At 42.4% G+C, this 72,089-nt stretch overlaps 1 protein-coding gene across 2 annotated transcripts; it reads right to left on the reverse strand.

Moving 5' to 3' along the window:
- Positions 1–29,761: 29,761 nt before the first annotated feature.
- LOC129817220 (E3 ubiquitin-protein ligase pellino homolog 2-like) lies at positions 29,762–45,718 on the reverse strand. Of its 2 annotated transcripts, none has more exons than XM_055872249.1 (7): positions 45,352–45,718; positions 37,497–37,626; positions 37,216–37,317; positions 36,145–36,342; positions 35,694–35,879; positions 35,279–35,484; positions 29,762–35,034 (listed from the first exon to the last, which is right to left on the reverse strand). In XM_055872249.1, exons 1-7 carry the CDS (start codon positions 45,426–45,428, stop codon positions 34,617–34,619), a joined length of 1,317 nt encoding a protein of 438 aa, XP_055728224.1. In that variant the 5' UTR covers positions 45,429–45,718; the 3' UTR covers positions 29,762–34,616. The 2 variants fall into 2 exon arrangements, with proteins under 2 accessions (XP_055728224.1, XP_055728225.1); XM_055872250.1 differs by having other exon boundaries at positions 29,762–35,016; positions 45,352–45,716.
- Positions 45,719–72,089: the final 26,371 nt, after the last annotated feature.

Below are 72,089 nucleotides of genomic sequence, written 5' to 3' on the forward strand. Positions count from 1 at the left end.
CATTCCTAGGCTTTCGGTTTTAATTAAGCTCCACGCGGCATGAATGGACATATGGGTCCGGCAGACGCTTCATTAATCCCCTCATCGCATTTGTGGATGGTAATAAAGGCCCTCGCACTCAGAGTTTTAAAACCCTGCCTCGGCCCTGGTCACTGCTGCAGAGTGAGGACCTGGCCCTCGTTTCCCAGAGCCTTCGTACCGTTAAGATAATTGTTCAAACCATATTACAATGCATCTTTAGTAGCCGATCTGTTTCCCAGAGCCCTTTTACTCACGTTGCTCTTAAAAACCTTTGCACAGCTGAGAGATCCACAGCCAAATTGCATTGTTAGATGTTTCGCCCTTCCGCATCACCTTATTCACAAAAGATGTCTGCTAAACATAGAATCAAGATGTTTAGGTTAGGTATGTCTCTGACAGCAGATAACATCAGAACGAAGTAGACTACAAATACAAAGTTGCGATTTGCAATTGTTATTTGCAATTGTTACAAATAAGTGAAATATAAAACGATGCGTCAAATTAAACCGAGATGACTACATTAAAGGTAAATAACCTACATGGGCCTATAAGTGTACAAAACATTAGGAACACCTGCTCTTTCCGTGACAGATTGACCAGGTGAATCCGGATGAAAGCTATGTATAAGGGCACAAGGCGAGACCCAAGTGTAGACACAGGAGGCAGATGGTAGATCTCCGGTATTTATTATGAAGGGAGTAGGCAAAATGCAGGTCAGGCGAGAGTTCATAAACCAGGCCAGAGACCAAACAGTCCCAGACACTAGGCAGTCTCAAGGTCAGGTCAGGCAGGGGTCAGAAACCAGATCGGAGTCCAAAAACAGTACAAGGGGATAAGCAGGCTGGTATTCAGAACAGGCAGAGTGGTCAGGCAGGCGAGTTCAGAGTCAGGACACTCAAGGATCGAAACCAGGAGGACTCAAAACGAACAGCGTCTGGGGGAGGACGAAAAAATAAAATAAAAATAGGCGCAAGGAAAACCACTGGTTGACTTGGCAAACAAGACAAACTGGCACAGAGAGACAGAAAACACAGGGATATTTACACCGGGATAATAAGCAACACCTGGAGGGGGTGGAGACAATCACAAGGACAGGTGAACCAGATCAGGGTGTGACACTATGATCCCTTATTACATCCACTTCAATCAGTGTAGATGAAGTGGGGGCAACCTGGTTTCGGAGCATTTTATATTATTCTGTAGGCTACTTATATCCGAGACACTCCATTTAGTATGATGTCATATGTTTCATATGGTATGTATCCATTTGTGAATGTCCATCACCCATTTTGTATGATATGTTACAAATTACAATTTGTATTATATTTGACATATTTGCAAAATGTAAAATATGTTAGAAATTATAAAATTTTTCAATATGTTACGATTTTGCAAAACGTAAAATATGTTATGCATTTTAGCTTGGTGACTAATGTTAGCTAGCTTGCTAACATTAGCTAATTTAGGGGGTTGGGGTAAGGTTAAGTTTGGGAGTGAGGTTAAAGGGTTAAGGTTAGGGTCAGGGTTAGCTAACATGCTAAGTAGTTGAAAAGTTGCTAACTAGCTTACATTTGTGATGAAGTTCAAACTCGCAGCCTTTGGGTTGCTAGACGTTCGCGTTATACGCCAACCCATCCACCTCGACCAACCACCCTCCTTTAGTTTTTGCATTAAGTAACCATCTGTCTTATGTAACCATACCAAATATAACATATCATATCATTGAACTAAAATACAAACTCAACATGTAAATCGTTGGTCCTGTGTCAGGAGCTGAAATAAAAAATCCCAGGAATATTTTCATACACACAAAACGTTTTTTTTCTTTCAAATTTTGTGCACAAATTTGTTTACATCCCTGTTACTGAGCATTTCTCCTTGGCCAAGATAATCCATCCACCTGACAGGTGTGGCATATCAAGAAGCTGATTAAACAGCATGATCATTACACAGGTACACCTTGTGCTGGGGACAATAAAAGGCCACTTTAAAATGTGCAGTTTTGTCTCGCAACACACAGCCTCATGTCTTACATTTTGAGGGAGCATGCAATTGGCATGCTGACTGCAGGAATGTCCATCAGAGCTGTTGCCAGATCATTTAATGTGAATTTTTCTACCATAATCTGCCTCCAACGTCGCCAGCCCAAGACCTCCACATCTGGCTTCTTCCCCTGCGAGATCGTATGAGGGGTGGTGGGAGGGGGTGCTGGGGAGTATTTCTGTCTGTATTTCATGGGAACATATGGAAGCAAAAATTACAAACAGTAGCCTATTGACAAAATAAAACACAATAAGATGTCAATATGATTGAAATCTACAGTACCAGTCAAAAGTTTGGACACACCTACTCATTCCAGGGTTTTTCTATATTTTCAAAAAAAAATTACATTGTAGAATAATAGTGAAGACATCAAAACTATGAAATAACACATATGGAATCCTGTAGTAACCAAAAAAGTGTTAAACAAATCAGAATATGTTGTATATTTGGGTTTCTTCAAAGTAGCCACACTTTGCCTTGATGACAGCTTTGCACACTCTTGGCATTCTCTCAAACAACTACCTCTTCCCCTACTGTATTTATTTATTTAGCTCCATTGCACCCCAGTATTTCTACTTTGCACACTCATCTACTGTCAAATCTACCATTCCAGTGTTTTAATTGCTATATTGTATTTACTTTGCCACCATGGCCTATTTATTGCCTTTACCTACCTTCTCACCTCATTTGCTCACATTGTGTATAGACTTATTTTTCTACTGTATTATTGACTGTATGTTTTTTTCCCTCCATGTGTAACTCTCTGTTATACGTGTCGAACTGCTTTGCTTTATCTTGGCCAGGTCGCAGTTGTAAATGAGAACGTGTTCTCAACTTGCCTACCTGGTTAAATAAAGATGAAATAAAAATAATAAAAAATGTGGTAATACAGTATCTCTCTAGGAGCTGATCCGTCGTCAGTATTGTGGAATAATTATATCATGAAGATTTCAATGGAGAGGACTGATCCGAGAGCAGTATTGCATTTCTTTAGATTCTATAAGGGCACAAGGCCAGACCCAGATGCAGACACGGGAGGCAGATGGTTTGAGTCTTTGATATTTTTGATATTCCAAAACGGTAGGCAAGAGAATGGTCGTGGACAGGCAAAAGGTCACAACAAGTTCAGAGTCCAGGTGGTACAGTGTGGCAGGCAGGCAGAATGGTCAGGCAGGCAGGTACAGAGTCCAGAAATAGGCAAGGGTCAAAACTGGGAGGACTAGAAAAAGAGAATAGAAAAGGCAGGAGCACGGGGAAAAACACACTGGTTGACTTGAACGGACAAGACAAACTGGCACAGGGAGACAGGAAACACAGGGATAAATACACCGGGGGAAATAAGCGACACCTGCAGGTGGTGGAGACAATCACAAGGACAGGTGAAACAGATCAGGCAGTGACAAATTCTGTCAGTAGCAACAAACACATGGTCTAACCAACGACGCGCTTAGCTAACGTTCTTTCTACGTGCTTGCTTGGGAAACACTCATAAATAACGAGGCAACTGGTACAATCATCGTAATGCTTAAATTGCATCTCAACTGGGAAACGAGGCCCAACTCTTTTGGCTGGCCCAACGGCCCTCGAGAACCAAAAGAGGGCTTCCTCTCAGCGACATCAGGCAGCCGGGCACTTAGCCGCGCGCCCAGGGAATTTTACACGCATTGCAATGAAAGAAAATAGGCTATGATAGGAAGCTTGCATAAGTGCCACCACCCCAGGAAATGTCAACACTTTTATGGGTTTTGTGACTTTGAGCATTTTTTCATGGTTTGACAATAAAAATATGAAAAAACTCAAAGTTCATATATTTTTCGATTTTCTGCTGCAGTGATATTCACCTATGCAGTAAAAAAGGTCACTATGGTTTAGGAATATTCTGACAGTTGATATCGGAATTGGGAAAAGTAGTAGCCTAGTTTCTCCCATGTGAGTTATCAATATTAAATCAATCATTGATAATCAATGATCATCAGCATTTAGTTTTGTATAGCCCCCCCCCCCCACCATAAGCCATAATATTGTAACATAATTTTTAATTAGAAATCTACCAGTTCCCATTCATGCAGCAAACACAGGTGTCTACAATAAAACTGTTAAAACATGTATGCAAGTGTTGTTTTATATAGAATAGAACCTCTTTAAAAAATAAATGAACAGCCTTGTTGTTTGTGAGAACTAAACTAAAGACTATTGTGTATTGTTATGCAGAAGCATGTTGTCCTACATTCCCAGGGATACAGGCAGTGACAGCATCACATCAAAATACATAATTCATCTACATCAACAAACATGGAATCTAATTTGACTTCATGAAACAATAGTGTCTCTGTGTTGTATAAGGGACGTACTATTTGACGGTTGGGGAATATGGTAAATGGTTAATAATCATGATACAGGCAACACACACACACACACACACACACACACACACACACACACACACACACACACACACACACACACACACACACACACAGACAGACAGACAGACAGACAGACAGACAGACAGACAGACAGACAGACAGACAGACAGACAGACAGACAGACAGACAGACAGACAGACAGACAGACAGAGAGACAGAGAGACAGAGAGACAGAGAGACAGAGAGACAGAAAGACACAGAGACGCAAGCACACACTCATGCGATTCAATGCATATTTTAATGTGGTGTTTTAATGTGACAGAATGTGACGTGATGCTTTAATAAGACAAAGTGCAAAATAGGGAACATTAGGAGAAAAACAGCGACTGCACAAAACGGTGAAGAATGAATGGTTCGTTAGGTTGGTTATAATTAATGGTGAAGGAAATGCCTTTTACATTACACATTCATTGATGAAGTATCTTAATATGTGTGACATAACAAGGTACTATACATCATCTGTAGTATAAGAGACTGATCAATTGTCATATTTGAGTGTGACATGACTGAAACTACAATTGCATGGCCCCATAACAAAGTTCAACCAACAGGTAGGATAGGCTATACACACAAAACCCACTCATAGTTTGGTTTGATTGGCACTACAGAGGAGTTCCTCAGTCACGTTTTCTCCCCTTGACTGTGACTTGGTTCTGATCCATTACTGTAAATGGAATATTGCTGCACATTCTGTAAGGGTCCGAGAGTTCCAAAAGGCACTTCCTCAGTGCAGTTCCAATTATAGCAGTGTACACCTTCTGTTGGTGCTATTTCAGGTAACCTAGAGCCAACCATACTCAGGGGTTGTCCAAGGATGCACGTGTGACCATTCTCATGTCATACTTATGTTAGGTGTAAAAAATTAAAACAATATTTTATGTCAAACTGATGCTTGTTTTCAATAAGCCTTTGTGTTCGTCTGTGGTGATTTGGGAGACACTTTTTACATGAGAGAATGAATATTCTAACCTTAGTGAATAGATTTTCTTGGAAATATAATAAAATATACTCAAGAATGGCATATCTTTCTCTCAATTCTTAGAAAAAACGTTATGGTAATCTGTACATAAATCTCCCCAATAACAATTAACTTTATTTAAGTAAATAGTGTATAAGTGTAGATAATTATGACTGTAAATTGTAATGAGTTTTTAGTTGTTTGAGTTTAGAATTAGGTTTGCATGGCTTTTTTAACCATATTGATGGGGTTACAAATGTCAGCCAAATATATCAACATTGTCTTCTTTATTCCAGAGAGAAAAAAACTCACAAAGCTGAAAGCTGATTACAGGTTTTTAATATTCTGACATATGTAAAAATATATATATTTTAAAAAATGACATTTGAGTATCAGAGGGCTTTCTGCATGTTAATGCCTAGTTATTATTTCAAATGCAGCGTCCATTTAGCTTGGAGACCTTCCAACGTGGATTATACAGACAGACTGCAGTACAACCAGCCAACAGAACACCCCAGTCTTTATACAAACGCACCATTAGTGTTAAAAAAAAAAATCGCAAATCTCCTTAAGAGCAAAATGGAGATGCTCTAATAACAGATTACATGCATCTAATGGCACAATTTGCAAGCCTTTATAAGCTTTTCGTGAGGCTAAAAGCATTTGCAATGCAATTTGAAAAGGCTGATAGACTGGTGGTGTGTTGTCAGGCACACTGTCCCTAGAAGGGGTGGAACATCTCTCTATGGTGACTGGGACATGTGATGGAACCTCTTTGGCCCACCGGTCAGGTGTTTGAGTGTGATGATGTCACTTATAATACAACAGGGTGTCACCTGACTCAGTTAAGAGTGGGCTGTGTCTCAAATGGCATCATATTCTCTTTAGGGCCCTGGTTAAAAGTAGTTCACTACATCAGGAATAGGTTGCCATTTGAGACGCAATCAGAGAGAAAGAGACAGCAAGAGATGGAAAAATTGAGCGAGTCGTAAACAGTTTATTTGTTCACACAGCAGTTTCTTTGTTCACACAACTACAATAAGTGCTAAGAGACAGCGAGAAGACAGAAGTCAGGAGGCCCTTGACTCTGACTAGTGTTTGTATCATTATGGGTACACTGTAAAAGGGTTTCAGAGAATTTTACAGTAACTTACTGCCTCAGTGGCAAGTAAAATTCTGTATTTCATATTACAGTATAGCTATTGTAATATAAATACTGTATCAAGGCAAGTACTGTGTAATGACAAAAAGTACAATACCGTAAAACTGACTGTATTATACTGTAAAAAAAAAAGTAAACGCTACCATAATCGGAATAATAATAATAATACTAATCGGAATGAATGAATTCAATTCATTTAGGAGAGGGGTTTGTATTTCACAGTATTTTACCGTAATTACAAGGGATTGGTGCAAGCAGGTTGGCTGCTAAGTAAATTATTTACACAGTAAAGCATATTAATGAATATTTGGTGTTTTAAATCACTTGTACTTCTAGAGACCTTAACAGAATCCTTGGTAAATACTCAACTTAAAGACATAACAGCAGTCAGGTTTCAGAGCAGGTCATAGCACCATTTTTGCTACTTCTTTGGTTTTAATTCCGTTCTTAATTGTTTGGATAAGAAGTGTGGCCCTTTTTTTGACCTGTCTAAAACATTCGACACTGTGGATCACTTATTACTTATTAAGAGGCTTTCATCATTTTGCCTGGACCAGGCTGCGTGTAGCTGGTTAGACAATTATTTAAAGGACAGAACAGTGTGTATTTACTGATGGTGTTAAATCAGGTTTTCTGAACATAACAATGGGTGTCCCACAGGGATCGATTCTTGGTCATTTTTTTCACTATTTACATGAACAATATTGGTTTATCTGTACAATTTTTTTTATTTTACCTCTATGCAGATGACACTTTGGCATATGCTATTGTCCCACAGCTGACCAGGCTCTGTCAGAGCTTCAATCTGTCTTTATTGCCCAGCAGAAAGCCTTTGTTGAACTTAAATTGGTACTTAATACTGCATGTAAAACCAAGTATATGTTATTTTCCAAATCACATAAAACTGTATCTGATGATTTATGCATACATACTATGGATGGTGCCCTCATTGATCGTGTCCCCGCATATAAATATCTGGGCATCGGGCTTGAGGAAAAGCTATCTTTCATAAAGCATGTTGATGAGTTAGAATTGAAAGAATTGAAATAGGCTTCTTCTATAGGAACGAGTCCTATCTTTCATTAAATAGCAGAAAACAACTGATTCAGTCAACATTCATTCTGGTTATAGACTATGGCCATATTGTCTATATGAATGCAGCTGCCAATATATTGAAGCCATTGGACATAGTTTATCATTTTTTAATCTTTATTTAACTAGGCAAGTCAGTTAAGGACAAATTCTTATTTACAATGACGGCCTACCCCGGCTAAAACCTCCCCTAACCCGGACGACGCTGGGCCAATTGTGTGCCGCCCTATAGTACTCGCGATCACGGCCGGTTGTGATACAGCCCGGGATCGAACCAGGGTCTGTAGTGACGCCTCTAGCACTGAGATGCAGTGCCTTAGACCGCTGCGCAACTCGAGAGTCCATTGTGTTTTGTTATGGGTGATAGGTTCATTACACATCATTTCATTCTGTATCACAATGTGGGCTGGTCCTCTTTGAAGTCTTGTAGATCGTTGCATTCTTTCCCCGCCCACAACGTTTTCCCACAACGCACCATCCTTTACAGTACGCCGCAGTAAAATGTTTCAGAGTATTTTACTGTTGATAATGCTGTGTAGATGCCATTTTGATCAGTGTCTAAGGGCCAAAAACTCTGTTTGAATCAATCTCCAGAGTGAGGGTTAGTGGTCAGGGGGCCACCCCAGCTGTCAGCTACCACCCGTCTCCTGGCGTCCTAGCTAACTACTGTAAAACTGAATCAAACAGCACAGGGACGTGGGGTCTCATCCACCTCAGTACTGTAATGTCCCCCATCCACTAGATATGTTCCAATCAACCTCTGTTTTACATAGCATCCCTCTCTATACTGGACAACTGGGACCATCTCACCCTGAGTCCACAAAGAGACACAAAGGGACATCTCATTCCAAACCTAACTGGTCACAATGATGACCTGTACACCATCTCTCAGCTTGCATCAATCATTCTAGATTTTTGAACATTCTACCAGAACACTATAGCTTTCATCAGTCAAGGCCACCTGACCAGTCTGGTTCATATAGGCTGCATGAAGAGCAGATGGAGAGGTAGTACAAGAGGATGCTAGTTTGTTGACAGTGACCAGTCCCTCTCTCAAGGCTTGGGAAGGATTTGTGTTTGTGTGTGTGTATGTGTATGTGTGTATTAGGGGAGGCATGAGGAGCCCCGCGGACGCCACACGCCTGGCCACCTGCTCGTGGATTAGGGAGCATGTGGATTACACGCGTCACAATGGAGATACACTAACACAAATACACCACACACCACCCGCACAACAAAGGACACACAGCACCGCCTGTCAACATGACCCCAAAACAACTATAGCTTTGAGCATTGTCCTTAGTTTGAAATAAGGAGACAATTCACTGGTCTATTGTGTTGAACTGGAGAGAAGATTCTTGAGTACATAAGTACAACAATAGCATATACTGCCAATGTTTGACATTAGATACTGTGGGGGAGAGTGGGGTAAGCTGAGCGGAATGGATAGTTGACAAATATTTATGGAAGATGTCCTCATTTCATGGAGTCTGTGAAGGAAGAAAGCACATGGAGGAAGTGGGAACAAGTTCACCAAGGTGTTTTTTAGTGGTTTCATGATGCTTGCATCTAAAACAAAGTAGATCATTTTAAGATTGTTCTATACATCAGTTGTGGGTCTCTGTATGATGTCCTAATATGTTTATCCCTGTTGCTATGTGGGCTGATATAGTAAAAATGTTTGCGTTGAGCCAGTGGCCATGTGGTAAGTTGAGCCAATCGTTGAGCAATGTAAGTGTTTTCTTCCCAGGTGTAATGCAAGGCATTATCTCTGGGATATGAGGTAACAACAGGGCCTGGCCTATGTTCACAGTGTTAAAAAAAAAGTACAAAGTGTTTGTTAGGTGTTAAGCCTGTGTTAAAAGATGCTTGAAGGTAGACTCAGCGCTATGACGTACATCCAGGAAGTAAACAGCATAGTGGGTCAACTTTCGCAACAACTAAGAGTGTTGAAGCGTGAGGCCCAACTTCTCTGCTGTTTTGGCGCCCTGGCTACCACGCTGTGAACAGCGTAAAGTGACCCTGTGCACATGCGCCGATACTGTGTTTGACTGTGTGAGAGACAAAGTCTTGCATCTCGCTCGTCTCAATATCTGCGGTGTTGCTCGTGGCAATGTCATTTTGCCGAGTCTACCATTAAAATGATTTAAAGACCAAAAACGTGATTGTGATTGTGTTGAATTGTGTTTGGGAAATAAAGATAGACATGGTTTTAAAAAGGTAGTGGTAATATTTAATTGACTACAGACATTTGTAGGCGGCATAACTTACCCTGTCCCGCGGCTCAACTTAGCCCATACCCAGGGTAAGTTGTGCCGATAGACCACTTTTTTTGGACAAGCTATGTTTTCAAATCTGTAACGTTCATATGAATTCTGATTATTTCCACAACAACCTGAAATATATGTACATACCTTGTTAGAAAGAATGCTATCTTTCCCTTGACAGAGTGATGCTGAATGTAGAAACAATCGCTCAACTTACCACTCTCCCCTATGTATGTGTTGACCCAATGTCTTTGTGTACGGATAGCACTTGTGGATTGTATTCAATATCATGACGTTGTAACTATTTCGACGATAATTTACAGTTCATAGTAACCATGTGAGATGTGGCTAACATGAGTGCGTATGTTTTGTTTGTATTGCGTGTGTGTTTTTGTGTTTGTGTATTCCTGTGTTTGCACTTGCGTCATGTTTTTATCCTATACGATCTGGTATATTATCTGCGAGAGAGTGGGATTGTGTTTGTGGGAGTGTGTTCGTGTTTGTGTTTCAACGAGCATGTTTTGCCACGCGGGGAGGGAGGAGAGGACTTACTCTGACCCACTACAACTCCGCTGCCTCCGCTGGCCTAGTTTAACCAACAACAACACACTGTGACGTCACCATCCTGGAACCAACAGGCTAGTGGGACCCAGGAAAAGAGGGTCAAGTGAAGAAATAAACTCAACAACAATAGTAAAAAGACAACAACAACCATACAATACGCAGCAATGACAAGTGATTTGAACAACACCTTTGATCGGCCATGTACAGTGCGTCGATCCTACAGAGCACTTGTTATGGACAATGAGTAGGCCTAGCTAGCCTACTGTGATGTGGTGTCCCTCATGCTCCACTATCATGTAATGACAAGGGTCATCCTAACCTCATCCCATGCCCACCCAGGATGTCCTCCATGGGCATCTCTGTGGCAATGAGAGGTCTGGAGATCAGAGATGACAAGAAAGCAATGATGCATGTGGCTCTTCACTCAGTAGACAGACATTTTATATATATGTATATATAAAAAAAACAGTTTTATGTGAGAATAAGCATTGGTCTGAAGCCCCCCAAAAAATGTAATTCACGTGAGCACCACAATGCCTATTCCACCAATGCTCTAACAATGTTTTCCATCACACAGCTTTGACCGACTACAGTAGCTATGTTGGTATGGTACTTCACACTATGTGTAGGCAGGTTGCTTAGGATTCAAACCTTCTCAAACAGCCTAGTTCATACTCTTAGAGGAGGTGCTTCCACGATAATGTGATTTGTACCACATACAAGGTAAAGTATTGGATTCTTCATGCACCACAGTAAGACATAATGCCATTACACTACCTTTTCAAGCTTTTTTTATTAAATGAAAGCAAGCTTTGTTTTTCATACTTACGAGAACATCAGACTTGATTGAACTGTTTTGTCTTGTAGTAATGTGGTGCATGCCTGTATTTGCTTCAACCTTTATTTTAGCAATACACGTCAGTAGGTGCCCAACATAACAGCAAGTGGTGGTGTGTTGCACACAGTCGCTCAGAGCATGTCTGCATTACTGATTGCTGGAACTGTTAGCTTACCTGTGTGATATTGAATTAAACTCAGAACCTATTGTGTTTCAAACATGGTCCTATTTTATCAATTGCCGTGCTGATCACTGGACAGTTCATTACCTCTGTCAAAATAATGTGTAGCTCAAAGTAATGTTTGTACTTGTTTATTTTTGCAATAAAGATGGTGACGCAACAATAACACACATTTACAGTAGGCCTAATATCTAAAAATACATACAGCCAAATTACACCCTGTGTACAAAACATTAAGGACGCCGCCTTACTATTAAGGAACAAGGTGTTGAAAGCGTTCCACAGGGATGCTGGCCTGTGTTGATGCTAATGCTTCCCACAGTGTCAAGTTGACTCGATATCCTTTGGGTGGTGGACCATTCTTGATACACACTGGAAACTGTTGAACGTGAAAAACCCAGCAGCATTGCAGTTCTTGACACAAACCAGTGCACCTGGCACCTACAACCATACCCCGTTCAAAGGCACTTAAATATTTGTCTTGCCGATTCACCCTCTTGCCCTATCCATGTCTCAATTGTTTCATGGCTTAAATATCCTTCTTTGCCCCGTCTCCTCCCCTTCATCTACACTGATTGAAGTAAATTTAACAAATGACATCAATAAGGGATCATAGCTTTCACCTGGTTTCACTCAGTCAGTCTGTCATGGAAAGAGCAGGTGTCCTTAATGTTTTGTACAATCAATATGTATATACACGTATATATATATATATATATATATATATAATTTGAATAGCAGGACACTGTAAAGTCCATTATCCCTCTGAAGAGTATGAATTTGTCACACCCTGATTGGTTTCACCCGTCTTGTGATTGTCTCCACGCCCTCCAGGTGTCGCTTATTATCCCTGGTGTCTTGTATTCTTTTCAAGTCAACCAGCGGTTTTCCCGTACACCTGCTTCTATTCTCTTTTGCTAGTCCTCCTGGTTTTTGACCCTTGCCTGTTTTCTGGACTCCGTACCTGCCTGCCCTGACCTTAAACTTGCCTGCCACTGTCACGTTCGTTGGAACATTGAAGAGAGGAGGACCAAGGCGCAGCGTGATAACAATACATCTTCTATTTATTAATGACAAAATGAAGAACACTTAAACAAACTACAAAACGTGACGCTATAAACAAATAGTGCAGACACAGGCAACTAACATAGACAATAACCCACGAAATACCCAATGAATATGGCTGCCTAAATATGGTTCCCAATCAGAGACAATGATAAACAGCTGCCTCTAATTGAGAACCAATCTAGGCAGCCATAGACATACAAACACCTAGACTAGACACTGCCCCATAAACATACAAAACCCCTAGACAATAAAAACACATACATCCCCCATGTCACACCCTGACCTAACTAAAATAATAAAGAAAACAAAGATAACTAAGGCCAGGGCGTGACAGCCACTCTGTACCTCCTGGACTCTGAACTGGTTTTGACCTTTTGCCTGTCCACGACCATTCTCTTGCCTACCCATTTTGGATTGTTTAATAAATATCAAGACTCAAACTATCTGCATCCCGTGTCTGCATCTGGGTCTTGCCTTGTGCCCTTATAGAATTAGGCTGTTTGAGAAGGTTTGAATCCTTAACAACCTGCCTACACATACTTTGAAGAACAAATACCAACATAGCTACTGTAGTAGGTCATTGCTGTGTACTGGAAAACCTTGGTAGAGCGTGGATGGAGTAGGCATGGTGGTGCTCATATGAATGCCCTTTCTTTTTCGGCTTCAGACCAACGCCTATTCTCACTTAACTGTTTTTAGTTTTTAATATCCATGGTTTTTACACCGGAAGGTGATGATGCAATATTATTATACAGCAAAAGTAAAAACTTGATAAATGGCAATTGAAATAATGCAGTTAGTATTTAATATTAACAGCAGATTTTTTTTCAGAGGGAAATGAAGAACCAGAAACCCATTTAAGTCAATATAGAGTAAACTGGAAATGTTTTCCCTGATCTCTCAAGACAATCGAGCAAGCTCCTGGAAAATACACAAATAATCGTGTACGCATGAACTATTTACAAGAAAATGTACCTTATAGTTTACTGAAGTAAGGCTTAGTACTACATTACCGGTAAACAAAGTGAGTTATCACTAAACATAACATTTACAACCAAATGTACATTCATCGGATATAGTCAACTTTGTAAATACTATTCAAGGATGGCCACAATTTCTTTTGACAAGCTACAGGTTTAAGCCGGCTTTTCTGTTCAAGCCCAGTTCTACCACACCTAATTCTACTACTCATGGTCTTGGTGAACAGCTGAGTTGTAGAATCCGGTGTGGCAGCACTGGGATTGAACGGAGAAGCCTGAATAACACTGTGGATCATCAAGAGTAATTGATACAAACACTGCAACAAATGACAAACTGCTGAGAAACACCCTTAAAATACAGTCATTAGAAAAGTACAAAATTCTTAAGAAGAACTATAGACATATCGTAATTGGATAGGTGCTCTAAATCCTTGAATACAAAACTTCAGCACCTCCAGTAAAAGAGCACATGTCTTCATTTATAAATATTAAAACTGGTGGGACTGGGAGTACTCACAGATTTGGAACAGAACATCCATTTTAAGTATTGATAGTGTGCTAAGTACTGCGTGCATTTGAACTGGCATAAGCAAATTGTCAGTTCCACATGGGCTAGCTTGCATTTCTCTGTGACAGGTGTATGCCACAATCCGCCAATTTGCCATAAAGCACCGTGTCCCTGGGCAGTACTGTAGGGATGGCTTGCATCTCACCGATGAGGGCAATGACCTCTTCCTTGAGAGTCTGAGATGGTCTCTCCACTGTTCTAGGAATACGCACACAGTAGTACACGCCACCACACTCACTGCCACTTGCATGTCACTCCACAAACCCAAAGGCTCTTTTAATAAGAGCCACCTAATAAATTATAGACTTAGTTCTAACCAAGTTTGCTGGGATGGTGTTTTCTTTTGAATGCGCACAGGGTCGGTTGCGCCAGCAAGCAATAATGTTGTTTTAACTGTGTACACGTGCTACTTATGTGGATGGCAAATTCGGATTTTTGGGAACTCACTGAAAAGTAATTTGACACTGTATTGATCAGTCAACGCACATTTGGATTATAATGATAAGGCCAATTCCACTGAGAGAGGAGGAGCGTACTGAATTAATGCTTAAGGTAAGGGCTGTAACGTTAGCTAACGTTAAATTGCTTCGCTTTGGATGTCGAAAAAGCAGTGTGTGTGTGTCTAGTGTGCTACCTAGGTAACTTTTTCTGAGCTAGGCAATTTTATCAGCTAAATTACAGTTTGGGTTGTGAGTGGCATGGCTGATCTTGGTCAAGGCTAGCTAGCAGCTTTTATGTTATGAGCTGAAATCTGTTTGCACACGTAACGTTAGCAAGCAAGATCATTTGACTGTATGGAGTAGCTAACATTAGATGAACAATGCCCGTTGCATTATAAATTATCAGCGTGACAGTTTCCCAAAGTTCGGTGTTGACTATGAAATGTACTTAGCTAGATAGCTATGCTTTGTGGAATAATTTGTCATATAGCTAGCGGGCAATAATTTGTCATATTCGCTAGCTTATTTGTTTTTTACATAGATGACTTCAGCCTTATTTAAAAAAAATATTAATTGGCAAAGCATATCTAGCTAGCTTTCCTTGTTTGTTGGTTAGTTAGCTAGCCAATGTTAGAATAATTTACCAGTCAGATTATAGCTATCTGTGGTATAACGTTATGTTAGCTAGCCAGCAGCAGTAACGTTAGCTAATTAAAACAAGATCCCAATCTCACTTATAACAACCGACCCATTTTTCATGTTGGACAATTATCTGTTTGCGTTTATTGATTAACCTCAGTTTGAGTACCAACATATAGCTAACTACCTATAGCCTAGGTTTGTCCTCAACTACTTCTTCTTGGTGCAAGCAGTGAGCTGATCGACTGAGTTGCTGTCCGGGTTTGACCGAACTCTTGAGATTCGTCTGGAAAAATATTTTTGCATTGTCAGAAATGCTACAGAAAGGTAGCACATTCTTGTTTCATAATGAATGGAAATGTGCATTTTGAGAGCGATAAATTATACATTTAATAAAAACTCTTGCACCTACAAATTTAGTCAATCTGCCATTTTTTAAAAGTCCAATGGTCATTTTATGGACACTATAGTCTCGTTTTAATCCGACATCTAGAATTTTTGAGCTAGGTAGCAGCAAGAAATACTCTTAACTCAATCGCTAATGATCCTGTTAAAAAATCCGATATGTGGTTCTCGTAAGGACTGACGGCTCATGACGACAGCATAGCCGTGGGGAGTAGGGGTGCAGAGGGTGCTGCAGCACCCCCTGAATAATCACCCCCCCCCAAATATATATGTTATAAATATATATTATTATTATTTTTAAAAAAAAGTTACACAAAAGTAGTGCAGTGGGCCTTTTAATAATCCTGAATTAGCGGATATATCCGTCTGCAGCGCCAGCGTGGCAGGGGGTGTTGTGTACCTCCAATCAAGTTGATTCGTTTCTAAACTATTTTAGAAATGTTGGAGAAGAGCCTCCTTTACATAGGCGATGCCACACATTTCTGCCATACTAATTAGATGGTTAATCTCACTCAGTAGTGAGTATCTCTCCCCCCTTTTGGGTCCTGTTGCACGGGTTAGGTGATGACACGGGAATTGTTTGGGGGAAGGAGGGGAATCGGAGATAACTTTACTCTCCCCTTGCCCCCCCCCCCCCCCCCCCCTCCGGGATTAGTGGTTTTGTTTAGCTAATGACTTTACTGAGCGACTATATCAACATCATCAACGCATTTTAAGAGATATTAGATGACGATAATGATGATGGAGAGGATGATGATGATGCTGATGCTCATGATGATGAAGTAGAATGCCAAACAGCAAATGATGTATGTACAATTGAAGGATGATGGGTCTACTTCTGGGACAACCCATATAATTGTCTATTATATGCATACATTGTCTATTATATCCATTCCTTCCATATGACACTATAATATAAGGTAGGACGAAGGAGAATGATGAAACTGCTCTGAATGGAGTGTAGCTATATCATCTAATGTGGCACAAAATGACCCTCCTGAGGTGTTGAGAGGAGCTGGAAAAATCCATTCTAGCAACCAGGAACATTTACAAAATATGGCAACCCGGAACATTCCCCCTGCAGCCCATCTTCTTCTGAAAAATATATTATTGTGTGTTTATGGACCTTGCTGTAGTATGTATGTGTGCGGAACCCGTTAGAAATGCCTGTGGCCGTCCATGACGGTGCCTAATGTGTATGTTTACAGTCCATTATTCAAATGAATCTAGGCTGTGTGTTGTATGCGAGAGGGAGTGATAGTGTACTGAATGTAATGTGTGTGTGTGTGTGTGTGTCGCGTGTCAGCAAGGAAATGTGCTGCCCATGACTTCAGAGAGGAAGTCACGCTGTGGTTATCGCCCATCAGAAAGTGTGTGTGCACGTGCGTTGACTAGCCTTTTCTCACACACTCAACTGGGATGCTCACGCAGTGGTGCTCCACACAACATGTGAGATTTGATCACAATGCTGTAGATAGATCCAAGTGTGTGGATTAGGAGCGAGACTGCAAATGCTCAAGTGCATCGTAGTGTGTCAAATAGTGTTGATGGAGGGTGGGCATTGAGCAGACGCTTTTCCCATTATGGAAGTAGAGCAGAAGGATGAAGACGAGGAGATGGGAGGAAGAGAGGAAGAGGAACAAATTAGATGGAAGGAGAGGTAAGAGGCCATTTGGCTTCGTGCATCCTGGTTAAAAGGTTTCAAAGTCCTGATCTTGAGTTGTGGCACAGCCTCACCGTAGTACCAGTATTCCTGGTACATGTGAGGGTATTCTCAGCTAAACAGATACCACTATGGTGTTAACTTACAAATACTCCATGCTTGAAGGTTAGCACCACTGGGACCCAAGACAGGTAAGAGGATTTTAGAAATGAGTCAAGTTCATTCACTTGCCCTCTCACTTACACACACACACACATACACTTACAGAGGCACACACACACCCTTTTCACACTCGGCGGGTAGCAACTAAAGTCATGTTTGCAGCTCCCCCCCTCCCCTTCTCCTTCCTTCCCCCGCTCCCTTCTTCCATCCCTCTCCTGCCTCTATCACATCGGCCAGGGTCTACTTATAGCAGTGCGCCAGCATGGAGAGAATGGGTAGAGAATGGGTATTATGACAGTGGGGAGAGAAAGAGAGGGAGAGAGAGAAAAGAAAGGCAGACAGGGTATTATGAGAGAGGGATGAGAGCAGTGAAGGCATTTGGAGTCTTTATTCCCTTTCCTAAGCCGCGGGCTCTGCTCTGCAATCCGATTGGCCGATACGGCCAGGCATGTAAATGAAATGCAAAGCAGAGTGAGGCTGACTTTTCCTTCACCAATTTGTGGCCCCCTTTTTCTCTCTCCTTTTTCTGTATATCGCTCTTTTTCTCTCTGTTTATCTCTGTCTATCTCCCCATTTTTCTCACCCTCTGTATCCTTCTGTGGCTTCCTCAACCTCTGTCGTTCTCTCCCTCCTTCACTTGCTCTCTAACACTGCCTCTCTCTTTTTCTCTCCGAGGAAAGATAATCATTTGCCTTTTCAGTGGGAGCTGAACTGTGCACTTCTCTAATGTTCTGCTCTGAGGGTTTTAATCCACAGAGGCTTTTTGAGTTCCTGGGAGACTCCAGCGGTGATTAAGCATATGCACTAGATTTCTCTCTCTGTCCCCGTCTCACTCATTCTTTCGCCTTCTCTCGGGTTTATGTGTGGGTGTACGTGCATGTGTAAATATGAGCCCTTTGTTTTGATTGTACTTCTACTTCTGTGTATGTGACAGTGAAGTCTCACTCACCAGCACTAGGAAAGCCTATAGTGGCCTATAAGTCTGCTCTGCTAGACCAGTCTGTCTGTCTGCATGATTGTCTGTCTAAGCATCCCAATGTGGCCAACTGTGTTTGGGTATCACCTTCCAAAAACAGCTACATAGATATGATGTAGTATGTTACATTACATAGATGTCCTATGGTTTTGGCTGTGCCCTGAGAGGGTACAGTATGTACAGTCTGAACACCACCCAGGGGGTAGAGTGGTGTTAATGGGGTGTCTGGCTGACCATAAAGCCCTTAATATGAGCTTTGGGCCCAGTTTAAAAAGAGCCTAATCAGCCCTAGTAGTGTTTAGTGCACTAACACGATGGGACGAGGCTGGGGTTGGGCAGGGCACAAAAACAACACACACACACACACACACACACACACACACACACACACACACACACACACACACACACACACACACACACACACACACACACACACACACAGGGTAGTCAGTTGGGCTGTTTTAAGTGCAGACACACACAGTCCGGGACAGTCTGTCCCAGATTAAATACTAGCACCACTGTAATCCCTGGCCTGTGCCTCAGCCAAAACATAGGCTTTCCTTTACCCCTCAATCTGAACAGAGAGAGAGAGGGAGGGAGAGAGAGAGAGGGAGAAAGAGAGCGATAAAGAGAGGAAAAACAAAGAGCCATGCAGATTTATAGACATAAAAGGTAGAGGGGGATTAGACAGAATATAAATAAAGAGAGAGAGAAGTAATGCATTGTCTTACTCTGTTACTTTCCATTCAATTCCCATGTTCATTCTCAACCAACCCCTCCAGGACATAATTCATAACCCACATGCATGCACCCCAAACTGTAATCATTGTGTGGTTGTCTGGGGTCGTCAGTGTGGTCCTCTGGTTGCAGTGTATAGTTCTCCAAGCAGATACTGCCCTCTACAGGACACTGGTATAAGGCCTACAGCAGGGATCATTAACTAGATTCAGCCGCGGGTCAATTTGTTCTTGAGTGGATGGTGGGGGGGGGGTCTGCAGTTAGCATAGCGGTTAGGACTGTTGGGAAAATCACTGGTCCGAATCCCCGAGCTCTGGATAAGAGCTTCTACTAAATAACTAAAATGGAAAATATAAACATAATTACTAATAATTTGTAGAATGCAAGAAGCCCAAACAGATATAATGTTTGACTAATTGACAAGAAATATCAATTTTAAACCTTGCTTACATTTGTGTTCCATCACTTGTCTCTATTATGCATGAGAATACTTGGGAACAGATTTCTTAAATTAAAATCACTTGGAGCTGATTTCAACTTGTCTATTATGTCCAACAACAAAAAAAAATGTTTTTTTTTCTCCAGAAAAATAGGGGGGGGCTCAATAAAACCACCTGGCCACCAGCTGGGGAACCCTGGCCTCCAGGGTTGGTCCAAGATGACCACAAGAGAGAAGCATCTAACAATCCTGAAGTATGTACCTGTTTCTTTATTTACTCTTCTCATGTGACCAGACAGCGTGAGTGAGTTTCCCAAAGCCTTTGTTGTTTGTTTTGCGTGGCTGTGTGCATAAGTGTGTGTGAGTGTGTTTTGAATGGTGTGTCTATGCAGTGTGTGCTGAGGCAGAGAGCTCTCTCTATTGTGTGATGAAGCTTAGAGTCCTCTGCAGACTTTCAGTTCACTGACAGGCAGGGAGGAGAGGCGAGAAGGCCTGGTCTATTCACACACTCCCGATACACACTATGGGCCAAAACAACACTGGTGCTAGCTCCCGCCTGCCCCTGCAATATACAACCAACCCTACTCCACACACTCCTCTCCTCTTCTTCTTTATTAAACCCCTCTCCCTCTCCTCAGTCCTCATCAACCCCCATCTCCTAGCTTTCTTTCCTTCTCCCTGTCCTCTCTTCTCGCCCCCCCACAACCCGCCAAGCTGACAACTCCAAGCTCCGTGGCAAATGAGTCTCGCTCTCATTACAATCGCGCGGGACAGATTCCATTAGTGTTATCTGAAATTGAGTGCGAGGAGCAGCGAGCGGCAGGCAGGAGGCAAGCGCGCAGGGCTGTTATCAGAGAGGGAGCGGGAGAGAGAGAGTAGTAACCGCTGACGTCATTAATCTGGCGGGTGGGATGGAAGAACGCACACACCAAAATCATTTCCCGCCCTGGTTGCCACAAAAGGAGCTGTGTTAAGATGGAGACATTCAGGGAGAGAAAAAGTAGAGAACAAATGCTGGTAACACTTTATTTGGAAAATCTACTTACCCTTAACCTAGCCCTAACCCTAACCTAAACCCTTATCCTAACCCTAAACTTAACCCTTACCCTAACTCTAGCCATAACCCTTATTCTAAACCTAACCCTAATTGTAACCTTAGTCATACGATCTGCTTGCTATCTGTAGAGCATCTACAGATGGACTTTCCGGACTATCCAAATAAAGTGTGACCAAAATGCCATATAAAGGAGTGATGAAACGCACACACACACACACACACACACACACACACACACACACACACACACACACACACACACACACACACACACACTTTCCTATTTCCTGGTACAGTCTTATTTTCTCTCCCCATTCACCAACCTTGGCTTTTCACTCTGCCAGTTGGGACAGTGATATGGGATTGTCAGGGGATTTGTAATGTGTCAGTCAAGAGGTTGGAGTCTCTCCTCTCTCTCTTCGTCTTTCTAGTCTCTCTCATTATCTCTTTCTCTCACACACACACACACACACACACACACACACACACACACACACACACACACACACACACACACACACACATCAATTGCCCCCCCCCCCTCCCAATATCCTCATCCGTATAGTTATTAACCCTTGACACGTAATCCAAGGGTATGCAGTATGTGATATTAGGTATGGGGGGGGGGGGTAATCTTTTATGTAGGGAGTTCTTTCACAAAAGATCAGTCAATTTAAATAGACCACCACTTTGATGTCTCTTCCCACTCTCTCTCTTTCTAAGACACTCTTTTTTCCCTCTTGTAACCCTCCAGTACTGCCATGATAAGGTGTAATGAGAAATGTTTTCAAATGACTCATAGGCCTAGGACGCCGACCTGTCTAATATGCTCATTGAGCCTGTAGCTGATGCCTCACCTCACTGCAGAGTACCAATATCTGCTCTGGGGACGACACTATCTTTGACCTATTCTGAAGCAGGGGTCAACAAGGAAGGGAGTGTCAAAAAGAAAGGGAGGAGAGATGAAATATTTAACACAAGTGGAGCGAATCTTGGCCTGCGGCCGAGTTAAGTTAAGCACGCACACGTGCTTAGCATATGCACACACTTACACACACACTAATGATGAAAATGTTAATTAGGTGTCATTTACTGTGTATTATGGTGTGGTCCCTGAGGGCTGTATCGGTCATGCTAGACAACACTGTGTTGTGGAGATGGTGGGGAATAAAAGATGGCTGTTATTACGCTTGTAAGGTCCACCATCTTAATTTGTACTCTATTTTGAATATAATCTCTCATACTGGCCATTGAAACTATATAAGCAATGTGCGGGCACCCTGACTAAACTACTTTGGCGAGTACATAAACCGCTATCATGTGTGCTCCCTCTCCGGCCTCTAGGTCACCAGGCTGCTCGTTATGGCGCACGCACACCTGTCACCATCGTTACGAGCATCAGCGCGTTATGACACTCACCTGGACTCCATCACCTCCTTGATTACCTTCCCTATATATGTCACTCCCTTTGGTTCCTTCCCCAGGCGTTATTGTTTCTGTTCCTGTTAATTGTCTGTGCGTTGTTCGTGTTTTCTTGTTTTGTATCATGTTACATTTATTTATTAAAACACTCACTACTCCCTGAACTTGCCTTCCGACTTTGGGTGGTTGAGCGTGAGGAGTTTACCACATGAGTCAACAGCTTCATTAATAAGTGCATCGACGACTTTGTTACCGCGTGTACATATCCCAACCAGAAGCCATGTATTAATAAAGGCAACATCCACACTGAGCTAAAGGCTAGAGCTGCTGCTTTCAAAGAGTGGGACACTAATCCGGACGCTTATAAGAAATCCCACTACGCCCTCCGACGAACCATCAAACAGGAAAAGAGTCAATACAGGACTAAGATCAAATCCTACTACACCAGCTCTGACGTTCGTCGGATGTGGTAGGGCTTGCAAACTATCACGGATTACAATCGGAAACCCAGCCCCCAGCTGCCCAGTGATGCGAGCTGCCCAGTGATGCGAGCCCACCAGCGAGCGTATCATAGAAAGCCTACATGCTTTCTATGCTCGCTTTGAGAGAAGCAACACTGAACCATACATGAGAGCACCAGCTGTTCTGGATGACTGTGTGATCACGCTCTCCGTAGCCGATGTGAGTAAGACCTTTAAACAGGTTAATGTTCACAAGGCCGCAGGGTCAGACAAATTACCAGGATGCATACTCAGAGCATGAGCTGACCAGCTGGCAAGTTTTTTACTGATATTTTCAACCTCTCCTTGACCCACTCTCTAATACCTACGTTTGAAGCAGACCACCATAGTCCCTGTGCCCAAGAATGCGAAGGTAACCTTTCTAAATGACTATTGCCCTGTAGCACTCACATCTGTAGTCATGAAATACTTTGAAAGGCTGGTCATGGACCACATCAACACCATCATCCCAGACACCATGGACCCACTCCAATTCACATACCGCCCCAACAGATCCACAGATCATGCAATCTCTATTGCACTCCACACTGCCCTTTCCCACCTGGACAAGAGGAACACCTACTGTAAATGAGCATGCTGTTCACTACAGGTCAGCGTTCAACACCATAGTGCCCTCCAAGCGCACCACTAAGCTATGGACCCTGGGACTGAACACCTCCCTCTGCAACTGGATCCTGGACTTCCTGACAGACCGCCCCCAGGTGGCGAGGGTGGGCAACAACACAACCGCCACGCTGACCATCAAGTCCATATCACTAAGGATATATCATGGCCCACACACACACAAATGCAGTCGTGAAGAGGGCACGACCATGCCTCTACCTCTTCAGGAGGCTGAAAAGATTTGTCATGGGCCCTCAGATTCTCAAAACATTATACAGCTACACCATTGATAGAATCTTGACTGGCTGCATCACTGCTTGGTATGGCAACTGCTTGACATCCAACCACAAGGCGCTCCCTGCAATCCAGGACCTCTATACCAGGCGGTGTCAGAGGAAAAGCGCAAAAAATTGTTAAAGACTCTAGCCACCCAAGTCATAGAATGTTCTTTCTGCTACCACACGGCAAGAAGCACCGATGAACCAACAGGACCCTGAACAGCTTCTACCCCCAAGTCATAAGACTGCTAAATAATTAGTCTGGGTAGCTAATTGTTTAACTATTTAACTATCTGCATTCACCCCTTTTGCGCTAACTTTTTTTGACTCATCACATTCACTGGTGCTACTGTTTTATTATGTCACTTTATTCATAGTAATATGAACATACAGTATCTACCTCAATTACCTTGTACCCCTGCACAAGTTATCATTACTCATTGTGTATTTAATATTACTTTTATTATTATGTGTTTTACTTTTCTATTATCTATTTTCTTTCTTTATGCATTGTTTGGAAGGGCATGTAAGTAAGCATTTCATTGTTAGTCTACACTTGTTGTTTATGAAGCATGTGACAAGTAAAATGTTATTTGATTTGACTCGCCTAGCCACGCTAGCCTCGCCCTCATGTGGGTGCTAAGCAAGCTGGGTAGTGTAACGTATCAACTGCCATTGACAGCCAATCCAGTAGGGGTTGGAAGCTATGTTGAGCATCGATTGGACCCCTCACGTCTCGATATCGCGGAGGTTTTGAACAAAGTTCCGTTTTTACCAACTTTAGTCCCGCCCTGTTCAGCTCCCTCGCCCATACTCGCATCGCTCAACGGTCCCCCCGCCTCAATGTTCCCCCGCTTCTCTCGCTTTCCTTTCATTGAAAGTGAGTGGCTTCCGATGTTTCCCTGAGCGATGCCGCTTCCTAGTGTAAACGCAGAGTTAGTCTTCTAGGCTAATTGTTACCAAGCTTGAGAGAACCGTGTTCAAGTGGTTGCCTATACTAATGTCAAGTGTCATTTCTGTATTGTTGAAAGTAATATGTGTACCACAGTTTAGTCCTACTATCGTCATAATATGAAAATGAACAAAAAACGGACTTGTGCCCAGTTAGATGTGACCAGTCACATATGTAGGCCTTGTCAGTCAGTTAGGTCTACAGAGGACAGGACACTGATCTTTTCAGAAAAGGGAAAGCACACAGACACTGGAACAGGGTGGGTGTAAAAGAGACCACTCAGAGCGATGGGAGACTCAGGATTACCAATAAAGTGCCACAACACCACCTCCCTAACAGGATAACACAGCATAATAAACTCTTTTCAATAACCAAACTTATTATAACTGCTAACCCTATTTAATACATTATTCTACGGCTTACAAATACACACCCTGGCTGTTCTAACCACAAAAGAGCATAGTATTATAGCTAAGACTATGCATGGGACAGCTTGTGAAGCTTTAATATTGACTTTAATTGGATTTGTAAATTGTGTGGCTAAATTAGTGCATTCTGTAGCTTCCCTGACTTAGTAAAAGAAGTGTACGGGAAAGAAAAAAGGAAGTAGTCTCAAAAGTTAATTAATCGTGGCAGGCCCCATGCTTAATTAAAGTTTCCTAATGTTGTGAGTTAATGAGTGAATTGATTGAACAATAGAGTGGATGCCCTCCGCTGCTCTGATCATCTCACCATAGGGACACACAGAGAGGAAGAGATGATTATAGAACCAAGTGATTACCACTGAGACACACACACACACACATACAAAGATGAACGAACACACACACACACACACACACACACACACACACACACACACACACACACACACACACACACACATGAGAGTCCCCTTCAAACTTCCCTGTCACAAATACCCAGTCGTCCCATCGAGGGCTCCACATTAATTAGCCAGGATCAAAACCTGCAAATCCCTCCTCAGAGTTTAAACTGTTTCACTAAGCCCTTCCTCCATCATCTACCCCTGCTCCCCTGACACACACACACACACACACACACACACACACACACACACACACACACATATATATGTACAGACGGGGACACGTGCACAGAATTACTGACAATTACTGGCATACACCCAGTCTGGCAATTTCTCACCAATACTTTTCATGAAAAATGAAGGTAATTACTGTGCAATTATATATTGTTACCGTTATACAATAAAATAATTGAGTTGAGTCTGTATTTGCACTTTGTATTACAGTATTAATAAAATCTTAGACCCTACTGCTCTCTCAGCTCAGTTCAGTTAAACAATGCTTATAGACACAGTGACAAGGGAAGATGGCCCTCTCCTGGAATGTTTTGACTTGAGTTCATATTGGGAATTTACAGTCGTTGCTTTATATACATTGTTTGATACTTTCAAATACTGTACCATTTATTTGAATTTCAGGCAGTGGGTGTGGCTGTGTGACAATTTTCTCTATGGCCTAATAGACTATAGTCAGTATTAGTGTGTACTCATGCTGCTTCTATCATTTCCCACTGAATGACTCACCAACAAACTCTGAACAGCTCTTTGGGTCTCACAGATACAGCCTCTTTCTCTCACTCTCTCTCTCTCTCTTTCTCTCTCTGGAGGAAGAGATTAAATACTCTGTGTCACTAAGATATCCATGAAATAGGCTTCATAATCTCTTTGGGGGAAAAAACTGTCTCTCTTCTTCAGTTGTAGAGTGAAATAATTTCCGAACAAACTTTTAAATAACACTGCAGTCAGCAGGTTTTCTTTCTGAGTCTTCTGACATCTTGAGAACTTTGCAGAGAAGCAACCGTCTCAACTCTTGCCAAACCCTTTTCTTAATCTCGGGTAGTTATATTATTACGAGAAGTGTAGCGTAGCGTCTTATCTTGGTTTGGGTTGCATACTTTCAAGGCAGCCAGAATGACTCATTCTAATCAGTGAAATTAGTTGAAGAGGTGATGCAACATGAGAGCAACCCCTGATATGATAGAGATGATGTGCTAGCCTTGGTCTAAATTAGCATCGGCTGCCCCCTGGTGGGCTAGGAGGAAACCACACTCTAGGGTCACAATTTGATGTGTATGTATCAGGCACAAACTTGATTCAAATCATCAAATATTTTATTAATAGTCAACTCACATTTACATAGGTTTATTCTCGACATCTCATCCCATTTCCCGAATCAGTGCAGACAAAGACAGTAAAATTATATTTTAAAAGAGGAAGCTAAATATTTTAAGCATGTTTTCTTTTCCATCTCATCCTCACCCTCTGAATGAGGATTACTGTAAGGAATTCATTTTTTTTTAAATTACCAAATGTACAAAAAGATCAGTGCGATGAGGAATAACTTTTTGAGGCTATTAAATCCTTTCAGTCTCGAAACCCCCCCCAGGGCTTGATGGCATAACATTAGAGGTATATCAAGCTTCCTGAGTGGCACATCGGTCTAAGGCACTGCATCTCAGTGCTAGAGGCATCACTACAGACACCCTGGTTTGAATTCAGGCTGTATCACAACCGGCCGTGATTGGGAGTTCCATAGGGCGGTACACAATTGGCCCAGCATGGTCCGGGTTTGGCCGGTGTAGGCCGTCATTGTAAATAAGAATTTGTTCTTAACTGACTTGCCTAGCTAAATAAAGGTTCAATTTAAAAGCATTTTTTGAAATACTCAAAGCTACATTATTATTATTAACTACTCCTATATAAATGGTAGTCTGTCAGGTACTCAGCAGGAAGGTCTGATTTCACTATTATTAAAACAAGACCCAAATGGCAAATATAAAGATCCAGTCCATCTTAAAAACTGGAGGCCTCTTACACTTCAATGTTGTGATGCAAAAATGCTAGCGAAATGAATAGCACTTAGAATTAAAACGCTTTTACCAGGTATTGTTCATCCTGATCAGACAGGTTTTTTACATGGACGATACACTGCAGATATTATAAAACTAGAAATAATAGAACAACATGAAACGTCTAAGAAGCCAGGCCTGGTATTTTTTGCAGATTTTGAAAAAGCCTTTGATTTTATTTATAAATGCCTGGAGTCTCTTATAAAATGGGTAAAAGTAATGTATAGCAACCCCAGGTCTAAAATAGTAAATAGCGGCTACTTCTCAGAGATTTTTGAAATGTCAAGTGGAGTAAAACAAGGGTGTCCGCTGTCATTATATCTATTCGTTACGGCTATCGAAATGCTAGCTTTTACAATCCGATCAAATAACAACATTAGAGGATTAGAAATCCAAGGCCGGGCCTCCCGGGTGGCGCAGTGGTCTAGGGCACTGCATCGCAGTGCTAACTGCGCCACCAGAGTCTCTGGGTTCGCCCCCGGGCTCTGTCGCAGCCGGCCGCGACCGGGAGGTCCGTGGGGCGACGCACAATTGGGCTAGCGTCGTCCGGGTTAGGGAGGGTTTGGCCGGTAGGGATTTCCTTGTCTCATCGCGCTCCAGCGACTCCTGTGGCAGGCTGGGCGCAGTGCGCGCTAGCCAAGGGGGCCAGGTGCACGGTGTTACCTCCGACACATTGGTGCGGCTGGCTTCCGGGTTGGAGGCGCGCTGTGTTAAAGAAGCAGTGCGGCTTGGTTGGGTTGTGCCTCGGAGGACGCATGGCTTTCGACCGCATGGCTCTCTCCCGAGCCCGTACGGGAGTTGTAGCGATGAGACAAGATAGTAATTACTAGCGATTGGATACCACGTAAATTGGGGAGAAAAGGGGTTAAAATTTTTAAAAAAGAAGAAAAAAAAAAAGAAGAAAAAGAAAGAAATCCCAGGCCTATAAACAAAGGTGTACATGTATGCCGATTACCCAAGATTTATATTAAGTCTGATCACTTACGTAGTATTGAGCGAGTCACTGGTGCTTCCTGCTTTAGTGTTTGCCTGTAAGCCGGAATCAGGAGGATAGAATTATGGTCAGATTTGCCAAATGGAGGGCGGGGGAGAGCTTTGTATGCATCTATGTGTAGAGTAAAAGTGGTCTAGAGTTTTTTCCCCCTCTGGTTGCACATTTGACATGCTGGTAAAAATGTGGTAAAACTGATTTAAGTTTGCCTGCATTAAAGTCCCAGGCAACTAGGATAGTTGAAAGATATATGGCACGTAGAAATCTGAAGAGGGTGGCCAGCAGAGATAAGTGGGGTGGGCTGAGGGAAGTTGAGGATTGGGATGTGGAATTGGAGACAAGTGGGACGAGTTGCTAGGCGGGGGATAGAATGACGGTCAAATATAAAAGTTTTTAAAAAAGTAAAAAAAAAAAAAAAAAGGTTAGTTGGAATGACACTGATGGGCAACGTTGTTACATCTAATGCCTGTTTTCCTTAGGCTGATGCCGTGCAGGTGTTTTTACGTGTACACATGCATATACACACACTCACATTGAAACGCACATGTAAATAGTGCCATACATGCACTCAAACGTATTCGTTGGCCTTGCTGTTATAATTTTTTGTTGTCCTTGATGTCTTTTGTTTTTGCATTGTTTTTCTCTTTTGTTCATTTTGTTGGTTGTTGACGCATTGAGGCAAGTGGGCTTGGGGGGTGGCACTTCGGGGTGTGGAATGGAATTATTTTATTCAAAAAAAAATTCGGAGGGGGGGTTCTTGGATGGTTGAGGGACAGCTCTCGGGGAACTGTGTGTGTGTGTGTGGGGGGGGGGGGGGGGTCTTGGAGAGCTGGTGGCCTGGCGATTGGGAGCTTGGGCCGGTGGCTGATAGGTCACTGGTTCGGGTCCCTGTTTTGACCTTATAGGAGATCTGTCAACGTCCCTTGGGCCTGGTTGCTTCTTTGGGTCGCTCTGAATGGGAGTCTGTTAGATGACAATGTAATGTAAATAAAAGTTGAGCGGCTTCACTAAAAGTAAATAGTATGCTTTAATATTCAATAAAAAAAATATTAAAATAAAGACAGTCTCGCTCCTCCCCATGTGAGAAGATACTAAAACAAAGAATGCTTTTCAAATGTGCTAAATAAATCAAATGAAAAGTAGTGGTCCCGTGTGGCTCAGTTGGTAGAGCATGGCGCTTGCAACGCCAGGGTTGTGGGTTCAATTCCCACGGGGGGACCAGGGTTCGTTTCCCACGGGGGGACCAGGGTTCAATTCCCATGGGGGGACCTGGATGAATATGTATGAACTTTCCAATTTGTAAGTCGCTCTGGATAAGAGCGTCTGCTAAATGACTTAAATGTAAATGTAGTGGAAAACAGCTATTTCCAAACCATCCCATCCCCTTCCAGCCAGTGAACAGACAAAGAGGCTAGTTTTAAAACAGGTTTATTGATGTGTGTACAGTGATTGTCTGTGCACCCCAGGATTACAGAAAGGTGAGAAACAATCAGCGTTTAGCGTTTTGGTCGCTCCAGAGGAATGTGATAGCTGTGAGGTTATCAGTACCTTTACAAGTCAGAGGTCAGCTGTGATGTGGGGGTCAACCGGATAAAATAATGGTTTAAGTAGAAGTTCCTCTTAACCACAGATCTATAGTAGGATCAGATTACACTCACCCAATTCTAACCTTAACCATTAGACGGAATGAAACCATTTCTGACTCTGAATCAGTGGTTAGGGGTAACTTCTACCGACTCAATGGGAGAATAAATTACAGGATAAAACAGATAAAAGGTCCAAAGTATATAAAAAACTAAATGAGCCAAACAATTTCATTTCACCTACTATATCATGATACATTTTAGAATTGGCATGTCCAATAGCAGGATCTCCCATGGACTGGACAAGTGGGGATTTTGGCTATCGTAATGGGGTAGGTAACAGAAATGTTTCAAAAAACCCTATACTGTGTTTGAACCTGACTAGTTCCACCCCAACACGAGGGACCTGGCAACTGTACCACTAACCGTATATGGAGGAGTGCGTCGTCAAACTGATCTCAGACATGCTCTGAGCTAAACTGGCCTGAGGTACTGAGGATTTGGGGAATACTGAAAGGTACTGTCCAGCTAGCACATTGTGGTTCCTTGGAAGTTTTGGCGAACTAAGTTTCTTGGTTATACATTGGTTGTGGGAACGAAGCCATACATTTCCTAACTGGTAAAACTGAGAAAAAAATGTAATTTTCTGAGAACAGAAGTGAACATTTTGCCTGTTATGGGAACATTTATCTTTAGGTTGCCTAGGAGGACCCGAGAACATTTTACTCTGGTTCCTTGAAAGTTTTCCTGGGTGGTTTTATTAACGCTCCGATTATTTGGAGGTTTTTAAATAACTTCATTGAACGTTTCAGTAAGACTTTTAATAACAATGCTAGCTTATTTTTGGGCAAACTTTTTTGGAACTTCAAGCACAGCTAGGACACATGGAAATGGGGGTCCGTAGGCTTAATCATGCAAACTTTTTGTTGTGACACAACATCAGTGAGATTCAAACCTATCATTTTCTGTTGTGTATCCATGGAATTAGTCCACTGCGCCACAAGGATGGAGCTAACATGCCATGTTTTTTACACATACAAAGCTTTTCGTTTTAGTCTATTCAAACAGACCCCATTTTAAAAGGAAACAAGCACTCATTAAGATCAGGTGTGGCCAATTAGTGGGTGCAAACCAACCCACCTGAACACACTAACAAGATAGAGGATAAGAGTTTTGTTGATGCTGAAAAGAGAATGTAAATGTTTTAGCCTCACATGCTAAAAGTTTTTAGTTTTTTATGGAAAGTTCATTCTTGGAACAATTTGAGAACATGCCTTTAAATAGAATCATTAGGAATTATGCTGAATATGCTGAAGCACCACATTTCCCACAGAAGAACGTTGTTTCTTAACGTTCTCTGAACTATTTGAGAACATGCTCAATGTCAAAAAAGTTGTAGAATATTCATAGAGCATTACCAAAATTGAAATTACATGTAAACATATTTGAACTATTGGGAAACAGTTTATTTTCTTGCCATTTCATTACTTTAACAAAGTTTTTTTGTCAAGTTCCTTAAATGTGCTGAGGATGTTCCAAAGCCAAGCAACTATCCTGCACCATTCCCAGGAGGTTGCATGCAAAATAACAATAGGACAACCACGCTCGCAGAAACATATGGTTCACAGAACGTTATGTGCTAGCTGGGTGAGGCCTATTAAGAGGTAACAATGTTACAGAATGTTTCAGATAGAAATTGACTTTAGAGCTGACATGACTCAATATTCTCCATGAGAGAAAATCATGTTGGTTCTAAAAAACATTCTTATCCGAATGTTCTGTAACGATGCAACTCCTTAAATGCGACCATGAAATGAATGACCATCTAAAATCTATTACTACTAGCTTACTGTAGCTCAGTGTCCTGTGCTACTCTCGGGGCAAACTCTGGGTATTCTAAACCTGAGCTAATAGACAATTGGTTTGGTGAAAACACTGGTACTGAGGAAGAGAAGGTTGCTCTTCTAACTGAACTGGGGACTTGGAAGACGTCCTGAAGTGGTTTTATATTTACCCATTGGTAACATTACCCATTATATGAAATACAGCATGGCACTGTGTAGAGGCCTAATGGCTGTAAACCTGAAGTAGTTAATGCATCTGGGGCATAGAAATGTAAAATAGAGACATTCTCAGTTCTACTCCAAACATTTCTATCTGAACGTTCTGTAATGTTGCACCCTCCAGAATAAGAAATATTGCTCTCTCTGGCCCCTGAGTAGAAGTTTGAGTAGGTGTGTATATATCTTATATGGAAAATAACATGTTTAAATTGTAGATTTGTGTTGGACTGCTCATTTTGCTGACATTTGTTTTCATTTGAGGCATTTAGGGCTGTATAATTAACATGCCACACTGTGCACCATTAAGCACAAATGCAAGGTTTGGCAATCGACAGTGCAAGACGTGAGTGTATGTTCATGTTACATGTGTGGGTGTAACGTGTTCATCTTCCTGTAACAATTGGACTTGTTACTATTTTCTACATAGTGAAGGCGTCAAAACTATGAAATAACACAGATGGAATCATGTAGTAACCAAAAAAGTGTTAAACAAATCAACATATATTTTGTATTTGAGATTCTTCAAAGTAGCCACCCTTTGCCTTGATGACAGCTTTGCACACGCTTGGCATTCTCTCAACCAGCTTCAAGAGGTAGTCACCTGGAATGCCAGAGTTACTTTTGCTGCAGGGGATAAGATCATTAGAGCTACCAGCCTCAGAAATTGCAGTCCAAATAAATGCTTCCTAGATTTCAAGTAACAGACACATCTCAACATCAACTGTTCAGATGAGACTGCGTGAATCAGGCCTTCATGGTCAAATTGCTGCAAAGAAACCACTACTAAAGGACACCAATAATAAGAAGAGACCTGCTTTGGCAATGAAACACGAGCAATGGATATTAGACCCGGTTGAAATTTGTCCTTCGGTTTGATGAGTCCAAATTTTAGATGTTTGGTTCCAACCAAACATCTCAACGCAGAGTAGGTGAACAGATGATCTCCACGTGTGGTTCCCACCGTGAAGCACGGAGGAGGTGGTGTGGGGGTGCTTTGCTGGTGACACTTAACCAGCATGGCTACAACAGCATTCTGCAGCAATACGCCGTCCCACCTGGTTTGCGCTTTGTGGGACTATCACTTGTTTTTCAACAGGACAATGACCCAACACACCTCCAGGCTGTGTAAGGGCTATTTGACCAAGGAGAGTGATGGTGTGCTGCACCAGATGACCTGGCCTCCACAATCACCTGACCTCAACCCAATTGAGATGGTTTGGGATGAGTTGGACTGCAGAGCGAAGGAAAAGCAGCCAACAAGTGCTCAGCATGTGGGAACTCCTTCAAGACTGTTGGAAAAGCATTCCAGGTGAAGCTGGTTGAGAGAATGCCAAGGGTGGGCAAAGCTATCATCAAGGCAAAGGGTGGCTACTTTGAAGAATCTCAAATATATAATACATTTTGATTTGTTTAACACTTTTTTGGGGTACTACATGACTCCATATGTGTTATTTCATAGTTTTGATGTCTTCACTATTATTCTACTATGTAGAAAATGGTAAAATATTAAGAAAAACCCTTGAATGAGTAGATGTGTCCAAACTTTCGACTGGTACTGTATATCACAACGTTCAGATAGAAAAATAGTAGTAGCATAATATAGAGCAATTCAATACAAGCACCTGGGCAGGCTAAGCTAGTATAGCCTGAGTATTTGGCTACATTCATTGTCTGGCCAATTGTTTATGGTCGTGTAACGTGTGTGACACAGTGTTGGCAATTTTCTCACTCTCCTCGTTTCATCGAACACACAAGTCATACACTTACAGAAAACGCGTACATTGAGAAATCACATTTAACTAAATACTCAAGATAGAAAAATAGTTGTATCTTAACACTCAACATCTAAATGAAATCCCACCCCAAACACCCCCCATTTTAATAAAATAGTTATATTTTCATTGAAAAAAAAAAATGTCTTGTGAGGTTATTTTATGTCACGCTTTCTGACCTTTTTGCTATGTCTCATGACACGGACCCTGTCTGTCTGTTTGGTCACAAACCTGAGGTGTGGTCAAACTGCATTATGTTCACCAATATCACTTAACCGCTTCTCAAAATATTACAATGTTCTGTTTTACGGATAATTCATATTTGTCAAAGGGAATATTCACTCAAACACTGAAGTAACATTACATTATTGGTTCAAAATTGGACTGAGAGGAATTTGTCAGGAAACCAGCAATCATGAACATTCAGTGACTTCAACACACCTCAGGTTTAGCCCTTGAGCTACAGACAACATTCAGCCATGTCTGAAGAGAGACAGAATTGGAGACATGGATGACTAGCCAAAAAACTAGCTAATCTAAAAACTATGCTTCGCTATAGTGGTGTTCTTATTGCTTTTGAAGGGAGATTCTGTTATGGCCAAATCTTACCTTGAGAGAAATGTGCCTAATGCAAACTACAGCACAGATCCTAAAATGACGTTAACACATTATTACACAAATGTTTGAGGTACACACACTTGTCTAACATCACCATGGATGTAGTGTAAATTGGAGAAATATTTATATTAGTTATACACTATTATCTCAAGTTAGGATTGGGCCTTTGGTTTAGTGACTGTTGGTTCCACTGTTGCGTAGTAGTTGTGGAATGCATCCGTGGGGGCATGGCTAGTCGATGGGGCCCTGGAAGATGAGGCGTGTCCAGCCCTGTGGGGTGCTGCTGAGAGGGGCAGAGCAGAAGGGACAGGTGGGCCGGAAGGCGTGGGTCCCATGGGGCAGCGGGGTATCCGCCCAGTACTTGGCTGTCCTCTCTGAACACACGTGGCCGCAGGGTACAAACGCGTACGTAGGCGCTCCAGCATCCACGTACACGGCGGGCTCACACCCCAGCCACAGGGGCACGTAGGGCCCCACGCTCCTGCATAGAGGGCACTCCCGGCGGACTGTGGAGATCCCTCCTTCCCCCTCTCCTCCTCCCGCCTCCCGGCGCTCGGGGCGCTGGCCCCAGTCGTGGCGGCCGTGCACGTGTCCGCAGGTGAGGTAAACCCAGGGCTGGCGCTCCTCCAGACTGGGGAGAAAAGGAAAACTACTAGGTTTTAAGTTTTTCCTCAAACTCAAAAGCACCATTTATTTTGTTGGTGGTAGTTGTATAGTAAAATAGTTTTTAAATAGACTACAAGAGATAAAAACGTAGTTGTAATCGAGGCATGTTTGTGTAGTTCTCAAGGTTGAATTTGCCCCGACCACTGTCCAAGTAGTTAGGGGCAACTCACGTATACTACCTCCTTGTGTTGTAGCTCCTTATGTGTCACTGTGTAGTAGCTACCCACCTGTGGCTGCGTGGCATGCTGGGGAATGCCAGGGTACTGAGGCCTACAGGACACTGTGGCCGGGCAGCGTTGAGCTCCTGTCGCAGTGCCTCCAGGTGGCGGAGGGTGGGAGCGTGGAGCAGGCCCTCTCCAGTACGCCACAGCAGAGTGGCTCCACACAGGTCTACCAGAGAACCATCCCGCAGGGCACTGCTCTCTCCCTCCGCCTACAGGCCAGGAGACACACACACACAGGGAGGACATCAGACTACTACTGATACACACAAGTACATATGCACACAAAGAACAAAATCAGAGAAAATTATACGTTCACAAATACATACAGGTGTCTATTCCCTATATAGCACTACTTTTGACAAGGGCCCATAGGGAATAGGGTGCCCTGGTTGTGCCTCTTGTAGCCTACGGTACTGACCAGTTTGCCTCGGCTGGGTCCAGAGCGTGTCTCTCGGAGGGCGTAGACGTCCCCACAAACAGAAATCTCCCTCCACAGGCCCTGTCTGTTGTCCTCAGGGAAGCCCTCAGGGTGCATCACCAGCACCCCGTTGGTGGTCAAGCCATCCATGTGGCCGTCCGGGTTCTTCCACTTAGTGGCTTTCTCCTGGAAGAGGAGGAGGTGATGAAGAAGATGAAGAAGAAAACCGAGAAAGAACCGAAGCTTGGTTACTCGCGTCTAGGATGGGTTGTGTTTAGTAGCCACCCAATGGGAGAAAACGTAGGTGGGTACTACCTGAACATGACCTATAAGGACACACTGTTGTCTTCTGTTTGTGCCTAATGAAGTGTGACTTCTCCAACTCGTTTTCAACTGACATCCATTTAGAGCTCTCCATCTGGTCTCTACCGAGCCCGTGCTACACACTCACCCCTAGAAAGATGTTTTTGGAGGAGTCAAAGCCAGCGGCGTAGATGCGTGCGGTGTAGGGGGGGTTGCGTTCACACACCACCCTGCAGGCGAAGCGGGAGATGGTGCTGGGGGCCACCGAGGGGTCCTCGCACTCCTTCCCCTCTCCTGATGTGTCCATCACGACAAAGTCTATTGGACACTCTGTGGAGCGCCCAATCTGCAGGGGAAACGAGCGAGAGAGACAAACATTACATGGGATCTGTCTTGTGTTCAGAACAGGGTTCGATGGGAAAGTAATTTTAAAGGTCCTTTGCTCAACTTAAAGTAATATTTATGTCAGGCCATGATTTTGGTTTTATTGATGGATGTGATTGTGATGATTTGAGCTTTTCTTTAGCTTGTTAATTAGGCCAGGACTTGAGGGATCCTGCTGTGCTTATTACTTGCCACGGTTGTATCATCGTTCACACAAAAATAGCAATAACATCTGGTTACATTTCATTTCAGACTGTGTGCAGTTACTCACGGTAAATGAACCACCTGTGATAACCCACTTAAGATACATTTCATAGTTCTACAACGCTCTCCGTGCTTTGAATGTATCCGGGGTCCTGTGCTAAACTGGCCACCAGACATCTATTTCAGAACTGATTGGATATTCATCCCGTTCCCCTGCTGTTGTGGAAGGTGGCTGGTGTGGTTCTTACTCATACAATACAGTAGGGGTTTGGTGTGGGATTGGCTGATTTAATTATTATTTATTTCAGTGTGTCTCTCACACTCACACACACACACACACACACACACACACACACACACACACACGCCAAGCCCATATGTGGTGGAGAGTTTTCCCAGCATGTGAGCCCAAATAAAGCATCCGGTACACAAACTCTGGAGGAGGGTGTATACACACAGAAAAAGCTTCCTAAAAGGGAAAAAGTGGTAGCAACACCTGGGTGTACAGTCGCTATCCCCTTTCTGCTCTTCCTGTTTTTGGAAGACAAAGAAGTCAGTATTACCTAGATAAGCAGGCAGGCATTATTTTCGTGTTTAGCCGAGAGAAAAAAAGCATTGTTTTGGTGTTTACCTGAAACATGTCAGTGTCGTTGTCGTGGCAGTACTCCACCACCACTGTCTGGTTGCGGGACAGAGTGAAGGAGATGCTGTGCTGCCCCCTGCTGTGGACTGCCTGCAATCACAACACCACCACAGGAGAGGAGAGTTTTTAGGGTAGACCTCTACATCCTCATTTTGCTGCGATATCCTCTCACACACACTCCATTACCGTAGGCCTACCACGAGGACAGCATTTCCCACTATAGGAAGACTACGGTAACATCACATTCTCACGCACACACACACACACACCTTGCTGTCGTGTGGTGTGTTGAGGATGTGAACAGTGCTGGGTTTGACTCCGTTGGCCTTGGTCCTCCGGTACAGAGCGAAGCGGCTCTTCCTCCTCCCCCGGTCTCCACTGGGCAGAGAGCCATTGTACCTAGAGAACGCAAACACATACAGAGATTCTACATGAAATAAATTACATGCTAAATGTTTTGTTACTAAACTAGGTAATATGATCATTCCTTTGGATCTATGTATTTAAAAAAAATAATAATAATAAAAAAAATTGAGTGGCAGCCCACAGGTACAACGGGAATATACACTGTGGTCAGTTTATTTGCTACACCCATCTAGTACTTGGTCAAACCCTACCCCTTTGCCTCCAGAACAGCCTGAATTCTTCAGGGCATGGAAACCTTGCTCAATTGGTATCAAGGGACCTAACACGCGCCAGGAAAACATTCCCACAACATTACACCACTGCCACCAGCCTGTACTGTTGACACCAGGCAGGTTGGGGCCATGGACTCATGCTGCTCATGCCAAATCCTGACTCAGCCATCAGCATGACGCAACAGGAACCGGGATTCGTCGGACCAGGCAATGTTTTTCCACTCCTCAATTGTCCAGAGTTGGTGATTGTGTGCCCACTGGAGCTGCTTCTTCTTGTTTTTAGCTGATAGGAGTGATCCTCTGCTGCAATAGCCCATCTGTGACAAGGACTGATCAGTTGTACATTCCGAGATGACATTCTGCACACCACTGTTGTACTGTGCCGTTATTTGCCTGTTTTTGGCTTGCCATTCTCCTTCGACCTCTAATAAACAAACAGTTTTCGTCCACAGGACTGCCACTGACTGGATGTTTTGTTTATCGCACCATTCTCTGTAAATCCTAGACACTGTCGTGCGTGAAAAGCCCACGAGGCCGTTTCTGACATACTGGAACCACCAACGATCATACCATGCTCAAAGTCACTTAGGTCACTAATTTTGCCCATTCGTTCAATCGAACAGTAACTGAATTCCTCGATGCCGGTCTGCCTGCTTTAAATAACAAAATAACAAAATAAATAAAGAATACGCTATGTAGCCTATTCACCTCATTTGATCATTGGAGATATCGCAAATCCCTCCACCCGTCGGTGTTGGTTTCTGTGGGCCTACTGCTACAGAATGAAACATCCATTTATAAATGCTGGCCTATCACCTCCACCACTCATTCCTTACAGACAACTAATGTACAACTACCCGCTCATAGATACGGATAAGTACCACTTGAGCCCGATTCACTGACAGGCCACTTGAAACCTCAGAATAGCGCGCTTACTGGGCGAACCCTCTTTACACTGAAACACCAATTAAACTGTATTCAGCAAATGCCTGAATAACAATGGTTGAATGAATATGGTGCTCTGAATACTTGTAGGTTCAACTCCTTCTTAACCTCTCCTCTGGGCACTTTTCTCTGTGTGTGTGTGTGTGTGTGTCAGCACCGAAAGAGACAGTGAGAGACACGGAAGAGAAAAAGAGAAAGAATGAGCAAGCGTTAGCCTAAGTGGAACTGTGTGGTCATCTCAGCTGATTGTTCAAACCTAAACTCTTTCTTGTCTCGTCTCTAGCTTTCTGGGCAACTGAGTAGAGCTGCACTGCACTGTCACGCTAAGAGTTCACGATGAGGCCTGCTTTCAGCTAATCAGCTGGGCATGGTACCTATTAAACACTATTCAGATGATGCCCAGTGGACACAGAGCCCTTTGAGGGGACATCAACCCTGCTTTCAAATCAAATTATTCCTCTCCTCTCTCTAGCCCTTCCTCCCAGCCCTCCCCCTCTCGCTCTCCTCTTCTAACAAAGCTATGCCTCTCTATGCCAAGCTGCAGCTGCTCTTCCTGGACGATCAGCATCATTCCACAGTTCTAAACCAGACCTAAGCCAAGATCTTTCCCTTTCACAATGTTAGACCAGACAAGCCAAGATATTTCCCTTTCCACAGTGTTGGAACAGAGTGCAGTAGTGAGGCCCGGGTCATGAGATCTAAGGAGAGGAGATCTGAAGGGAACCCACTGCTACCTGTACAATGACCCTGTGTCACATCAGGACAGAGCTGAACAGGAAGGGGGGGTGTAAGGTGAAAGAGGGCAAAGAGGAGAGGTAGACCAGAAAGAAAGAGACAGGGCAGGGAGAGAGGGCAGACAAATACAGAGAGAGAGGGCAGAGAGAAAGGGTGTAAACATGAGGAAGAGAGAGCAGGAGTAGAGCAGGGCAGAGGTCAGGAAGAGAGGGATACAGAAAGAGATGAGGGACGAGATGCAATGTGATGCGGGAAGCAGATGGACCAGAACTGGCCAGGATAAACACAGTAGGGTTTGGCGATATTACAATAGTATTGTCTATCAACAATGACTGACAGCCATGGTCGATGGTGACGACATCGTGATGTGACAGGCGATGGTTTGCCTATTTGAACTTGACTGGCGCTGCGCAGTAAAGAATGGAGTTGGCCAGTGGACGGCAGGGTAGCACACGTGTGACATTCCGAGTAATCTGCCTATTTCTTTCCATTTGCTATAGCCTATGTTATATAGGCCTACAGAACGCAAGAGAGGAATGTAGACTAGAGAATTCCACCAAAGCAGCGCAAAATGTCCAGTCAGAAAACTTTGTTTCTCTCTTGCTCTCTCACACTCTGTCAGATGCATGTGCCTTAAAGCCTAAACCTATTCATAAAAAAATATCTATATATCTATATATATACACTGCTCAAAAAAATAAAGGGAACACTAAAATAACACATCCTAGATCTGAATGAATGAAATATTCTTATTAAATACTTTTTTCTTTACATAGTTGAATGTGCTGACAACAAAATCACACAAAAATTATCAATGGAAATCAAATTTATCAACCCATGGAGGTCTGGATTTGGAGTCACACTCAAAATTAAAGTGGAACACCACACTATAGGCTGATCCAACTTTGATGTAATGTCCTTAAAACAAGTCAAAATGAGGCTCAGTAGTGTGTATGGCCTCCATGTGCCTGTATGACATCCCTACAACGCCTGGGCATGCTCCTGATGAGGTGGCGGATGGTCTCCTGAGGGATCTCCTCCCAGACCTAGACTAAAGCATCCGCCAACTCCTGGACAGTCTGTGGTGCAACGTGGCGTTGGTGGATGGAGCGAGACATGATGTCCCAGATGTGCTCAATTGGATTCAGGTCTGGGGAACGGGCGGGCCAGTCCATAGCATCAATGCCTTTCTCTTGCAGGAACTGCTGACACACTCCTGCCACATGAGGTCTAGCATTGTCTTGCATTAAGAGGAACCCAGGGCCAACCGCACCAGCATATGGTCTCACAAGGGGTCTGAGGATCTCATCTCGGTACCTAATGGCAGTCAGGCTACCTCTGGCGGGCACATGGAGGAAAAAGAAAGAAAGAAAGAAATGCCACCCCACACCATGACTGACCCACCGCCAAATCGGTCATGCTGGAGGATGTTGCAGGCAGCAGAACGTTCTCCACGGCGTCTCCAGACTCTGTCACGTCTGTCACATGTGCTCAGTGTGAACCTGCTTTCATCTGTGAAGAGCACAGGGCGCCAGTGGCGAATTTGCCAATCTTGGTGTTCTCTGGCAAATGCCAAATGTCCTGCACGGTGTTGGGCTGTAAGCACAACCCCCACCTGTGGACATCGGGCCCTCATACCACCCTCATGGAGTCTGTTTCTGACCGTTTGAGCAGACACATGCACATTTGTGGCCTGCTGGAGGTCATTTTGCAGGGCTCTGGCAGTGCTCCACCTGCTCCTCCTTGCACAAAGGCGGAGGTTGCGGTCCTGCTGCTGGGTTGTTGCCCTCCTATGGCATCCTCCACGTCTCCTGATGTACTGGCCTGTCTCTTGGTAGCGCCTCCGTGCTCTGGACACTACGCTGACAGACACAGCAAACCTTCTTGCCACAGCTCGCATTGATGTGCCATCCTGGATGAGCTGCACTACCTGAGCCACTTGTGTGGGTTGTAGACTCCGTCTCATGCTACTACTAGAGTCAGAGCACCGCCAGCATTCAAAAGTGACCGAAACATCAGCCAGGAAGCATAGGAACTGAGAAGTGGTCTGTGGTCACCACCTGCAGAACCACTCCTTTATTGGGGGTGTCTTGCTAATTGCCTATAATTTCCACCTTTTGTCTATTCCATTTGCACAACAGCATGTGAAATTTATTGTCAATCAGTGTTGCTTCCTAAGTGGACAGTTTGTTTTCACAGAAGTGTGATTGACTTGGAGTTACATTGTGTTATTTAAGTGTTCCCTTTATTTTTTTGAGCAGTGTATATATATATATATATATAACAGACATTCCTTAACTATACTGATCAAAAATATAAATGCAACAATTTCAAAGATTTTACTGAGTTACAGTACATAGAAGGAAATCAGTCAATTGAAATAAATTCATTAGGCCCTAATCAGGTTTAATCAGCTTGTTGATATGCCACACCTGTCAAGATTATCTTGGTAAAGGAGAAATGCTCACTAACAGGGATGTAAACAAATTTGAGAGAAATAAGCATTTTTTGTGTGAGTATAGAACATTTCTGGTATCTTTTATTTCAGCTCATGAAACATGGGACCAACAGTTGATATGTTGTGTTTATATTTTTGTTCAGTATTTGTTTGTCTAGCGGTTTCAAAAAACGTAGGCCATATTCCCTTGTCTCTCCATTCGATATGGAATATGACTTTGGGCTTTCATCGTTTTATGCATGCATGGTTTCTCTCCTGATCAAACAATATATTATTCTAACGGAGTTCCACCTCAAAAAGTTTTTGAATAGCCTACAAACGTATGGTAGCCAAGGCACTAATAATGAGAGAGAATAAACATTATCAATAGCCTGTAGAAAAATTGAATGACAAGTTTAAGCTTATTAAGAAAGAAGTGATCCATGCGAGGTCAAAAACCAAACGGTCAATAACCTGTCCTCCTACTAGGCCTATCATAAAAGCTTTAAGGCAAGTTAAAGTTAAACAGTAGCTTTTTTCCCTAATATTCTAATAGCCTAAGAAGGTGTTGTCCTAAAGTCTCCTCTTGCAAAAAGAACAACTACAAATGTTGGAGTCTATAAGCCTAGGCATAGGCTATTCTCAATCACAGCTTTATGAGAGATGGAACGAGGATGAGGCAACGTAATTATTATCCAGTTCTGAAGACTGTAGACTTGCTTATCCAGCCCATGAGTTATAACCTAATTCACTACGGTATGACAAATCGTTCCTTATTAGTTGACAGTCACTTTGCTGCATCATGTGCGCGAGACACACCTGTTCCATGCTGAATCTCCACCAGAAAGGAATGTTATAAAAAGTTTGCCTGCACTTAGCCTCTGCCCTGGCTTTCAGCAACATTATCTTTCATCATGATTCATCCAGTTGTAGCCCGCGATTTGGCGCTAGGGAGCGATACCATCAAAAATCACAATGTTTTATGAGTACATAATCACAATAGGAAAAAGGTTGACATCGCCCAAACGCTGTACGCAGAATGAAATATTCACTTCCTCTGCCCCCTGACACCAGCCTTATTTCTGTGGAGGGCAGAAGAACTCTGCCAGTGTATGGACTGCTTCTCTCAGAGAGTCAGCAAACAGCACTGGGGGAGGAGTAAGACAGAGAAAGATAGAAAGTAGAGAAGGAGAAGTGGGCGCGAGAGAGAAGGGCAGGGGTGAGCTGCAGAGCCGGGCTGGGCCCTGGCTAGCACACAGAACCAGAGAGCCCACTCAGCCTAGTTTAACTAAGATAATGAATGACAGATAGCAGACAGGGACTCACTGCAGAACAATCACCACATCACATGCCCTGCACTGAGATACCGGCCGACCGAGGCTGCAGAACATTTGATGGTTAAGGTGGATCTGGCAAATCGTGCCATCGCAGCATAAAAGGGAAAGGGGGATACCTAGTCAGTTGTACAACTGAATGCATTCAACTGAAATGGGTCTTCCGCATTTAACCCTTAATCGACATCCACATCATCGGCGCCCGGGGAACAGTGCCTTGCTCAGGGGCAGAACGAAAATATTTTTTACCTTGTCAGCTCTGGGATTCGATCCAGCAACCTTTCGGTTACCAGACCAACGCTAACATAGGCTAGTTATAGTCAAAATATACACGTCTGATAGCGACGAGGAGAGGGTTCTCTCAAGATCTCCTCAATGTTATACTGCAGTTGGAGAACTGGGAAGAACATTCAGCATTTCCTAGAACATCATTAGGTCTGTGTGTGAACAAAATGTCATGTAATGACTAAATCATTACAGTATAATTACAAAGGAAAGAGGGAGATACTAAAAGCATTTCTGCAGAGGACTGCGTGCTTTGTAGTGTCACGCATGGCTGTTTTGTCTCTGCCACTGTATGTCCTTTAGCTACAGGGGGCAGAATGCGGCTAATCAGTATTCAAGTGCAGCCCGACCCTATGCCCATGATGGTCAGCAGCATATGGACAGCATAGCCACGAGGGCTAGGTGGAGATTTGACCATTCTGCTAACACATTACTATTACTACACTTGAGGTGTCAGTCAGAATTCCACTCTTCTTGCATATTTTTTTGCATGTTATTGAGACAGTACTGAAACAAGAGGGGGAGACAGTCAAGTGTGAAAATGGAGGATGCAGGGATTGGACCCCGGTCTCTGGTAGGGAGAAGCATAATGTGTTTAGAGCCGTAACACAAGACTCTGGATAAACCATTAGCCCCTACCCTTATGTATTGTTGCTTGTGTAGGTCTGAGAGCATTGGAGGTACACGCAACATGCCAAAAAAATCCAGACAAGAGGCGGGCTAGCTATAATAACTATATTGCTCATATCTATCCAATATTTTCATATCTGTGCCCAAGTCAGGGCTATGGGTTGATTTGGGATTGGGCAGTAGTCTAGTTCAAGAGGGGTGGAGAGGGGAAGAGTGGTGTCATGGAGTCACTGCATCACAGGCCTGTATACAGGATGCTCTTGAAGCACAACGGAAGTTTGAGAATGAGAGAGTGCATGGGGGAAGTAGTTAAGCCAAAGATCTTTAGGACTATAGACTGGGGCAGAGGTGGAAATGCTGAATGTCTGTCTCTCTTATGCACATCCTGTCTGGTATGTGTGGGGAAAATATGTTAGCCAACATGCAGGCACCATTTGTGAATGCTCCAATAGGCCTGCGTGTGGTTGTTGATTAATTCCCTAAGTGAACCACAAAAGTAGGCTATATATACACATCAATTGTGGTGGGATATGCTAGGCTGTGTTTTACAGGTTGGTTTGGTTTCATGCAGTGTCCCACTTTCTGCGATCATCACAGCTCCAGAATAGTATGACATCATAGGTATTTTCAGCCTGAGCAATCGAGTGCTGATTTTACACCGACTCAGATCTTTATTGAAGAAAAAAGCCTACATCCTCCTTACTCATTTCAGTGTGGGTTTATGATGATGTGGCAGACTACTTATTATAACAATTATATTCGGGCGCTGTTACAAAGTAAGTGTAACAAATCAGTCCCCAGTGTTACAAAGTTACTGTAGCGTTACTATACTTGCGCTCGTTCTCGAGCAACTTCACAATAATTTCCCCACAATTGTGTGGGGCAAATGTGTTGCGAAATATAAATAAGCTTACATTTTCTGTATAGCAATAAAGGATAACGTTTGTCTGTGTAGAACAAAACCAACCCGAACTCAATCGACTCACACGTCATCCTTTCAATTTTTTTCGTAGTAGGCGATCATAATAGTAGTAGCTGAATCGCGCTACCAAGACTATTAGCTCAGTTTTGATCCAGTGAGATCAACTACTATTTATCCGTCTAGCCTACTGTTACTCACCCCAATATGACCAACTCGCCGTATTTCACCGGGTCTTTAACGGGCACATCTTCTTCGTCTTGGTTCGGCGAATTCATCAGACTGGCGCGAGCTTGGTCTTGTAAACGTTCGAGAGCGATAGTAGTGAAATAAAATCACAAATACACCCTTCAAACTACGTGGAAGTTTCTTGATTTTAATTCTATCCAAGTTTGATTAGAGGCAAGAGTTTCTTGAGAATTCTTGTTCTTCGTTTTATTGTTTTGATTCCGTGAGCGAGCATATTTTGAAAATAATGTAGAAAAGCTACTAATTTAAGGCCCGCGCGACACAAAACTGTTCTGTAGCCGAATGTACAAAAACAGCTCGCGGGCAGAGGGAGTCGACTGACTCATCTTTTGTAGGGGAGGACAATAAAACAAAAAAACCCAAAACGAATAATACAGTCCCTATAAGATCACAATCTATTTTTTTTCGTACGTATTGTTTTGAATCAGAAATACTGTGTCGGGATAATACTGAAATATCATTTTGTTCTTCCTGAAAATTCAATTCAGTGACCAAAAATCTCCCTTTGAAAACCTTTCAGATTGTCGAGGTCTTGATGAGAAGCTTGCAAGTAGTGACTATTATGTAAAATAAAAAAAGCGGTTTCAAATTCTGGAGGAAATACACTCCCTTTGTAGTCCAGGCTCAGCATATTATATTTCACATTCTTGATTTACATTTTTTTGTAATTTTATAGAAGTGCTTGAAGAATTGTGCAATGTCTCTCTGGTGGCAGTCAATATAACGTGCCTACTTCTCTTGTTGACTGTTTAGATTTCATTTGGAAGTGGGTCAGACAGCCATTCTTTTATTTAAAAAAAGCCAATCCCAGCATATCGGTACACTCAGTCTCATTCCCATTGACATAGGTTGGGAAACAGGGATATTGGACATGTAATAGATTTTGAATTCAATAAAAAAAATTCAGTTACCCATTTTGTGGGTCAGTTCACCTGTGTGAAAACCTGTTCGCATTCAAAGTAAAAGGTCCCCATTGAAACTGATACAAACAGATACAAATAGTGGAATAATGCCATATTTGGACTAGATCATGCTAAACAAGGTTGAAATGTTGTTATATAACTAATAAATAAATATGACAATGAATTAATTTGATAATAAACAGTATATAAAATGTGAATTTATTAGACTGTATGTTTGCATTGAGGCATATACAGTGCATTCGGAAAGTATTCAGACCACTTGACTTTTTCCACATTTTGTTACGTTACAGCTAAAATTTACAAAATGATTTCCCCCCTCATCAATCTACACACAATACCCCATAATGACAAAGCAAAAACTGTTTTTTAGGAACGTTAGCAAATGTATAAATAAAAAAACTGAAATATAACATTAACATAAGTATTCAGACCTTTTCCTTAGTACTTTGTTGAAGCACCTTTGGCAGCGATTACAGCCTCGAGTCTTCTTGGGTATGACGCTACAAGCTTGGCACACCTGTATTTAGGGAGTTTCTCCCATTCTTTTCTGCAGATCCTCTCAAGCTCTGTCAGGTTGAATGGGGAGCGTTGATGCACAGCTATTTTCAGGTCTCTCCAGAGATGTTCGATCAGGATCAAGTCCGGGCTCTAGCTGGGCCATTCAAGGACATTCAGAGACTTGTCCCGAAGCCACTCCTGCGTTGTCTTGGCTGTGTGCTTAGGGTCGTTGTTCTGTTAGAAGGTGAACCTTCACCCAAGTCTGAGGTCCTGGGCGCTCTGTAGCAGGTTTTCATCTAGGATCTTTCTGTACTTTGCTCCGTTCATCTTTCCCTCGATCCAGTCTAGTCTCCCAGTCCCTGCCGCTGTAAAACATCCCCACACCATGATGCTGCCATCACCATGCTTCACGGTAGGGATGGTGCCAGGTTTCCTCCAGACGTGACGTTTGGCATTCAGGCCAAAGAGTTCAATCTTGGTTTCATCAGACCAGAGAATCTTGATTCTCATGTCTGAGAGTCTTTAGGTGCCTTTTGGCAAGTTCCAAGCGGGTTGTAATGTGCCTTTTACTGAGGAGTGGATTCTGTCTGGCTACTCTACCATAAAGGCCTGATTGGTGGAGTGCTGCAGAGATGGGTGTCCTTCTGGAAGTTCTCCCATCTCCACAGAGGAACTCTGGAGCTCTGTCAGAGTGACCATAGGGTCCTGGTCACCTCCCTGACCAAGGCCCTTCTTCCCATTGCTCAGGTTGGCTTGGCGGACAGTTCTAGGTAGAGTCTTGGTGGTTCCAAACTAATTTAATTTCAGAATGATGGCCACTGTGTTCTTGGTGACTTTCAATGCTGCAGAAATGTTTTGATACCCTTCCCCAGATCTGTGCCTTGATACAATCCTGTCTCAGAGCTCTATGGCCAATTCCTTCGACCTCATGGCTTGGTTTTTGCTCTGACATGCACCGTCAACTGTGGGACCTTATATAGACAGGTGTGTGCCTTTCCAAATAATTTCCATTCAATTGAATTTACCACAGGTGGACTCAAATCAAGTTGTAGAAACATCTCAAGGATGATCAATGGAAACAGGATGCACCCGAATTCAATTTCGAGTCTTATAGCAAAGGGTCTGAATACTTGTGTTTTTCTGTTCGTTTTTTCTTCTAAAAACCTGTTTTCACATGGGGTATGTCATTATGGGGTATAGTGTGTAGATTGATGAAAAAAAGTGTTATCCAATGTAACAAAATGTGGAAAAAGTCAAGGGGTCTGAGTACTTTCTGCATGTACTGTATATACAGTACCAGTCAAAAGTTTGTATGCACCTACTCATTCAAGTTTTTCTTTATTTTTACTATTTTCTACATTGTAGAAAAGCAGTGAAGACATCAAAACTTTGAAATAACACATATGGAATCATTGGTAAACAAAAAAGTGTGAAACAAATCAAAATATATTTTAGATTTTAGATTCTTTAAAGTAGCCACCCTTTGCCTTGATGACAGCATTACACACGCTTGGAATTCTCTCAACCAGCTTCATGAGGAATGCTTTTCTAACAGTCTTGAAGGAGTTCCCAGATATGCTGAGCACTCGTTTAATGCTTTTCCTTCACTCTGCGATCCAACTCATCCCAAACCATCTCAATTGGGCAGAGGTCAGGTGATTGTGGAGGCCAGGTCATCTGATGCAGCACTCCATCACCCTCCTTCTCGGTCAAATAGCTCTTACACAGCCTGGAGATGTGTTTGGTCATTGTCCTGTTGAAAAACAAATGATGGTCCAACTAGTCGAAAACCAGATGGGATGGAGTATCACTGCAGAATGCTATGATAGCCATTCTGCTTAAGTGTGGCGCAGCGGTCTAAGGCACTGTATCTCAGTGCTAGAGGCGTCACTACAAACCCTGGTTCGATTCCAGGCTATATCACAATCGCCCGGGATTGGGATTCCCATAGGGCGGTGCACAATTGGCCCAGTGTCGTCTGGGTTAGGTCGTCGTCTGGTCATTGTAAATACGAATTTGTTCTTAACTGACTTGCCTAATTAAATTAATGTAAAAACAAAACAAAGGAAAAAACAAAAAAATATTCTTACTGGTGTCCATTAGTAGTGGTTTCTTTGCAGCAATTCGACCATAAAGGCCTGATTCATGCGGTCTCCTCTGAACATTTGATGTTGCGATGTGTCTATTACTTGAACTCTGTGAAGCATTTATTTGGGCTGCAATTTCTGAGGCTGGTAACTCTACTTATCCTCTGCAGCAGAGGTGACTCCTTTCCAGTGGCGGTCCTCATGAGAGCCCGTTTCATCATAGCGCTTGATGGTTTTTCCAACTGCACTTGAAGAAACTTTCAAAGTTCTTGAAAGTTCCGCATTGACTAACCTTCATGTCTTAAAGTAATGATGGACGGTCGTTTATCTTTGCTTATTTGAGCTGTTCTTGCCATAATATGGACTTGGTCTTTTACCAAATAGGGCTATCTTCTGTATACAATCCCTAACTTGTCACAACATAACTGATTGGCTCAAACGCATTAAGAAGGAAAGAAATTCCACAAATTAACTTTTAACCTGTTAATTGAAATGCATTCCAGGTGACTACCTCATGAAGCTGGTTGACAGAATGCCAAGAGTGTGCAAAGCTGTCATCAAGGCAAAGGGTGGCTACTTTGAAGAATCTCAAATATATAATATATTTTGATTTGTTTAACACTTTTTGGTTACTACATGATTCCATATGTGTTATTTCATAGTTTTGATGTCTTCACTGTTATACTACAATGTAGAAAATAGTAAAAGTAAAGAAAAACCCTGTATATATGGGGAGTACACTGTATATATGCACTGTACAACCTTACCCCATTTCATTGGTGCACACATTAAAGGTATCAGCCTACTCAGTGACACCCACAGATTACAATTCCAAAGAGTTTACACTAATATTAGCGTCATCGATCTTTTTGCAGGACTTTGATTGTGGGAAATCACCTCCCTAGTCAACCTATTTTGCGTAATGAACATTTATATTGGACTGTACAGCTGAAATGAGGTATCAGCCATAGAGCTAAATAGAAGACTCATCTTTATGTCTGTGCCATTATAGCTTCTGTGACAGCATGGGCAGCGCCTTTGAGGCTACAACCCATAGGAATCCCCACCCGGTTGACTACTTCGACTACTTTAAAATGGCAGAAGCATTGATGGAAGCCCTCAATGGCACTGCCCATGCTAAAACAGGCTTTTGGCCATTAGAGGCCTCTATCATTCTCTATGGCATCAGCCTACTCAGTGACGCTCAGAACACAACTATGTGGAGAAAGGGTGGGCAACCCTGGTCCTGGAGTGCCGTAGGCACTTCATGTTTTTGATTTAACATACCTGGAAGACCAGGTGTGTTGAACTTAGGCAATCATTGAAATGATCAATTAGCTCAGTTGGTCAGGTGTGGTGCCTAGTTGGAACAAAATCCTGCATTACCTACGGCACTCCAGGAACAGTGTTGCCTACCCCTGATGTAGAGTTTACACACATATTAGCGTCTTAGCTCTTATTGCGGGACTCTGAAACCACTGTGAAATGACCCACATTAGCTCACGATTCAACCTAGTATGTCTATTGAATATTCATATTGGACTGTACAACCTTAACTAAAAGTGTGCACCCATTTACTGGGGTATCAGCCGAATCCGCAATCAAATCAAATTTGATTTGTCACCTACTTCGTAACCAACAGGTGTGGACTAACAGTGAAATGCCTACTTACGGGCCCTCACCAACAATGCAGAGAGAAAGAAAATAGAGAAATAATAGAAAAGTTAAATACGTAATAATAAAAGTCCATAATTCATACACAATGAGTAACGATAACCTGGCTATATACAAGGGGTACCAGTTCCCGAGGCGATGTGCAGAGGTACGGGGTAAATTAGGTAGATATGTACATATAACTAAAAATAAAGTGACAGATAGTAAACAGGAGGAGCAGAGTCAAAAAAATTGTCAAAGCAGATAGTTAAATATACTGAACAAAAATATAAACCCAGCATGCAACAATTTCAAAGATTATACAGAGTTTCCCCCCTGGGGAGCCAGGCCCAGCTAATCAGAATTAGTTTTTCCCCGCAAATGGGCTTCGTTACAGACAGAAATAGTCCTCAGCAGCAGCCCCCCCCCCCTCCACAGGTGAAAAAGCCAGATAGGCCACTGGGACATACTGCAAAATTCTATAAAACAACATTGGAGGTGGCTTATGGTAGAGAAATGAACATTCAATTCTCTGGAAACAGCTCTGGTGGACATTCATGCAGTCAGCATGCCAATTGCACGCACCCTCAAAACTTGAGATGTCAGTAGCACTGTGTTGTGTGACAAAATTGCACATTTTAAAGTGTCCTTTTATTGCCCCCAGCACAAGGTGCACCTGTGTAATGATCATGCTGTTTAGTCAGCCACACCAATGGATTATCTTGGCAAAGGGATGCTGTCGTGCCCTCTTCACGACTGTGTTGGTGTGTGTGGACCATAACATGTCCATAGTGATGTGGACACAGAGGAACTTGAAGCTCCCGACCCACTTCACTACAGCCCTGTCAATGTGAATGGGGGCGTGCTCGACCCTCCGTTTCCTGTAGTCCACAATCAGCTCCTTTGTCTTGGTGACTTTGAGGGACAAAGTGTTGTCCTCCTCCCTATAGGCTGTCTCATCGTTGTCGGTGGTCAGGCTACCACCATCATGTCATCTGCAAACTTAAAGGAAAACTCCACCCCGAAAATATAGTTTGGTATTTGTTTCATTAGTCCACTGTTGACATAGTCCCTAATGTTTTTCTTGCCAACTCAAGTTTTCAAGATGTAGTATGTAACTTTCAAAATACAGAATCATCCCTGTATGATGCATTTTGCATCATCTGAATTTTGCATCATATGTTGCTGAATTTTGCTGGGGAAAGTGCAGGTGAGAGGGAAGCTTCTTTGTTTGAAGCTGTGTCAGAGCTCCTTTGGAAGCATTGGTTTTTGCTATGCCCCCACCTGCACTGAAACCTGTTTTTGTTTGATTTAATTGTATTTGTGTAGCTATCCTCCATCCATTTGTGCTAAGCTAGTGCTAAAGTGGGTCTGGAAACTGAACTGGGGAGATAAATAAAACAAACGGAATTGTGACACGCCTGATCCTCGTTTCATGTTCTTCCACTAAACCCCAAACTGAAAGAACCTGTGCAGTCTGTGGGAGAGGTGTTATTCAGAGCTCCCTATGCTCTTGGTGTAAACCTACGGTGGTGTAGTCTGCTCTATGGTACTGAACTGTGTTTAGTCACAGCCCCTCTCGGCTGCGGTGTGACATGTGTACCCATGTAATGGGGTATCAGCCTATTCAGTGACACCCACAGAACACAACTATGTAGCGTTTGCGCAAATATTAGCATCTTAGATCTTATTGTGGGACTCTGAAAGACTGAAATGAGCCACATTAAGCTCACCAGTCAACCTGTTGTGTGTATTGGACATTTACATTGGAGTGTACAAAATCAAATCAAATTTGATTTGTCACATGCGTCAAATACAAGAGGTGTAGACCTTACAGTGAAATGCTGACTTACAAGCCCTTAACCAACAATGCAGTTTTAAGAAAAATACCTTAAAAAAAGTAACAAATAAAAGCAACACATAATTAAAGAGCAGCAGTATAATAACAATAGTGAGTCTATATACAGGGGGTACCGGTACAGATTCAATGTGCAGGGACACCGGTTAGTCAAGGTAATATGTACATGTAGGTAGAGTTATTAAAGTCACTATGCATAGATAATAACAGCAGCAGCTTAAGGGGGGGGGGGGGGGGGGGGGGGGTGCAAATAGTCTGGGTAGCCATTTGATTAGATGTTCAGAAGCCTTATGGCTTGGGTGTAGAAGCTGTTCAGAAGCCTCTTGGACCTAGACTTGGTGCCCCGGTACCGCTTTCCGTGCGGTAGCAGAGAGAACAGTCCATGACTAGGGTGGCTGGAGTCTTTGACAATTTTTAGGGCCTTCCTCTGATACCGCCTGGTGTAGAGGTGCTGGATGGCAGAAAGATTGGCCCCGGTGATGTACTGGGCCGTTCGCACTACCCTCTGAAGTGCCTTGCGGTTGAAGGCTGAGCAGTTGCCATACCAGGCAGTGATGCAACTGGTCAGGATGCTCTCGGTGGTGCATCTGTAGAACCTTTTGAGGATCTGAGGACCCATGCCAAAACTTTTCAGTCTCCTGAGGGGTAATAGGTTTAGTCGTGCCCTCTTCACGACCGTCTTGGTGTGCTTGAACCATGTTAATTTGTAGGTGATGTGGATGCCAAAGAACTTGAAGCTCTCAACCTGCTCCACTCCAGCCCAGTCAATGAGAATGGGGGCGTGCTCGGTCCTCCTTTTCCTGTAGTCCACAATCATCTCCCTTGTCTTGATCACTTTACAGCCTTACCTATAAAGTGTGCACCCGTGAAATGGGGTATCATCTTACTCAGTGACACCCACAGATTATAATTCCAAAGAGTTTACACAAATATTAGCATCTTAGCTCTTATTGCAGGACTCCAAACCCACTGTGAAATGAACAACGTTAACAACATTGTGTAAACTAGACATAGTTGTATTCTGTGGGGGTCACTGAGTAGGCTGATACACCATTTCATAGGTGCACACTCAATAGGTAAAGCTGTACAGTGCATATACACATTCTAAAAAAGGCTACGTGTGCACACCCAGTCAGAACAGTAGTCTAGGGGAAAAGAGTGAGGGGAAAAGGACAAAATTATTAGGGGGAGGCACATGGGCTACTAACAGCTTTCTACACAACATACACTTAGTATTACTTTCTTAGCTACAGTATACATATCTCCCTGGCATATTACATCATTTATGCAGCAGCATACAATACATTTTTGGACTCACCTTGTTGTGCTGTGCTCATTTGATCAGGAAGGTGGCACGGCGGTCCTTCTTGTGGGCAAATTTTGTGATCAAACTTTGTCATCAAAGTCTGGTATTCTCTGGATTTATAGTGCTTTCAAGACAACTGGGAACTCTGTAAAAAAAAAAAAAAAGGTCGAATCATGACGCAAGTGATCTTCAGATCGAAGCTCTAGAAAGAGGCCCGACTTCCCGACTTGGAATTCCGAGTTGGATGACATTTCAAAACTGCCACAGTTTCTGTGTTATTTGATTGTTGTTTTCTTAGGTTACCACTGGAGGGCACCCTTAACCTGTTTTTCTTGTTTCCAGGTTACCCTGATTATTACTTATTGCATTCACCTGTGTTTAATTACCTTCTCTGTTCACCTGGTTGCCTTGTTATTTAGGTTCCTCAGTTGGCCTGTATCTTTGCTTAGGTCTCATGTTTTTATTAGTGTGCTCTTGTCCGGTTGCCTTGTTTCTGTTAAGACTCGAAGTAAAGGTTCAGGATTTACCCTTATATCTGCTTGCTGTGTTTCTCTGCGGCTGGGTTCGAGTTAATACTAGCGTTATAGTTACAAAAACATATTTTCCCAGTCGGAGTGAATTTTTTTCGGAGTTCCCAGTTGTCTTGAACTCACTGAAGTCTGAGATTTCCCAGTTCCAAGTTTCCAGTTGTTTTGAACGCAGCAGTAGTTATGCTCATTGACAACATGGCCAATGTATTCAACCTTTTCTGGCCCATGGTGTTGCATGTGAATGTTGATCATTTTAAGCTTGGAAAATAGACCCTTAACCCAGACTTGGACCGCACACCCTTTCCACTGAATAGCAGGCTAGTGATTGCTTTGTAACGCTTGCAGTTAGCCACTGATTCCTTCCAAACCACTCATTGTTGAATCTGCGATTTCCAACCTGTTGTGTAATGTTTATGTCCAATGGCCGATGAGCACCGATACGTTTTATCTATAATTTCTCTTCATATGACAAGTATTGAAAAGGATATGCCAGTAGATTGTCGACTTGATTCATGATGACCGCTTGTCTAGATTGCTTGCTAAGATTTTGAAAGTATGATGACATGATAAGTCCAATCAAAGCTACGGTAGATATAATGTGATTTGATGTTATTTTATCTGTAGCCAATGACCTTGAGCCTTTTTGGATGGGCACTTCTAATGTAAATCTATGGCAGCACCTAAGGAGCTTGAATTTTCTAGCTCTCTCTGTAGAGTTTTCTGGGAGTAGTGTCCCCATGAGTGACAAAACACTGAGCCAATCACGGTGCAACTAGAGAACATTACCAACCCCTACGCTCTGTATTTTATGCTGGCTGCCACACCAAGACAGAAAGCACTGAACTAGGCTGAAACAGCTGCAATTTGGAGCTGCCTTAAGAAAGCAAAAAATATGTTTGTATGCGACTTTATTAACTCAATTGTTATATATTTTGTAATGTTTACAAACTGGGGCCTCCCGGGTGGCGCAGTGGTCTAGGGCACTGCATCGCAGTGCTAACTGCGCCACCAGAGTCTCTGGGTTCGCGCCCAGGCTCTGTCGCAGCCGGCCGCGACTGGGAGGTCCGTGGGGCGACGCACAATTGGCATAGCGTCGTCCGGGGTAGGGAGGGTTTGGCCGGTAGGGATATCCTTGTCTCATCGCGCTCCAGCGACTCCTGTGGCGGGCCGGGCGCAGTGCGAGCCAGCCAAGGGGGCCAGGTACACAGTGTTTTGTAAGAAATTGTAATAGAGACTGGAAACTAGTAATAACTACATTTCAACATAAGCCATATTTTATACAAAAATACACATACTCCTCATTTCTCTTGGACATATGCTGGACTTATTAAGACACCAACTACAGACACACATAATTCCCCTCCCCCATAATAACCACAGAACAAACCCAACACATGGTTGGAGCTCAAGACAAAGAACTATCTCAGGAACCAATGGAACGTGGACACCAGGCCTGTTCAGGACTACCCAAGACCCAGATCGACCAATCGGAAGGCCAGACTCGCAGATCTACCTACTTTGCTTGTTGTCTATATAATACTGTACAATTCTTGAAACTACCTCTTTTCCGGACGGTTCAATAAGAATCAGACAGAAAGAGCCTTGCTGCAAGATTTTACTAAGATATCTTTACATGTGATTAAACGGCCTTATTATAAAATTATCCACCTTGTCCTATTGTCTCCTCTTGTTCTCCTGTCAACAGTAAACGTTTTACTAACAGTTTCCTCCGACACATTGGTGCGGCTGGCTTCCGGGTTGGAGGCGCGCTGTGTTAAGAAGCAGTACGGCTGGTTGGGTTGTGCTTCGGAGGACGCATGGCTTTCGACCTTCGTCTCTCCCGAGCCCGTACGGGAGTTGTAGCGATGAGACAAGGTAGTAATTACTAGCGATTGGATACCACGAAAATTGGGGAGAAAATGGGAGAAAAATTAATAAAAAAAAATAAAAAATGTTTACAAACTGATATGTGACATGAATTAATGCCCAAATAAATATCTAAACAAGTGGAGCTCAAAACAGGTGGGGCTCTGCCCCACTTTCCCTGAATGCTGGGTCCCCACTGCAATTACACAGTCTAATAAATCAGCAATGGGATTTGAACTGTTATTTTACTGTTTTGTCAAATTAATGAATTGTATTTATTTTTAAGTTAAATTACAACATTCTAACCTTTTTTTGCACTAGACTAACTATGGCATTACTCAACAATTTGTGTCCGTTTGATTAGTTTCAGTGGGGAAGTTATGTTGAAGGCGAACCGCAAATTGTGGCTAGCTTCACACAGGTGATTAGTTACACATCTACATTCTACAGCATTGTATACTTGTCTGTACTTTTTAAATATAATTTTGTGAAATATCTGTAAATGTTCCCTAATTTCTGTACCTTCAAAATCCAACAGTTACATTGGGTCAACGTATTTTCTTTGACAAATGGTAGCAGACTACTGCTAACTACCTCACACTTCCCCTCTCTCGCCCTGTGTGTGTATGAGAGAGAGTGAGAGAGAAAGATGACAATATTAAAGACACATTTCCCTCAGATTACACATATCCACAAAGAATTTGAAAACAAACCCAATTTTGATATATTCCCGTATCTACTGGGTGAAATACCATAGTGTGCCATCGAGAGAGAGAGAGAGAGAACTGAAATTCTCTCGTCGCTTAAACTCAGGGACTGTTCGCTTCGGTAGAACAAGGTCTGCTTCTGGCCACAGGAAGGCGGTGCTTGTCACAAAGTTCTGAAAGTTTTCAAAATATCAGTGAGGAAATAAATAGGGTATCTATTTATCACCATAAATAGCTGTGTTGAATTGACAAGCCACCTCACTGTCCCAAAGAACTAGAGGTCGACAGATTATGGTTTTTCAACACCGATACCGATTATTGGAGGACCAAAAAAAGCAGATGCCGATTTTTATATATATATTTGTAATAATGACAATTACAACAATACTGAATGAACACTTTTATTTTAACTTAATATAATACATAAATAAAAATCAATTTAGTCTCAAATAAAAAATGAAACATGTTCAATTTGGTTTAAATAATGCAAAAACACAGTGTTGGAGAAGAAAGTAAAAGTGCAATATGTGCCATGTAAAAAAGCTAAAGTTTAAGTTCCTTGCTCAGAACATGAGAACATTTGAAAGCTGGTGGTTCCTTTTAACATGAGTCTTCATTATTCCCAGTTAAGAGGTTTTAGGTTGTAGTTATTATAGGAATTATAGGACTATTTCTCTCTCTGCCATTTGTATTTCATATACCTTTTGACTATTGGATGTTCTTATAGGCACTAGAGTATTGCCAGCCTAATCTCGGGAGTTGATAGGCTTGAAGTCATAAAGAGCGCTGTGCTTCAACCATTGCGAAGAGCTGCTGGCAAACGCAGGAAAGTGCTGTTTGAATGAATGCTTACGAGCCTGCTGCTGCCTACCACCGCTCAGTCAGACTGTTCTATCAAATCATAGACTTAATTATAATATAATTGACACACAGAAATACGAGCCTTAGGTCATTAATATGGTTAAATCCGGAAACTATCATTTAGAAAACAAAACGTTTATTCTTTCAGTGAAATACAGAACCGTTCTGTATTTTATCTAACGGGTGGCATCCATAAGTCTAAATATTGCTGTTACATTGCACAACCTTCAATGTTATGTCATAATTATGTAAAATTCTGGCAAATGACTTACGGTATTTGTTAGGAAGAAATGGTCTTCACAGTTCGCAACGAGCCAGGTGGCCCAAACTGCTGCATATAACCTGACTCTGCTTACACAGAACGCAATAGAAGTGACACAATTTCCCTGGTTAATATTGCCTGCTAACAAGAATTTCTTTAAACTAAATATGCAGGTAAAAAAAATATACTTGTGTATTGATTTTAAGAAAGGCGTTGATGTTTATTGTTAGGTACATTGGTGCAACGACAATGCTTTTTTCGTGAATGCGCTTGTTAAATCATCACCCGTTTGGCGAAGTAGGCTGTGATTCAATGATAAATTAACAGGCACTGCATTGATTATTTGCAACGCAGGACAAGCTAGTTAAACTAGGAATATCATCAACCATGTGTAGTTAACTAGTGATTATGTTAAGATTGATTGTTTTTTGTAAGATAAATTTACTGCTAGCTAGCAACTTACCTTGGCTCCTTGCTACACTCGCGTAACAAGTAGTTAGCCTGCCACGCAGTCTCCTCGTGGAGTGCAATGTAATCGGCCATAATCGGCGTCCAAAAATGACCGATTGTTATGAAAACTTGAAATCGGCCCTAATTAATCGGCCATGCCGATTAATCGGTCGACCTCTACAAAGAACCTCAAGAGTCTTCAGTGGAACTTTCCAACGGAGGTCTCGCCATGTAGGTAGTGGAGGTGGTTTACCAAACTACCTAAACGTGGGGGCGAATCCTCCACTTAAGTAAAATGTTCACTTAGTCATGCATTAGTGTCAATTGGAGACTAAGTGAAAATAGGATTTGTCGTATGATGAGTAACCATGGATGAAACATGAAGACTCCCAGCTGTCAGCCTTTATCCCAGAAGGCGTACACAGATTTGGAGTCACATACATAGACAACCTGGTCAGTCACATGTCCAGTAGGGTCTAATCACTGCACAGAGCCATGCTGTCCATCTCCCTGTGTTGTTGTTCTTCACTCTATGACCAGGCAGAACGTGAGCTTTGCCCTGCAGGTTTTGAATGAGACCCAGCCAGGCCATGGTATGCCACTGAGCCTGTAATGGAATCTGTTAGGCCTGCACAAGGTCAGAGACTGGTTCTAAGGCTGAAGCATCACCTGCGACTAGGGTTGCCGATTGGGATCAAACTCCCTCTGGGAGATCATGAAAGTCATTCATCCTTCAACACTGTACATTTGAAGGTATTCATTTCAGTCGGCTTTAGCTGCTCCCTGGGAGGTAAAGGTCAATTCCGGGAGAGTTGAAAACCGTTCTCCGAGTAAAACGTCTAAAGCCCTATCGACCATACAGCTATTTCTAATACGCAACAAAAGTGAGGTATACATGTGTTAGTTATGTACGTGCTCCTCTGTTTTGAGCCAGCTTCAACTTTGTTAGATCTTTCTTTGCTGCACTTGACCATATTACTGGACAGTAATCAAGACGAGACAAGACCAGAGCCTTAACTAGTACAGTTGAATTGTGTAAAAAACACAGAACATCTGTTTATAACAGACATACACCTCCCCATCTTCACAACAACTTTGTCAATATGACTTAACCATGATAATTTACCATCCAATGTTATACCTGTGGCGGTCACGAAATTTCGTCAGACGGTGTTTTTTTGAATCATCTCCTGGTTTCCACACATAGCCTATAAGCCATTTTAAAAAGTCGAATGAATCCATGTAAAATAGCCTACACCTTCACAATAAATCCATTATTTCTTTCAGACAGGTCTAAAGAAGCATGTTATGAAAATGTAGTCTATTTCAGAAGAAAAGAATAGCATTCTCAGTTGTCCTTATGCTAGGTCATGATGTGGCTATGCCAAATGGATGTCAAATGGCTACACTAGTTCATTTAGCAGACAAGATTTGCTTATAATTCCGTGGCATTATTTTATATTATGAAGAATACAATCGAACAAAGCTGAATAAAATATAATTATTGTCTCCCAAACGATTTGAGGGAGTGCACACATGCGGCTATTCTATGTTGAGCAGTCAACAAATAAATAGGTAGTCCTATATGCTTCATTTAGAGTTATTAATGTAGCTTTAGTTGTTCTACAAACGTTGGGCTATGTTTTGCTTTTTAATACATTGTAAGGCTGCATGAAGAGATTCTAATGTGAATTTGAAAAAAGTCGCCTGAAAGGCATGAGCTCTGCTTTGTGTTTTGCGCAGGCTGTACACACTTCATTAGTCTCTCATTTACAATTTGACAAGCTCTTGATAATGCCTCGAATTTCACGGCGGCATCCCCTTTGTGGCCGTAATGCACCATAAAAAAATCCATGCCTTTTGCGACCCGGAGTGCTAAGTTGTGGCCTTCTTCCTCAGTGTGCTGTGCAAAAGGAAGCCCTCTCACTCACATGGTTCTCCGTCAAGTCATTGGGTTTTTCTCACAGGCTACAAATGAAGACAGACACATCCGCGACGCAACTGCGCCCATCCTTATCCAATTCCGAGGTGCGTATTGGAAGAACTGTACACATTTACTTTTCGTCAGCCAACAAGATGATCAACAAGATGAGTAGGCCTAACGAACAGAAAAAGTACTAGCCTATGTCAATCTTCTTGTACAAAAGTTGACATATTCTATTCTGTGCGATAAATAAATATTCCGTACATAGTCTGGGACACTTGTGGGATGCGATAGATCCCAAATTAATACAACCACTAGCATCAAAACACATTTTTTTATGCAATGTGGCTGAACGCAACAGATCAGAAAGTTTACATTAAAATGTTGATAAACTATTAGGCTATTTCTTCACATTATAAGTGAAGCAATGAGCACATGGTAGTAGGCTATAAGCGCATATGTTTCATTCGCGCAAAACACTAATTATGCATGTAATTATTTATTATAAAAGTGCATTTTTATGGTGAAAATGAGCTTCCCCAAACTTGAAACTCACGTGCTGTTTATATATTTGCCAGTTAGTCTCTACCCCTTGTAAAGCGGATTAATGTGCTTCATTTTAAGAAGTTATTTGGCCGCTTTAGTTGTGATACAAACCTTATTAAAACATTTAGGCCAATGGGCTAGGCTACATGAGGTGTGTGACTATGATTCGAAAAAGTCGCAAAAATACGTGATAATATACACTGCTCAAAAAAATAAAGGGAACACTTAAACAACACAATGTAACTCCAAGTCAATCACACTTCTGTGAAATCAAACTGTCCACTTAGGAACCAACACTGATTGACAATACATTTCACATGCTGTTGTGCAAATGGAATAGACAAAAGGTGGAAATTATAGGCAATTAGCAAGACACCCCCAATAAAGGAGTGGTTCTGCAGGTGGTGACCACAGACCATTTCTCAGTTCCTATGCTTCCTGGCTGATGTTTCGGTCACTTTTGAATGCTGGCGGTGCTTTCACTCTAGTGGTAGCATGAGACGGAGTCTACAACCCACACAAGTGGCTCAGGAAGTGCAGCTCATCCAGGATGGCACATCAATGCGAGCTGTGGCAAGAAGGTTTGCTGTGTCTGTCAGCGTAGTGTCCAGAGCATGGAGGCGCTACCAGGAGACAGGCCAGTACATCAGGAGACGTGGAGGAGGCCGTAGGTGGGCAACAACCCAGCAGCAGGACCGCTACCTCCGCCTTTGTGCAAGGAGGAGCACTGCCAGAGCCCTGCAAAATGACCTACAGCAGGCCACAAATGTGCATATGTCTGCTCAAACGGTCAGAAACAGACTCCATGAGGGTGGTATGAGGGCATGTGAAATTTATTGTCAGTGTTGCTTCCTAAGTGGACAGTTTGATTTCACAGAAGTGTGATTGACTTGGAGTTACATTGCGTTGTTTAAGTGTTCCCTTTATTTTTTGAGCAGTGTATAATTGATTTATTTAACTGGGCAAGTCAGTTAAGAACAAATTCTTATTTACAATGACGGCCTACCCTGGCCAAACCCTAACCAGTACGACGCTGGGCCCATTGTGCGCTGCCATATGGGACTCCCAATCACGGCCGGTTGTGATACAGATCAGATTTGTTCGATCAGGAATCGAACCAGGGTCTGTAGTGACACCTCTAGTACTGAGATGCAGTGCCTTAGACCGCTGCGGCACTCGGAAGCCAATAATTCACAAGTGATAGGTGACAATATTAGCCTATCTGGCTTTCCTTGATTTAATCTTTAATACATATACTAAATAATATATGTGTGACATTTGTTTTGATTTAGAATGGACCATTATCATGCACCTGTATCGAAACAAGGGCAGCGGGAAAAAATAAATGTCATCTATGCACTTAAATAGCGAATGGAGGACCCTTTTCCCCATGGTTTATTTTCATGCCAGCCTGGTAGGCTATACTCATGTTGTAAATATAATCAATGTGCTTAAAATCTCTTAAGGCTAAAATGACATACCCAAATCTAACTGCCTGTAGCTCAGGACCTGAAGCAAGGACATGCATATTTTTGATACCATTTGAAAAGAAACACTTTGAAGTCTGTGGAAATGTTAAATTAATGTAGGAGAATGTAACACATTAGATCTGGTAAAAGATAATACAAAGAAAAAAAACATGCGTTTGTATTTTTTTGTACTATCATCTTTGAAATGCAAGAGAAAGGTCATAATGTATTATTCCAACCCGGGCACAATTTAGATTTTGGCCACTAGTTGGCAGCAGTGAATGTGCAACGTTTTAGACAGATCCAATGAATCATTGCATTTCTGTTCAAAATGTTTTATCAAGACTGCCCAAATGTGCCTAATTGGTTTATTAATACATTTTCAAGTTCATAACTGTGCACTCTCCTCAAACAATAGCATGCGTGGTATTCTTTCACTGTGATAGCTACTGTAAATTGGACAGTGCAGTCAAATTAACAAGATTTTAAGCTTCAAGATCAGATATGTCTATGTCCTGGGAAATGTTCTTGTTACTTACAACCTCATGCTAATCACATTAGCCTACGTTAGCTCAACTGTCCCACGGGGGACCCACCGATCCTGTTTAATATTAGGAAAGCTGAGAAATAAATATAGTAGGCCTAGCCTATAGAAAGCTGATGGGATGCTCGTCTTTTTATTAGCGGCCATCACTCTGTTTTCTCTCGCAATTGCATAGCCTATAGAAATATTGCACAACATCAGTGTTTGATTAGATTTTCGAATGCATTTGCATTGATGTCAGAGTGTTTAGGGTGCTGAGTACCAGGTAGTTAGCTAGTTTGGTAGGCTACTAATGACCAGCAGCATCAGAGTTTGGAGAAGCTTAATTATGTGACTAAATGGTCATGTGGAATTTGACTTCCTTCATGACCACCGGTAATGGCGGTAATATGGTCACCTAGTCACACCCTAATGCACACATCCAGTTGATGTTTAGGTCTTGGAGGATGTTTTGAACCACACACAAAGCTTTCAGTTTTCGATGCATTTAAGACCAGTCCATTATTAATAATCCATTCTGATACTGACTGACTCGTTATTTAGAATGTAGAGTGTGGACTCATCCACATACATAGTCATTCTAGCTTTATGTAAGACCAGTGGCAAATCATTTGTAAAAATAGAGAATAGTATTGGCCCAAGACAACTGACCTGAGGGACAACGCACTGTACATACAGTGCATTCGGAATGTATTTAGACCCCTTTACTTTTTCCACATTTTGTTACGTTACAGCCTTATTCTAAAATGAATCAAATATTTTCCCTCCTCAATCTACACACAATACCCCATAACGATAAAGCGAAAACAGGTTTTTAGATGTTTTTGCAAATGTATGATAAAACATAATTATTCAGACCCTTTGCTATGAGACAAAACATTTAGCTCAGGTGCATCCTGTTTCAATTGATCATCCTTGAGATGTTTCTACAACTTGATTGGAGTCCACCAGTGGTAAATTCAATTGATTGGCCATGATTTCAAATTAAATTTGATTTGTCACATGCGCCAAATACAACAGGTACCTTACCGTGAGAGGCTTACTTACAAGCCCTTAACCAACAATGCAGTTCAATAAATAGTGTTAAGAAAGTATTTACTAAATAAACTAAAGTAAAAAATATAATAAAAGTAACACAATAAAGTAACAATACAGAGGCAATATACAGGTATCAATGTGCGGGGGTGAAGGTTAGTCGAGGTAATTTGTACATGTAGGTAGGGGTAAAGTGACTATGCATAGATAATAAACAGTGAATAGCAGTAGTCTAAAAAAAGGGTCACCGGGGGGGTCAACGTAAATAGTCCGGGTGGCCATTTGATTAATTGTTCAGCATGGCTTGGGGGTAGAAGCTGTTAAGGAAGCTTTTGGACCTAGACTTGGCTCTCCGGTACCGCTTGCCGTGTGGTAGCAGAGAGAACAGTCTATGACTTGGGTGGCTGGAGTCTTCGACAAATTTTTGGGCCTTCTGACACCGCCGAGTATATAGGTCCTGGATGGCAGGAAGCTTGGATGCCGAGCTGTTGCCATACCAGGCTTTGATGCAACCGGTCAGGATGCTGTCGTTGGTGCAGCTGTAGAACCTTTTGAGGATCTGGGGACCCATAGCAAATCTTTTCAGTCTCCTGAGGGGGAAGAGGTGTTGTCGTTCCCTCTTAATGACCGTCTTGGTGTGTTTGGACCATGATAGTTTGTTGGTGATGTGGACACCAAGGAACTTGAAACTCTCGACCCGCTCCACCACAGCCCCTTCGATATGAATGGGGGCGTGTTCGGCCCTCCTTTTCATGTAGTCCACTATCAGTTGTCCCCTCTCTTCCCACCAGCTGGCAACTCAATCAAGATTATGTGTTCAGGCTCCACATGACATTTGTGACATACAGTATATCTCAATAGAGGCACAGAACAATAATTCTTCAATGTGTAATTGGAATCCTTGATTACAGTGTAGAAAGCAGATAACACCCAATAGTGGAGTGTCAGAGAGAGACTGTCTGGGAACCATATTTGGTGATATGATTTGAGATCTGACTGTGGGTTCTTATTATTGTGTTAGTAAGGAATGCATTACTTTATGCTATCACTATGCAGCCAGCTGTTGGATGCAGATTTATTTCAGTCCTAGAACAAGAGCACAGAGCAGCCAGTGGAGAGTTTGTTTTTGGAAACACACATATATACACACACACATGTACAGACACACACGTGCAAACGCACAAAGCATATACTCACTACTACCATGTTTTAACTACCAGTCATACGTAACATAAACACACAAAGCACACATTCCCCCCCTCTTTCCCACTCTCACATTATTTTTGTCATCCTCTCTTTCACACACACACACGCATACACGCACGCACACAGTAATTATGTAATGGCTCTGGATGCTCCACATTCATCATCAAGATGTTTCCTGCTTGTGGTTGAGGTATTGGCTGCTAAGGCTGATCTGAATGATGAATGGGACTTAATTTGGCAGACTATGGGAGAAGTAGTAACGATCCAATATTCCCCTCTGATTTAACTCGCTTCTCTTCTACAAAATGCCTAGCAGACTCAATTTCTAGTGTCTAATGCTTATATCCCCCCTCCTCTCTCCCTCTCTCTCATGCCATACAGCAGGTGTCAGGCGATCACCAGGGAAACAAGTGCAAACAAAGTAAAGGTACAGTATTTAGCAGTGCAGTGCTCTCACCTCGTGGCTGAGGGCTCACTAACCGAACAGAGCTTTGGATGCTTTTGGCTGTTCCTTCACATTTTATATGATTTGGAGGGTTATATGTGTGTCAGTAGTTCAGCTGATATGATATGGAGGGTTATATGTTTGTCAGTATCTCAGCTGATATGATATGGAGGGTTATATGTGTGTCAGTAGTTCAGCTGATATGATATGGAGGGTTATATGTTTGTCAGTATCTCAGCTGATATGATATGGAGGGTTATATGTGTGTCAGTAGTTCAGCTGATATGATTTGGAGGGTTATATGTGTGTCAGTAGTTCAGCTGATATGATATGGAGGGTTATATGTGTGTCAGTAGTTCAGCTGATATGATATGGAAGATTATATGTGTGTCAGTAGTTCAGCTGATATGATATGGAGGGTTTTTATGTGTGTCAGTAGTTCAGTTGATATGAAGAGTCATTTCTCTGTTTGTATGTATGGGTGAGTGGCCCCTGCTGAGCAACGTCAGTCTCCCGCAAAGAGCAGTCATTATGCAGCAGATGGCTCCGTAGATTCTTCAAGGTTTTTCATTCTCTATGGGCCCACACACAACAGGCTCCTCTACAGGCTACACAAGGAAAATGTAATTGTTTAGTGTAATTTTACAAAAGCAATTATGCCGTTGATTGGTATTTCATATTTTTTTTAATTATTGACAATAGGCCACACAAGTACATATGCTCACAAACAGGCACCCACATATACATACACACACACACACACACACACACACACACACACACACACACACACACACACACACACACACACAAAGTCCCTACAGACAGAATAAGAGAGAGAGAAAGACGGAAAGCATACAGTGAGGGGGGGGGAAGAGGGGGTGAAAGGAGGAGGACTAGAGCCAACAGGAAACAGCTTTGTGACGAGTAGTGAAGAGCAGCAGTTACACTCCAGTGCTCGGTTAAGTCACAGAAACAACCTTTGATCCCTACAGCAGACATGACCTGCACTATCTGATCTTTAAAGCAAAGAGAAGCATGTCAATACACACACGTGTTCAATCAAAGCCACTCTCGTAGAATGGCACTAACATGGTTTAGTGTCCTTCTACTGTATAAAGATGTACTTAATAACCATGAAACAAGAGAGAGTATACAGCAGTGGAAACTGCTGCCTTGAAATGATTACTCTGTGAACGTGTCTGGAATTTAAAATCTGTGGTCTTCAATGTGACCATTTACCATATTGACAACTAGGGGAAAGTAAGAGTTGCCAATGTGATGAGGGCAACGAGCTCACACACTGAGACAGACAAATATCCTTGTGGTTAAAAAGGACCTGTGGCTAGCCAACAAACTCTCCATAACATGTTTCCATAACAGATATCAACTACTAGTACACAGTAGTTAGTTACATAACAAAAACAAGATATGACAAGATATGTCTTACTCTGCGTTGAAGATACTGTATCTAAGTGACCTCAAAAATGTTCTCTACCTCTCAACAAAGACATGACAGCACTGTTGCATTCCATCTAGGAAAACAGCCAGTATTGTATGGAATGTAAGACAAGGAAACCAACTGCCCTCCCCTGAGTCATCACCAGCCATGCCTGTGGGACAACAACTGCAGACTAGGCTAGAGTTAGCTGGGATAAACAGACTGGGGGCTTTGTGTGTGTGTGTGTCCAGGCTATTTAAGGATGCTGTTTTTATGTGAGGGTCTGCAGCAGGTACGTGTGTGTATGTGTGTGTGTGTGTGTGTGTGTTTGTGGATAGACCACAGGGAAAGCGACATTTAGAGTAATTGACTTCCTGTTCTCAGTTCCACAGTATCAATAATTTCCTTCATAGTGAATAGGAGCCTCCATCGCTATAATCTAAGTGGCAGAGATCTGAGAACAACAATATGAGTCACTTCAGTTGGTCTTTGAGTGTATTAGTGTTATTCGGGATGAAGGGAATCGCTGTAAATATGACATAATATGATATAACTTTATTAATTAGTCTCACTTCACATATTGATTTATGTCACACCATGTACAAGCCCTCCTCCTGACTCCACTCATTATCCCACTCTTCTATTGAGTACTGAACACTGGCTAGTCAACCAAGGGTCAATGTGTGAGTGTACGTGTGCAGAGGATTTTAGTCGGCTGATTACGCCATTCTGCATGGTCTTGCTGACGTGGCAGGATTCCTCTTAAACTCATTCCGCATAATTGCAGTCGCTTTGCCAATTAACAAACACAAAACTGGACTGATATATTGGATCTGGATCGAGTCATTCCTAAATGTGGCTTTGATTGTTTTATTTTCAGAAGTACTCAAGTAGATTAGAGAATGTCTGTCTTTTAGTAGAAGGAAGGGTTGTTATCATAGTACAGGAGCCTAATTCCAATTCTCCTCTTTGGCTCATTTCCTCTGTAGCATTGGATTGATCCAGTGTTTTATACAGTACCCTACACTGCAGGTGCACCTGAACCATGCTAGGTGGAGAATCAAGACTGGGCTCCCTTAGGACCAACATAAAAGCTGTTAGTGTCGCTTCCTGTGAAACTGCATAGGGGAACAGGAAACACATAATTCCTTTTATATTTGGAACCTATAACAACACTTCAAAGATATCTGTCCTTCCTCCCTTCCCTGGAAGTAATCACTCGGCATGATTGGATAAGCATTGTGTTCACCTAACTAATCGGGTGATCAGTGACTCCAAGGCTGCGTATACACAGGCAGACCAATTCTGATATTTTTTTCACTAATTGGTATTGTGACCAATCAGATAAGCTCTGAAAAAGATCTGATGTCAAAAGACCAATTTGTGGAAGAAATATCAGAAGTGGGCTGCCTGTGTAAACGCAGCCCAAGGAAGCTAGAAAGGAAAGGTACATTTTTGTTAAAATATGAACAGGGCTCCGATTCCTCTCACATTCATTTAGGTCTGGCAGCTCGCATCACATCCTGTTTTCGAGGGCCAAGGGATGCATCCTCGCCTCAACATACTGCCACCAGATGCACTACGTCCTCTAGGCCCTGTGTAATTGTTAGCATATGGACAAAGGGAAAAGCTCTCTGTGACATTTTCTAAAGAGGCTAGTTGCAGCCTCAAGGCTAAGTGACTCTGTTAAAGCACAGCATGGTTGTTTTATAGAGCTGTGTAAAGCATCCACAGCTGACCAGACTGTGTGTGTGTGTGTGTCTCATTAGACTAAAGTGGCTTCCTGTCTTTCATCTGCAGTCATATAAAGACACACTGGGTATAGGTGAAATGTTTCACCTATCTTGTGACTTTATCGTCCGATTCCACGCTCAAGGCTACGGATAATGGAAAGGAGATGAGGAGAAAGGAATTCATTTAGAGTTTTCAGGGTACTAGCTTAGTTCTTGTCTAATAGGTTAGACAGTAAGATGCTGTCTGCTGTTGCTCGTGAACAGGATGTCAGGGCAGTAGAGGAGGCAGATAATGACTATTCATTGATCAGACTACCTGAAGGTGGAGTCTCGGTATATGTGCTTGTCGCCATACAGTAGGCCTTCCTTCCCACTGATTCTGATACTGAGTTCTTTCTGTTTGATGTTTTACACATCAGATTGCTGCGTGTCTCTTAAGAATGATAGATTCAAAGGTTGGGACATAATCGAAAATATAGGCCTACTCTGTAAAAATATATAATAGCCAACAGTAATCTCTAACCTCCCTAATGTCAAACTTGAAGCAAGGGAATAACAATGATACATGTAAAGCATTTATTTTTCATCATCCGTTACCCTCAAATGTTTACAATGGAATATTTGGAGATCTAGAGACCTAGTTTACATCCAACTCTCACTGTCCACACAGTGTTGGTGGTCCTCAAAGTGTTTTAGAGAACTTGTCGGGACGCCACAACCAGTTTATGCTGCGCCCTGGTAGACGTGGTACATATTTACATGATCCACTTCAAACACACATGCAAACAGATGTGTACAGGCACGTCTATGCTAACGAAGAGTTCATCCAAACTCATTGAATACAATCTTGATGTGTCTGCTGTTTGATGCAATGGAATAAATCAAGGTTATATTCAGTGAATGGGAGTTTAATTTCATTATGTCACTGTCCCAAGGACCCAACACTGACAACACTTCTCCTTTCACTTTGAGTTGAGAACTCCAGTTCCTTATTCTATAGAAAGACACAAACTAGAGCTCTGGGTTTAGAAAGGTATACAAATGCAACCTTGAAGGAGTTTAGCAAGAAGATTCAGGAGAGATTGTGTTTGAGTATTAAACAGAATTCCGTAGAGGTGTGTCTCGTCTCAACTGCTGCTTTGTTAATGCTAGTATGGGGTTAGGTTCATGTGGGTGTGCGTTTTGTGTGTGTGTGTGTCGTTTCACAGGTAGGCCCCAGATGTGCAAATAGACCTGATGAACGTCATTAACACTTATTTTGTAACTACAATGAACGCAACAAACATCCCCTTAACCTGTATTTTTGGATTGTAAATGTGTACAGTTCAATATAATAAATCATGAGTAACCAAAGTAACACTGCATGTGGTTGCGATGTCTATGAATGAACAGTTCTGTTTTGTTCAAGTAAGAATTGTTGAGTGTGTGTGCGTGCGTGTGTGTGTGTGATTCAACACAGCATTAAGATTAATATCAGGGAGGAGGCCTGAGTAAACAAATTACAGGGAACCGGTAACAAGGTCCATTTAAACAGTATTGTTTGAGTTCACCCCCTCCAAACGAACGCAATAGATCGGTCCACCCCTACCCTGCGGCAGACAATGGTTTGGCTCAGGGCTAAATCCACCCAGCAAAACCCAAGCAGGTTTGCCTTTACTAACTACATACAGTTGAAATCGGAAGTTTACATACACTTAGGCTGGAGTCATTAAAACTTGTTTTTCAGCCACTCCACTAATTTCTTGTTAACAAACTATAGTTTTGGCAAGTCGGTTAGGACATCTACTTTGTGCATGACACACGTAATTTTTCCAACAATTGTTTACAGACAGATTATTTCACTTATAATTCACTGTATCACAATTCCAGTGGGTCAGATGTTAACATACACTAAATTGACTGTGCCTTTAAACAGCTTGGAAAATTCCAGAAAATGATGTCATGGATTTAGAAGCTTCTGATTTGACTCAAATTATGTCAATTAGCCTATTGGAGGTGTCATGTGGATGTATTTCAAGGCCTACCTACAAATTCAGTGCCTCGTTGCTTGACATCATGTGAAAATCAAAAGAAATCTGCCAAGACCTCAAAAAAAATATTGTAGACCTCCACAAGTCTGGTTCATCCTTGGGAGCAATTTCCAAATGCCTGAAGGTACCACGTTCATCTGTACAAACAATAGTACGCAAGTATAAACACCATGGGACCACGCAGCCGTCATACCGCTCAGTAAGGAGACGCGTTCTGACTCCTAGAGATTAACTTAAGTGCGAAAAGTGCAAAAGTATCTATAGCCACAGTAAAACGAGTTCTATATCGACATAACCTGAAAGGCCGTTCAGCAAGAAAGACGCCACTGCTCCAAAACCGCCATAAAAAAGCCAGACTATGGTTTACAACTGCACATGGGGACAAAAATCGTACTTTTTGGAGAAATGTCCTCCGGTCTGATGAAACAAAAATATAAATTTTTGGCCATAATGACCATCGTTATGTTTGGAGGAAAAAAGGGAAGGCTTGCAAGCTGAAGAACACCATCCCAACCGTGAATCACGGGGGTGGCAGCATCATGTTGTGGGGGTGCTTTGCTGCAGGAGGGACTGATGCACTTCACAAAATAGATGGCATCATGAGGATGGAAAATTATGTGGATATATTGAAGCAACATTTCAAGACATCAGTCAGGAAGTTAAAGCTTGGTCGCAAATGGGTCTTCCAAATGGACCATGACCCCAAGCATACTTCCAAAGTTGTGGCAAAATGGCTTAAGGACAACAAAGTCAAGGTATTGAACATTTGTGGGCAGAACTGAAAAAGCGTGTGTGAGCAAGGAGGCCTACAAACCTGACTCAGTTTCACCCGCTCTGTCAGGAGGAATGGGCCAAAATTAACCCAACTTATTGTGGGAAGCTTGTGGAAGGCTACCCAAAACATTTCACCCAAGTTAAACAATTTAAAGGCAATGCTACCAAATACTAATTGAGTGTATGTAAACTTCTGACCCACTGTGAATGTGATGAAAGAAATAAAAGCTCAAATAAATCATTCTCTCCACTATTATTCTGACATTTCACATTCTTAAAATAAAGTGGTGATCCTAATTGATCTAAGACAGGGAATTCTTACAAGGATTAAATGTCAGGAATTGTGAAACTGAGTTTAAATGTATTTGGCTAAGGTAAGGTGTATGTAAACTTCCGACTTCAACTGTACATGCCTCAAATAACTTTCACTTCGAAACCCATCTTTAAGACCTTAGAGGAAAGTGAGTGATTCAATAGTAGTTCCCCTAATCTTGCTGTAAAAAAAATGTAGAACCTGAAAAGCAGGGAATATAGCTTCAATG

This window comes from Salvelinus fontinalis, chromosome 20 (genome assembly GCF_029448725.1).
Source record: "Salvelinus fontinalis isolate EN_2023a chromosome 20, ASM2944872v1, whole genome shotgun sequence".
Classification (NCBI taxonomy): domain Eukaryota; kingdom Metazoa; phylum Chordata; class Actinopteri; order Salmoniformes; family Salmonidae; genus Salvelinus; species Salvelinus fontinalis.

Coding starts and splice junctions, on each gene's coding strand:
- LOC129817220 (XM_055872249.1), bottom strand. CDS start 45,428: ATGAATTCGCCGAACCAAGACGAAGAAGATGTGCCCGTTAAAGACCCG. Junction 35,880..36,144: donor CCAAAAACATCTTTCTAGGG/GTGAGTGTGTAG, acceptor CTCCTCTTCCAG/GAGAAAGCCACTAAGTGGAA. Junction 35,485..35,693: donor GACCCAGCCGAGGCAAACTG/GTCAGTACCGTA, acceptor CCTGGCCTGTAG/GCGGAGGGAGAGAGCAGTGC.